At 37.5% G+C, this 72,089-nt stretch overlaps 3 protein-coding genes across 4 annotated transcripts; all 3 read right to left on the reverse strand.

Moving 5' to 3' along the window:
* Window positions 1-6,670: 6,670 nt before the first annotated feature.
* Window positions 6,671-7,701, reverse strand: LOC122004535 (ethylene-responsive transcription factor FZP-like). The gene has a single exon (XM_042559432.1). It carries the CDS (start codon window positions 7,658-7,660, stop codon window positions 6,758-6,760), a length of 903 nt encoding a protein of 300 aa, XP_042415366.1. The 5' UTR covers window positions 7,661-7,701; the 3' UTR covers window positions 6,671-6,757.
* Window positions 7,702-22,248: 14,547 nt separating this feature from the next.
* LOC122042819 (leucine-rich repeat extensin-like protein 7) lies at window positions 22,249-23,694 on the reverse strand. Its single transcript, XM_042603147.1, has one exon. It carries the CDS (start codon window positions 23,692-23,694, stop codon window positions 22,249-22,251), a length of 1,446 nt encoding a protein of 481 aa, XP_042459081.1.
* Window positions 23,695-24,276: 582 nt separating this feature from the next.
* LOC121982397 (chromatin remodeling protein EBS-like) lies at window positions 24,277-38,867 on the reverse strand. 2 transcript variants are annotated; one of them, XM_042535437.1, is made up of 6 exons: window positions 38,595-38,867; window positions 38,166-38,508; window positions 38,005-38,073; window positions 34,465-34,603; window positions 33,321-33,460; window positions 24,277-24,501 (listed from the first exon to the last, which is right to left on the reverse strand). In XM_042535437.1, exons 1-5 carry the CDS (start codon window positions 38,665-38,667, stop codon window positions 33,353-33,355), a joined length of 732 nt encoding a protein of 243 aa, XP_042391371.1. In that variant the 5' UTR covers window positions 38,668-38,867; the 3' UTR covers window positions 24,277-24,501; window positions 33,321-33,352. The 2 variants fall into 2 exon arrangements, with proteins under 2 accessions (XP_042391371.1, XP_042391379.1); XM_042535445.1 differs by lacking the exon at window positions 33,321-33,460.
* Window positions 38,868-72,089: the final 33,222 nt, after the last annotated feature.

Below are 72,089 nucleotides of genomic sequence, written 5' to 3' on the forward strand. Positions count from 1 at the left end.
TTCTCGCTAGCTGCGTCTTTTGCTCGACTTCATTTGCTCCTAAGTTCAGAACCTAATCTAACTTGTTTGATCACATCAAAATTACCTTGTGGTTCCAACAATCTTCCCCTTTTTTATGTGAGCAACCCAAGTTAAGTTAGGATAAATCAACATAAGTAAAAGTAATAAATTTACTAAGCTATTAATTTTAAGCTACCTCCGCTTAGACTTAATTTTTCCTTCTCTCCTTTGATCACATAAAAATGGGGTACCTCAAAAGTTTAAGGGGAAAAAAAATTGAGTTGATAAAGTTTTTAAAAAACTTTGAGATAGATAATTTTTAAAAACTTTAAGTTTTGCAGAAAAAAATTTCTAAGTTAAAAAATGCAAGAAAAAAATGTTTAAGTAATTTTGATAATTATTTAAAGTATTATTAATTACAAGTAAATGCTTTATCAGTTAGTCAATTAAACACTTTATTTCATTAATTGGCTTCCAGGCTATGGTGAGGCACTAGACCTTCTTGGTTATTGGAGCAACAACCACTTTCTAGACAAAGCCTCTTAAGAAAATCAAACATTTAATCTACTCTCTGAAAGCCCTAAATTTAAAGATATAATTCAAATACGATTTTGGAACCCAATATAGGTTCCTTTTAACTGGGTTAATCAAAAAAATTTTATGTACATATTTTCTTGACAGTTTTTTTATTTTACCCCTATGAAATCTACTTTGCCAATTTAAATCATTATATCTTTTAATATGTGTGCATGTACGATTTTTCAGCTCTTCTATTTCTATTTCCAATTTTTATTTTCCAATTTCACTTTTTCAAAATCTTCTAATCGACAAGAAATAGCTAATGTTGATTTTAACTCTTTATTTTCTACTTCTAATTTATGAGATGTTTTAGTCAGAAACTTTATAAATTTAAATAGATTATCAGGCGGTAAGGATCGTACCTGACTTACCTTATCGATTTCATCATCTGAGACTCCCCCTGTAGAGCTACTCTCTTCTGATGTTGCTCCCCCTTTATCGATGCTCATTGCGGAAGTGCTTACTTCGTCCTCTTTGTCTTGATGACTTACCATTAGTGTGATTCCAACATAGGCCTCGATTTATGATTCTAATGAAGTTTCGTCCCACGTTGTTTTTAGGTTATTGTGCCTTTTCTGGGTTGGTCTTCTGTCTGTGCTTGTGTCCTTACGCTTGTCTTTCCTTTTCAGTTTTGGGCAGTTGTCTTTTACGTGTCCATCTTCATTGCAGTGGTAGCATCTTACCTTTCTTTTTTGTCTCTTACCCTACACTTGATTAAACTTATTGGATTTAAATAATTTTTTAAATCTCCTTACCATTAAAATCGTTTTGTCATTGTCAAGTGATCTCTCGGAATCTGGTTCATCCACTTTTACTTTTAAAACAACATTTGCCTCGATTCTTTCTTTAAACCTGCACATCCTAACTCATGAATTTCAAAAGTTGAAAAGCATCCTTCTAAGGTGTTTACCTCTAAATCCTTAGAGATGAAATACCCATCTAGTAAGGTTGACCATTTTGGAGTCCTAGAAAATACGTTAAATTCGTACCTTAGCGAATCTCGGTTGGATACCTTTTCTCCGAGATTCATGAGTCCAGTGATTAGCTCCTTGATTCTTGAGTGGAGGTGTGTGACGGTTTCGTCTTCTTCTAACCGAAGGTTGTTGATCTGATTCTGAAACAGGTTCCATCTTGCTAGTTTTGCCTCTGAGGTTCCTTTGTATAGTTCCAGGAATTTCTCCTAGAGCTCCTTGGCTGACTCGTAGGCTCCGATACGGTTGACTTCTTGAGATGGTAAAACACTAAGCAGATGAAATTTTGCTTTGCCATTTGCCACGAAGTCGGCTTGCTCCTTCTTCGTCCATTGATATTCTTCTTTGTCTTTCGGGGCTACGAAACCATATTTTATAATTATTAATAATTCAAAATCTATTTTAAAAAATACCTCTATCTTCTTTTTCTAGTTCACAAATTTCCCCTCGAACTTCGGTGGATGGATGCTCGATCCGACCATCTCATATGCTTCGTTCGACGGTTAGTTCTCCTGAAGGGAACCCGCTATGATACCACTTGTAAGACTATTGGCGGCCGACTAGAGGGAGGTGAATAGCCCTGACAAATAAAAAGAACCTTTCTTAAATTTACGGCTTAATTAATCTAACACTTGCATAAATAAAATAAATGACTGAAAGAAAAGAGGGACGAAAGGGTTACTTGGTTACAACCGAGGAGGTTGTTAATCCAAGGAAGTTGGAGCTCAGTAAACAATCTCCTTCAGGTGGAGAAGCCTCTTATAGCAGTTGAAGTACTCAATTACAGAATAAAATAAAACTAGAATGAATCGCACATGTTGTTCTAAATCTCTTGGACCAGGGTTGTATTTATAGCTCTGGTCAGAGCGCCTAAAAGGGTTTTAGGTGCCTGGAATGAGATAAAATTCTATCTCCGACACAACAGTTAAATGCCACGTCGATTTGGGTAAAGTTTGGATTTCGGGCACCCAGAAGGGTTCCGGGCGCTCGGATGGTCCGAGCGCCCCAACCAGGTCAAGGCGCCCCAACCTGGTCCGGGCCCCCGGATCATGAAACATAGTTGACTTTTTTCATCCGGGTCTTCCGCTCCAGTTCCCCTCGCCACGGTCCGAGTCTTCCGCTCTGATTCCGCTCGTTTGAGTGATTTCGGTCATCCGAAATAGGGCTCACCCGAACCCAACTTCCAGCCTTCTTGAGCAACCTTCTGCTCCAGCTTCTCGTCCCTCAGAAATGTTGCGCGCCTCCTTCTCGTCCGCCCGTGTACTCTTCCGCAGCACCTCGTCCCTCAGATGCACCGAGCCCGTCGACTCTCTCCCATGTCGTCTTTCTCGCTAGCTGCGTCTTTTGCTCAATTTCCTATGCTCCTAAGTTTCTGCACACTTAGACACAAGGTTAAACCCAACATGACATAACCTAACTTAACTTGTTTGATCACATCAAAACTACCTTGGGGTTCCAATAAGTTGTTCCTGAGTACTCGCCTATTGCAGAGTACGATAATGTTTCGACAGCTTGTCTTCTAGCACCCCTTGGGAGAAAGGTGTGCTGATCCGCTTGGAGACTACAAATTACTAGGGCTTTTCCTTTCCGCCCCTCTCAAACTGGTGCTTCTCCATAATATTCTTGAGGTAGTCCTTCTTGGCCCATGTACTCGGGGTGGCATACGGAATAGCGCCCGCTGGCGTGCGATTGGTGCCCCGAGCTAGTCGCCGGACCTCACTCCCGAACTTCTCTTTCCCTATGATGCGCTATTGTGGATGCGGTGGGATTGGGTGTTAGAGTACCGCCAGTGGCTTCTTGTTGTTACTGTTGCACTAGTTTTTGTGCCCGGGCATTAATCAACATCTCCAACTCCTCTTGAGTCAATATGACAATGGTGAGTCATCTAGTTTCTTCCATCTCTGAGCTTCAGATTTAGGCGAAGATTCCCAAAAATGACACCAAATATGATCCTATCTGAAAGTTGGAGGTGGAGCACTGGGTAAGTGGTTGCGACATTGACTAAGCAAAGACCTTTGGGTTGACTCAATGACTCTTGGTTAGTGCGCTAAGCTCCCTGCACACACTCAAACGAGCCAACAGAGCACCAGCAACCAAAATCAGGGAAGGGGTCTCTAGCGAAAGCCCTCATACGCTCAAAATCAATATATCACCCGAGCAGGAAGTAGAACAATAGGGATGAATAGAAAGATGCGTGTGTAGTACAATGTATGAAGTGTTCATACCTTGCCATCTGAGAGGACCCCTCATTTATATATCACCTCTATAACCTCTGCAATCACGAGATGACAGAGAATGTTGGGTGTCAGAAGTTATTGAGCAACGGAGAATATGTATTCTGGCAGGAGTATAGCCCTAGCCTGAGAAATCTTCCGTTGTATGTGTGCACCCTTTTTGTTATTGACGTTATCAACGAGGCGATTGAAGGAATATGCTGTCATAATTAATCAGCTGAGGGGAAGCATAAAGGAATATTTTCTGACAAACGGCTATTATTCTCTGACAGACTATTAGGATTCTCTGACCATGTTGCTCCCTAGATATATCTCGGCCGTGGGTTGGCCTGACCGAGTACCCATTGTCGCAAAGGATGAATGGAACCTTGATTCTGGTGCTCTGAGTAAAATTCTGCCCTATCTTTAGGATCGCTCGAATATATGTTGTGACTCTGGAGATCTGAGTGAAATTCCGCCCTATCTTTAAGACTGATCGAATATATGTTTTGACTTTGGAGATCTAAGTGAAATTCCGCCCTGGGACTGCTCGAATATATGTTGTGACTCTGGAGATCTAAGTGAAATCGCATCCTGTCTTTAGGACCACTTGAATATATGTTGTGACTCTGGATGAAACCATAATGACGGGTCCCTTGAGCTCGAACGACTTTAGGGTCGTCCTGCCGTATACAAGGCTGCTGGCCTTCTGGAGAAGGGGAAACTAAGTCCCAAGGGACCAAACTAACCTTTTGGTTGGGTGTCTTCTCAACTAGGGGCTGGTCCCTATTCCCTGAAGTAATATCTTGAACTATTCAGATCCAGTTGGATTATTGAGACCTACCCGACTACACTTAGAACTGGGATGCTCGTTCCTCTGGCAAGACCGACCCTTAGGCCAATCGTCCTTGAATTAGAGGCCTCAGTACTAGATGAGAGGCTAAGCCTTGTCCAAGGGTGACCCTTTGACCGCCACCTTTCCTTGACTTGAACCTCCACCTCACCTTAACTTCACCTTCCATGTCGGCCCGAGGTTCTCATTTAACACCCCATATCATATAGTATTTTTATTACCGTAACAATTGATTACTATGTTCGAGCAATAGATTGTTGACATTGTAGTAGCGAACAAAAGATTCAAAAATTAACTGAAAACTCAACTGGTTATCTATGAGTCGATTGATGAGGTTTAGTAGTTGACTGATGACATTATAGTAGTAAACAAAAGGTTCAAAAATCAACTAAAAATTTGATTGGTTGTCTATTAATCAATTGGTGAGATTTAATAATTGATTGGTGGTAGTCAAACTGTGTTGGTAAGAGCCGTTCTGCAGGTGCAACGATCGGATTCAATGGAGCAGTCGATTGATAGGTAAAATCAATCGATTGATAGACGAAAATAAGTCCAACAACAACCCTATAAAAAAGAATTTCAAGGAATTAATATTAAAGATGCTGATTCTTGGGATTTTGAGGATGAAATGTTGTTACATTTTTGGACTAACAAGAGACAATTTAATTTCAAGTAACAAGAAAGTGTTCAAAATGAGATTCGTGTAAGGTTGTTTGTTTTCCTTCGTATTTTTGTTGTATTATTGTAAAAACATATTATAAGAGAATTTTCTATCTCTGGAAGATGTATAAGAAAGAAAATGATCAGTGGTGAGAGTTCGCTTGATTAGGCCTTGGATATAACCGTCTTTAAAGACCGTGAACCAAGTAAAATCAATTGTGTTAACATCGTGCTATGAATTTACTTCAAGTTTTCGTTGCACGACCGCATCAACAAAAGAAGAGTTATTTATGCTCTCTAGCTCGTACAGGTCAAAAACAAATTTAACAATAAATATACAACAATGAATGTGCAATTAAAGTTTAAAAAATTTATGTAATCGGTAAAGCACTCAGAAAAGCTAAGAATACTGAGGTTCGAATTCCAAATGAAATGAATATCTTAATGTCTGAGTGTGAATAAATTATGTTATTTGATTCTCTTTTAGGAGTAGTAAGGGGAAAAAAATGCTTACCTCAGAGATTAAGTGGGTGAAATTTGAACCTGAATTATTATTATTATTATTAATCCAGATGCTATATAGTAAAGATTGAAAGCAAACACCCAACTACTAGGTTTAAAATTCAAGCTTCTTATAATTGTCTTGTTCTCAAATTTTTAACAAGTTTTATGGTTCAATTAGTGGTTCCGTTTTGACTAGTTAAACTAGAGTTTTTTCAAATTTTTGAAAGAACTTCTTGAACAGTAAATCCGGCTGAACGAGAATATTAAGATCCAAAGAAGCCGATTACGATGAGATCTTCATAATTAAACTTAAAAATTGATTTGCAGCTTGAATCATCAAGGCCGCGATGCTTAATGTTCTTTGGAAATGGTGGTAGAAAGTAGTGTTCAGCAGCCCCTGCTTTCGAGATAAGATACAGACAATTCTCAGAAAGTAACAAAAACACTCACCGTTCAGCTTGTATCTGGCATCCAAGCTAAAGTTTTCAGTGGACCTTTTGCAAGTGAGTAAGAGTAATAAAATTAACTCGGACGAACTTTTGATCTGCTTTAATGCATCACCCGGGCTCTCCTTCCAGGGGGAAAAAAAATGGTTTGAACTAATTCTCCCTCTTGCTCCAGCTACATATATATAACTGCAAAACCAGTGAAGTGTCATGCACAGGTTTCAAAATCAAGTCTAGGACTGCGCCTTCATTCATGTGATGCTGCTTCACCTTTTTACCAGGTAAACATAAAAATGCTCTGCTAAAAAAGATCAACACATGCTCTGATAAGCAAGCACTTCGCATACTGTTAGCAAACCTGAAGAATATCACGGACAGAAAAGTTAATGCATATAACTTTCTGAATACAGACCAACAACGTTACAATCTGCGATCTTACTGAAAGCTCAATGACACTCTAGTTTTATATATATATATATATATATATATCCCATGCAGAGGTGGGTACTGAATTAGAAATTAAAGCATCAGTCAATGGAGAAACAGATCATAGGAATCAGAGATCTTTGGTAGCGAGTTGCCAAGGTTATCCAAATTGATGCCATTTGAATCAGGGAAACTGAGTTCCCACACTGGCTCATCCATCCAGAATCCCTTGCTCATATCGGAGATCAACTGATCATCTGCATTAGAGTTGCTGCTGGTCGATGCTTGGCTCTGGAGTTGGGAAGGCACTGGAGGAGCGTTTGACTCAGTTGAGTGCTTGCGGGAGTTCGACGACCGGCGGCAGCTCTCCTGGACTACGCTGCTCAAGTACCCCGACCTAGTGTCATCATAAAACAGGAAGTCATCAGAAATCTCCATGTCGTGGTTCTTATTATCGGCAGCGGCCCGACGACTCGGGGCAGAGATGCTATGGCGATGGCTCTGGATTGAGAAGGCGGCGTGGTCAGCAGGTTGATCAACGGGCAGAATGCCACCGATGAGGTGGCCGTGGCGCGGTGGCTGAGGGATGTTGAAGCTTTGGGCATGGAGAGGAGGGAGGAGGGAGTACTGGAATGTGGTGATGGGAGTGTCGGAGTAAATAAAGTTGGTCCTCGCTTGACTCCCCTTCATGGCGAGGGCTGCCCTGTCGTAGGCTAGAGCAGCCTCTTGCGCCGTGTCGAACGTCCCAAGCCAATGCCTCTCCTTCGTCGTCGGGTCCCTTATTTCGGCAGCGTATCGCCCCCACGGCCGCCTCCTCACGCCGAGGAACCTACCCGGCTCTACCGGCTTCCTCCTCCCTCTCCTCTCTCCTGAAGATGGAGAAGAGGACGACGAGGATGATGAGTGAGAATTCTGAGCTTGGGAGAAGTCCATCATGGAGGTAGTAGTGTCAACATTGCACCCTTGAGCCTTCACTGTTGCATTGTCAGTAGACTTGGAGGAAGACATTGGTGGAAAAAAGGGGAAGCAGGGAATGAGATTTGGTGAGGTTGCAGTGGAATGGGAGGTGAAGAGAGGCGTAGGGGATGGATTTAAAAGAGAGATGTTGGGAGGGAAAAGGTCACTGTAGATGGATAGAAGATACATGCCATGGACATAATGTTCATGTCTCAGCTTCAAAAAAAAAATATTATATATATATGGTAATGGAAACCATGGATTTGGATCTTTGTTGTCTTCAAATTCACTAAGATATTATTAACCAACTAATCCACTTGAAGTTTCCAAGTAATTAATCAGTGGGAACATGGGTGCATATGTGTGTGTGTGGAAATGCTAAAGAGGACAATATATATAGGATCCAACATGCATGGGTCCTCTATTCTACACTCTACTAGCTCCTTTTTTTCCACGGATTAATCGCTCTTGTTTTTAGTGAGAACTAACAGTCGATAATTAATTAGATTTGACATATGCAAGCACAAACTCGTAGCCTCGTGGAGTCTAATCACTTTATGAATCTAAATTATGATGCATGCAAAGGATCTGCCATGTGCTTCCGCATTTTAAGCGAAATATAAATGGATCAAGTTGCTTTGTGGCTTTTTGTCTGCTTCAAGGTTTTCCACTGGAGCAGTTAACTCTGCCCTCCAAAACAAATCAAGGCCTTCCTCCTTTCTATCTCTTTGCGTGTATGAATGAGGCAAGCTCGATCTCGGTAGTGACTGTCACATGAAGGAGAAGCTGCAAGGGCCCCATATATGGTCAACTCTATTTGACTAACTTAAACGTGATATTAGCATTTGGCCATTGGAGCCAACATTCATGCATGTCTCCTAAAAAGTAAAATGGAGTCAAAAAGACAAAGAGCCAATAAATAGAATGCCAAATGCATCAGCACAGATTAAGTATATATGTCATAGATATATACGAACATTGACTTCTCCACTGAGGGATTGAGAACTTTGATGCGTATGATGATGAAGATGACCTCCTTTTCCATCCTGTCCAAAGTTATACATTATTATGCTTTCAAGAGTTTGTATACGCCAGTAGTAGTTCATGTGTTCCTCTTCGACCTTAGTGTTGTCTGCCTACCCCTAATCTACAGACTAACTAAGCCAGGTGGATGAGCAGTAAATCTGCCTCATCTTAAAAGGTGTGAGGATTAGAAAGGGGTGCGTGGGATGGTGAAAATAAAATTGATGTTAGTGAATACAATCACACATAAGTGTATTTTTTAAAATATATATATATATATATATATATATATATATATATATATATAATAAATAATATTGTGGGAAAGAGGGAGATGGAATTGTTGGCACGGGAACCAAAAGAAAGAAAGAGGGCATTACATATGGTTGTGTGGAGATCAGGAGAGTAGGAGTAGGTCGCCCGGGATTTGGGGGATGGCTTTATACTAGTTTGACTTGGGGTTTTGATGGAGGTGGCAGAAGGAACAGTGGGATTTGTCTGGCCGTGGTAGGTCGTACGTGAACGTGAGGCCTGAGGGTGTGGCACTGGCGCCGGTGGGTGGCAGTGCGCACGTACCAAGTGCATGCTCCATCGATCGTGAGTCGTGACGTGCGCGTGGTGTGGAGGGGCGTGAGAACAGCGCGAGCTCGTTGGCGAGTCCGAATCAAACTCGTCGACCACAGTAATCTTGCGGTTTGCTTTGCCCCATCGGGGAAGAAATTTGTCTGTTTTTGCTGCTTGAATCTGCAAAAATCCGGTGAATTCAGGTGAGTTATGTTAAAGTATGATTGTTGAGAATTTGAATGTAACCTCAATCAAACTAGACACAGTGTATATTGCCCAACGTAACATGCAACCCTACACAGAAGCTACTACCGGTCCCAAACCAAACTTTTGGGCAAATATTCATCGTGCGGTCAGCTGCCGAACAACAGTAGACAGTGGACATGCTTGATCCTCCCCCTCTTATCGCTGCGTAGGATATTCCCGACGATCATTCGTATAGCTCCATTATCGCAACGTACGTGTTGAATAATCTTCAACTCTCGAGATTTTATTCAACCGTGTCGATCTCTCCTGTGAACAGTATGGATGGGGCACATCGCTTCGACTCGATCACACACAAGCTGTTCCCTTTCTTTCTTTCTTTCTTTATTTTGTTTTGTTTTTTTCTTTCTTTCGGCGATACACGCCTCGAAGAAATTAAATATACATGTAGTGCGAGAGAACAAGTTACCTAAGTACGAATACACTGTAGCCTGTAGGACGACGCTTCTCGCTACTGTTTATCATGACAAAGATTCATCATGACAAAATCGTTTTTTGGATGTCTATTAATACTTTTCATATATACAATATATAGGATCCTATCATATCCAAAAAAAAAAATTTGATTTTATTTTTAATTATATGGTTGAAGACACATAAATACGCAATTAATATTTTAATTTTTCAATAATGACACTGAATGATATGTCAACAATAATATAATGATCTAATATAACATATAATATAATTTCACGGTTTGGATTTTGATATGCTACCTGACTCTAACTACCATGCATGATTGACTAAGTCGGAGCTCCCGAAATTAATCCAAATTCCGGAATTGATCCAAACATCTCGACTTCTTAATGAATCACGACTGTGATCGCGCATATATTATGGCGGCGTCCGTAACACAAATTTTTCTATATATCCTTCAGAAAATGCATGCCTCCACCGTTGAGGGACTATTGGATTTGTACCTGAATAGGTTATCACAAAAAATCAAGCAGTTAAAAGGAACAGCGTAGTGTTTTATACACGCACTTGATAAAAATAAATTATAAAATTTATTAACCCACCTACTCATTAAAAAAATATATTTTAACTTCATAGCAATGGTAGAGCGGAACAAAATATTTTTAGGTGACGTTTAATTTATAAATTTGAGAATGAGGGAATGGATTCATTCTCAAACCTTGTGTTTGGTTGATGGGAATGGAATCAAGGTTTTGGAATGAAACCCAAAAACTTGAGTATGGATAACACCTACTCCCTTGGATTTTGATGGAATAGAAATATGAATTAAGTTTTAGACAAAAATACCCTTAATATATTTATTCAATTTTTTTTAATTTCACACTCTATCTCCTTGTTCTCTCTCATAATATTTTCTCTCCTTATTTTATCATCACACTTTCTCTCTCAACACAATTTCTCTCTCCTCATTCTCTTTCATCACATATTCTTTACCATTTTCTCTCTATATTCTCTCACATCATACACTCTCTCTCCTTATTTTCTCTCTCTTCATTCTCTTCCATCACACTTTCTCTCTCATTACACACTTTCTCCTTATTTTTTCATCATACTTTTATCTCTCCTCAATCTCTCTTAGCATACTCTCTCTCTTCATTTTCTCTTATCATAGTTTCTCTCTCTTCATTCTCTCGCATCACACACTCTCTCGTTATTTTCTCTAATCACACTTTCTCTCATCATACTTTCTCTCTCCTTAGTCTCTCATTTTCTCTCATCACACTCTCTCTCTCATCATACTTTCTCTCTCCTCACTTTTTAATTTTCTCTCATAATACTTTTTCTCTCTTCATTTTTTCCATCACTCTTTCTCTCTCCTCAGGCTCTCATTTTCTCTCATCATACTTTCTCTCTCTTCATTTTTTCCATCACTCTTTCTCTCTCAACATACTTTCTCTCTCCTCAGTCTCGTATTTTCTCTCATCATACTTTCTCTCTCTTCATTTTTTTTCTCATAGCTCTTTCTCTCTCAACTCACTTTCTCTCTCATCATACTTTCTCTCTCCTCATTCTTTAATTTTCTATCATAATACTTTCTCTTTCTTCATTCTTTCCCATCACTCTTTCTCTCTCAGCACACTTTCTCTCTTATCATACTTTTTCTTTTCTCAATCTCTCCTATCATACACTCCCTCCTCATTTTCTCTCATCATACTTTCTCTCTCTTTATTTTTTTCCAACATGCTTTCTCTCCCATCACACTTTCTCTCTCATCATTTTCTCTCATCATATGTTTCTCTCACATTCAACTTTCTCTCCTATCTAATTTTTTCTCTTATTTTCCTGTAAGGGTAAAAAAAGGAAATTTAGGTTCATTCCGATTGAAAATATTTAACTAACCAAACATCATTTTTAAGAATGATACCTAAGCTCATACACATTTCCATTCCATAATACTATGATACTCATTCTCATTCCGATTCCTAGGAGAGAACTAAACGTCCCCTTAGTTTTTTCAGACATCTAACCATCGAGTTTCAATTTAAATAAATTAATAAATAATTTTTTTTAATAGATGGTTGATCTAAAAATATTAAGCTGATGGATCATTTATTACGAGTACTTTCCGATTTATTCCGATGGTCGATAGAAAATTTTTATAAGACTAAATTGATAACCTTCTGAATTAATCGATTAATTGACGTAAATTGAATATATACTTAATGTTATGTTAGACAATCTGTTGAAGATTTTGGGGGTATTAGATAAATTTAAATTACATTAAATTAAATTCACTTATTTGTCGAGATGACTTGAGCAGATCATCTCAGGCTGTCAGTAGGGATTGGTTACTACTCAGTGCCGAACACATACTAAATAATAGCCGAGCAGCAAAGCAGGTTGAGAGGCCGAGCCAGCAAGTGGTTGGACGAGCAAGTGTACGACTGAGCGAACCAAGTGAGCGGTCGGACGACTAAGCGTACGACCAAGCAGACCGAGCACGTGGCAGGATGAGTGAGTGTACACCCATGCAAACGAAGTGGTCGAGCGAGTGAGCGGCTAGATGGGCGTGCAGCCGTGCGAATGAAGAGGCCAAGCGAATGAGCGACCGAGTGAATGAGCGGCCGAGCGAATGAAGAGTCCAAGCGGGTGAGCGACCAGACAGGCATGCAGCCGAACGAGCGAACGAAGAGGCCGAGCAGACGAAGAAGGCAGGTGGCCTGTCAGCTAGAGCAATAAAGCGACCGAATGACCGAGGACTGCGATGGTCGCAGTTTCCTTAAAGCATATTCGCCTCACCTCGAGCTGTGCTTCTAGGTTTACTCGAGCCATCTATTTCCCAGGATACAACAGTTAATTATGATTCCCACCAAGCACTAATGGTCACGGCGAATTAAGCGATACTCGACTACTATCACGGACACTCTGTCAAGCAAGAGCTGCACGACAAAGAAACGTAGGTGGAGAGCTTTTGCTTTTTATGTGCGTAACATTTTGCCTATAGTCGCAGTCTCCTGATATAAGAGCTTAGACCAATAAGTAACTTTAATGATCATTATTCACCGAGCTGTGAAACGCCAATATTTCGCTCAGCTGCATTAATCTCTAATTAATGCATCTGTTACACCCTAAATAAGCAGCAAAAAAGGTTTATGTGGTAAAATGTTGGTTGTTCTACTTGGGTAAATTTTGGCTCAACTAGTCCGACATTCAGACCGTATAGGTCGTGTTCACACACGAGTCAACTTGATTTAGCGTAAAACAAGTCTTAGATTTGCACCTCCTGCGCACTCACGCGTGAGAGAGAGCTTCTCCCCCATACGTTTGTTTATATCATCAATATATGTGAATCAATATAAACCAACTAAAATACCTTCAAACTTTCAACGTAAGACTAAAGTCACATTCACAATAGAATCTCTTTCTTATTCCACCTCTTCTCTATTCATATCACATATATCCAACATGTTAACTAAAAAAACCTATAGCATGGCTTCCATGAGATTTAAGCTGAAGTATTTGTGTAGAGTGTGATGCATTCCCTGCGGATCGATTTGGCTAGCCCAAGTCACTTTTTTTCCCATGAAGAATCTTTGCAGGAAACAATTGAAGATTCTATAATTAAGTTTTAGATACTCATTTCATATAAAAGAGTTTAAAATTTTAGACATGCATCTTTCGTAATAAAATAATAGAAAGGAAAAAAAAACTCCAAGATAGATCTACCAATGAACCAATAGATCTTTCCTTCCTCAAGTTTAGAAAGACAAATGATGCGATGATAAAAAAGGCTCACTAAATATGGGTTAAATAATAGAGATAACTGTAATTTAGAAAGACAAATGATGCGATAATAAAAAAGGCCCGCTAAATATGGGTTAAATAATAGAGATAACTGTTAGTGCAGTGGGACCGGCAAGAGGGAGGTGAATTACCTGTAAAATAAAATATACCCTCTTCAAGACTTTTAACTCAAAAATGCAACACTAATAAAATAAAAAGCAGAAATAAAAGAGGAGACAGAATTTTGACTTGGTTACAACCAAGACGGTTGTTAATCCAAGGCGGTCGAACAACTCTACTAGAATATCTCCTTTACTGTAGGCGGAGAAGCCTTCTTTACACACTTAGAATGCTCAGAGGTTGCTAGGAACTTAATACAGAGTTGAATTATTATTTCTTAGCTCCAGGGGCCTTTATATAGCTCCTGGAAAGTCTATCTCGAGTGTTGAAGGTGCCTCCAAAAGGGTTCAAGGCGCCTCCAATGGTTTGACCGGATAAAACTCTATCCGATTGCAAATGACCACTTTGGCTGGGTCCGAGGCGCCTCAAACAACCTTGGAGGTGCCTCGGACTGTCTGAGGCGCCTTTAAGGTGATAGAGGCACCTCAGACTGGCAGGCAGCACATGCGCCTTCAGCACTTCGTTGAAGGCGCCTCAAGCTAGCTTTCCAGCTCCTTTTGACTTCATTTTGGCTTCCGATGCTCCAATAGCTTGGGTGATTGTGGCCAACCGGAATAGGGCTCACCTGAACCTAATTCCCAGCCTTTTCCTCGAGCAGGCTTCCGTCCCGGCTTCTCGTCCCTCGAACGTCGCGCACGTTCTTCTTGTTGGATCGTGAAAGTTCGCTAAAGGGGGGTGAATAGCGATTAAAAACAAATCGTAGCGAGTACGCAGCGGAAATAGAAAGCAATGCTAACACAGACCAATTTTACTTGGTTCGGAGCCTTTGTCGACTCCTACTCCAAGGCCCGCACTCGTTGAGTGCTTTCATTGGGCAATTACTAATTGTTCGTAAATAGAATTACAATATCAAGTACAAGAACTATTAAAAGATAATACCGACAACAATAAGAAAGATGAATCACAGGTCGTCAGAAGAGCTTTGCAACGTCGCAGGAGCACCAAAGATTGAATTTAGAGTTGTTGTTGGAGCTCCGCCTTTGACCCTCCTTATATAGGAGGCTCAGGGCGCCTGGAACCTTCAGGGCGCCTCGACCTTGACGTAGTCGACCCAACCAGGAGGCTCCACGTGGCGACAACGCGAGGAGGATAAACTTTGCCTCCGGGCGCCTGGATCCCCTCCGAGCGCCCGGACCACCTTTCTCCAGAGAACATCTTCTCCTGCAAGACAAGGTTAGTCCGAGGCAAATATATAATGTATATCCTGCAAAACAAAGTATTAGCACAGTTTATAGTTTTTGCAGAAAAGAATGTGACTTAGATTCCGTCTCTCCGAGACCGGAATCTAGTCAAGATCTCGATTTAGAGTTCCGAAATGGTTCTAAGTCGGATTGGCGCCTAAGTTCCCTTCCCGGGAATGCGTCCTCACAATCACTCCCTTCCAGTGACTTACCTTTACTCACTTGTCAGACGTCCGGTCAGCCCTTCGACCCGTCTGGACTTCTCGCTAGATATCCAGTTAGCCCATCGACCTAGCTGGACTTCGTGCCAAGCGTCCGGTCAGCCCGTCGACCCGCTTGGACTTCTCGCCAGCTATCCGGTCGGCCCGTTGACCTAGCTGGGCTTCATGCCAGACATCCGGTCAGCCCGTCGACCTGTCTGGACTTCGCCTGCACACTTGATCAGAGTGTTAGATAACGACAACCCTAACTTAACCTAATTTGTCATTCATCAAAACCTGAGTTAGACCGTTAGTGCTAACCGCACCAACACTTCTCGCCCACCGGAGTACTCTTCCGTAGCTCTCTCGTCCTTCGGACATACCGAGCCCATCGGCTCCCTTCTCGTGTCGTCATTCTCGCTAGCTGCGTCTTTCGCTCGACTTCCTGCGCTCCTAAGTTCCTGCCCACTTAGACACAGGGATCAGATAACAAAGCAGGAACTAACTAACTTGGTTGATCACATCAAAATATCCACAGGGTCCAACAATCTCCCCCTTTTTGATGTGCATCAACCCAAGTTCAAGTTAGGGCTAACCAAACAAGTAGTAATTTTGAAGAAATTACTAAACTAACTTTTTAAGCATAAATTTGCAATTAAAATAAATTGCAACATAAGATTTAGCTCAAATCTAATACCAATTTTTGAACAGAATATCATTTTACAAAAAATTCAAAACAGAATTTTAAAATATTTCTAACTCCCCCTTAACTTGTGTCAATCTCTCCCCCTTTGAACACAACAAAAACGGGGTTTAAAACATGTTCAAAATTCTAAGTCTTTTGAACCAGTTTCTAAGTCTTTTGAAAACAGTTTCTAACTTAGGCACTTTTAAAAAAAAGTTTAAAAAGTTTTCGAAGTAAAAAAATGTTAAAACAAAATTTTAACTAGGCCAATCTCTCCCCCTTTGAAACCAGATTTTAAAAAAAATATTTTTAAAAGAAACTTTCTAAAGCATTATTTAATCTTAATTTTAATGCTTTATCAGAAAGTTAATTAAATATTTTTATTTCAATATTTTGACTTTCAGGTCGTGGCGAGGCACTAGGCCTTCTTGGTTATTGGAGCAACAACCACTTCCTTAGACAAAGCCTCATAAAGAAATTTTAATGTTTAATTTTTTCGCTGAAAGCTTTTATTTTTTTTTTTTGAAAAAATTTAGTATAGGAAAGATTTTGGAACCCAGTAAAGGTTCATTCCTACTGGATTAATTAAGAACTTAGGGGGTACATAATTTCTAGGAACTTTTCTAAGTTGTCCCTGATGCTTTCTGATATACCAATTTAATTTTTCATAAACTCTAAGTTTTGATTTTAGAAATTTAATTAAGCATGCATGATTATTTTTTCATTTTTCAATCTCAATTTTCAGTTTCTCATTTTCTAAATTTAAAATATCATACATTTCTAGTGGACATGCTTTTACTAATTGTAATTTCAATTCAACATTTTCTTTTTCTAATTTCGTTAGATCTTGTGTAAGCACTTTGATAAATTGAAAAGACTGAGTAGGTGTTAGAGCACGTACCTTACTTACCTCACTTGGTGATGCTCCCCCTTTGTCACAACTTTCTTCTTCTGATGATCCTCCCCCTTCATCTATGCTCATCTCCTAGCTGGTTTCTTCAAAAAGGTGGTTGGCAATCAGTGCTACTCCCGAGAAGGCTTCGACTTCAGATTCCTAAGATAAAGATTCATCTCATGTAGCCTTCAAACTCTTGCATTTAGAGGGCATTGGTCTTCGAGACTTTTCCTTGCCCTTTTTCTTTAATTTGGGGCAGTCATCCTTGATGTGCCCTTCCTCGTTGTAGTTGTATAGCATCGGACCGTCTTTTTGTTGCATTGATTCTTTCTTGACTGCGATCGAAATTTATTAATTTTAAGAAATTTATTCAAACGTCTTACCAGTAGCGCCGCTTCGGTTTCATCGATCGATGCTTTGGAGTCGAGATCGTCCTTTTCGGCTTGTAGGGCAATGTTGAGGTTCAACTTCTCTACTTGTTTAGGCCCTGCAAGTCGATACTCGTGAAGTTCGAAAGTAGAAAATAAACTTTTCTAAACTACTTACCTCAAATTCCTTAGAGATGTAGTAAGCATCTACTAAGGACACCCACTCTGGAGTTCTAGGGAAGACGTTAAGCGCATATCGGATAGAGTCTCGGTTCATTACCGATTCGCCGAGATTTGTCAGTTGCGTTATCAGCTCCTTGATTCTCGCTTGGAGTTGTGCTACCTTCTCGTCGGTGTTCATCTGAAGATTCGTCAGCTGAGTCCGGAGGATATCCCGCCTTGCTAACTTCGCTTCTGAGGTGCCTTCGTGGAGCTCCAGGAATTTATCCCAGAGGTCATTAGCGGAGTCGTAGCTTCCGATCCGACTTACCTCCTCGAGCGGCAGAACGCTTAGCAAGTGAAATTCCGCCTTTCCGTTGGCCACGAAATTGGCTTGCTCCTTCTTCGTCCAGTTGTATTCTTCTTTGTCTTTTGGCGCTGCATATCCATATTCCATTATTAAAAGTATATCAAATTCAATCTTAAAGAATACCTCCATTCGGCGTTTCCACGTAGCGAAGTCTCCGTCGAACTTCGGGGGATGAATGCTCGCACCGGCCATCGTCTTGATCTATGTGCTTCAGTCGACGGTTAGTCCTTCTTAGGCTGTCGGGCTCTGATACCACTTGTTGGTGCAGTGGGGCCGGTAAGAGGGGGGTGAATTGCCTGTAAAATAAAGTATATCCTCCTCAAGACTTTCAACTCAAAAATGCAACACTAATAAAATAAAAAGCAGAAATAAAAGAGGAAACAGAATTTTGACTTGGTTACAACCAAGACAGTTGTTAATCCAAGACAGTCGAACAACTCTACTAGAATATCTCCTTTACTGTAGGCGGAGAAGCCTTCTTTAGACACTTAGAATGCTCAGAGGTTGCTAGGAACTTAATACGGAGTTGAATTATTATTTCCTAGCTCCAGAGGCCTTTATATAGCTCCTGGAAATTATCTCGAGTGTTGAAGGCGTCTCCAAAAGAGTTCAAGGCGCCTCCAATGGTTTGACTGGATAAAACTCTATCCGATTGCAAACGACCACTTTGGCTGGGTCCGAGGCGCCTCAAACAGCCTTGGAGGCGCCTTAGACTGTCTGAGGCACTTTCAAGGTGATGGAGGCACCTCAGACTGGGCAGGCAGCACAGGCGCCTTCAGCACTTCGTTGAAGGCGCCTCAAGCTAGCTTTCCAGCTCCTTTTGACTTCATTTTGGCTTCCGATGTTCCGATAGCTTGGGTGATTACGGCCAACCAGAATAGGTCTCACCCGAACCCAATTCTCGACCTTTTCCTTGAGCAGGCTTCCGTCCTGCCTTCTCGTCCCTCGAACGTTGTGCACGTTCTTCTCGTCCACCAGAGTACTCTTCCGCAGCTCTCTCGTCCTTCGGATGCACCGAGCCCGTCGACTCCCTTCCTGTGCCGTCCTTCTCGCTAGCTGTGTCTTCCGCTCGATTTCCTGCACTCCTAAGTTCCCGCCCACTTATACACAGAGATCAGATAACAAAGCAGGACCTAACTAACTTGGTTGATCACATCAAAAAACTCACGGGGTCCAACAATAACAGTTAATGTGGAGGTCAAAGTCAAGAAGGTCAATACCAGAGGACCAATAGGCTCACCAAAAGGTGGCCGAGCGGAACTCTACGACAGTGGCTGATCCAACGTAAAGTTTCCAACCGGCAAAAGCTAGTCCAAGCAAAACGTCAGTACATCCAAGATCATGAGGTGCTCACCATGGAGCAGAGGACCGTTGGGACGACCGGAGCGTTAATCCAGTTGGGCGATAACAAGGTGCTATACCTAGCCACCATAAGAAAAAACAGTAGAGGCCGACCGATCGGAGGAGTCCTAGTCGTATGATCACTCCGCTTGGCCGAACAGCGGGATCATTATCGTATCTCTCAATATTCTTTTGGGAGATAATGCCGCTGGCATGTGACATGTGGCATGGTCAACAAGCGGATCGTATGACGGAGACTTCTATTGTCTAGTTAGGGATAGGCATGCCCTGTTAAGATATGATATTAGATGTACTTTCCTGGCAGGTCCTTTCATAAGATAAATTGGAGAACGTGCCCACAACTAATTGGAGAACGTGTCCATGCCTCGAGGAGCGTGCATATTGCTCACCAGGACATTATATAAAGGGGGTCCATACACCGGCGGAGGTACGCATTATATACTATTTACACCTGTGTCTACTATTGCTCCATCTTTTTCCTCTTTCTAGTGACTGACTTGAGCGTCAGAGGACCAATACCGGGGACCCCTTCCCTGGCTCGGTATTGACGTTTCTTGTGTTGTAGAGCGGAGTGGAGTCTACATCCGGTCAACGCAGCAATCACATCCCGAGCTTGTCATCCCCATGATTTTCGAACAGGATCATATTGGCGTTGTTTGTGGGAAGATAGTCTGCATCCGAAACGCGAAGATGGAGGATGCTGGACGACTCACCATAGTGACTTTGACAAAAGAAGAGCTAGATATGTTGATACAAGTCCGAGCGATAAAAATGGTAGAGCAACAACAACAGACACTGACTGAGCGCCAAGTACAGGAGCCCACACCCTCATCAGTGGGTCATAAAACTGGATATGAAGAACGAGCAGAGCATGTACCCGTTCGGGGATAGAGTAAGAAGCCAACCGACACATACGGAGACGCGCCCAATGCACAGATCCTCTTCCATCGAGCATTGTTCTGCACTCCATTAGAGGAGCTAGGCTGGGCAGATGAGGAACGAGGATCCTCCTCGGACGACGCACCCGTTCGGGACATGAGTAATGGGAAAGCACCAAGGAATGATGATTCACCCAAGCGTAACAATCAACAGTTCTCTCAGGGGATCTTGGACGACCCTCTGCCAAAACACTACATCCCACTAACGATCGAGGAGTACAACAGAACAACCAATCCGGACGACCACTTGGCCAAGTTTGATAACACGGCCACACTTCATCAGTACACCGACGGGGTGAAGTGTCGGATCTCCCTCACGACCCTCTCTGAATTAGCGCAATGCTAGTTCAGGAGATTGCCGAACGGATCAATCCATAGCTCCAAAGACTTCCAAGCGGCGACTATAAACCCTAGTCTTCGTCAACAATCGAGCGGTGACTATAAACTCTAGTCTTTGTCAACAGTCGAGCGATGACTATAAATCTTGTATTCGTCAACAGTCGAGCGACAACTATAAATCATAGTCTTCGTCAACAGTCGAGCAATGACTATAAACCCTAGTCTACGTCAATAGTCAAGCGGCGACTATAAACTCTTGTTTTCGTCAATAGTCGAGCGACGACTATAAATCCTTGTCTTCGTCAATAGCCAAGTGACAACTTTAAACCCGAGTCTGCACCAACAACAGTTGAACGACGACTATAAACCTATGCCTATGCATCAACAGTGGAGCGGCGACTATAAACCCAAGTCTACGCATCAACAGTTGAACGACGACTATAAACTAGAATCTACGATGAATAACAGCCGAGCGACGACTCTAAAACCAAGTCGGCTATGGAAAAAGCCGAGCGGCTTCCATGAAATCCAAAAGTAAAAGTAACAGGTCGAGTAGTAACTAAAGCAAAGACACCTGCTATAATATAGTCATCTGACTTATGTTGGAATGAGCATTCGGACGTCTCAGAGACTAGTTAAATTGACGATTGGGAAAACAGTAAATTATACTTAGAGAAATTTCACAAAACAACCTTGATCGGCATAGATATCTTACTATGATATAGACGAGAGGTCGATCCACCACTAGGCTTATGAGGAGCTCGGGATAGAAAGAGGAATGATCGGTTGACAAATTAGATCTCTAGGTCGGCGATAGAACTTCGATGCTCAGTATATCCGAACTACGCTTGGGCTCAAGTTAATAAACTAAAGTCGAACAACGATTAGAAGATATGAGTCGGCCGACATCCAAAACACAGAGAACGTCCAATTGGAGGAGGTCGCTCGATGCAGTACTCGTCCAGTCAGTCGGACTTGCAACCTCCTTCGACTAGACTTGAGGGAAAGACTTGTGATGCAGTGATAAAAAGGGACCCACTAAGTGTGGGCCAAAGGATGGAGATAGCAGCTTACGTGGAGGTCAAAGTCAAGGAGGTCAACGTTAGAGGACCAACAAGCTCACCAAAAGGGGGGCGAGCGGAACTCTACGGTAGTGGTCGATCAGGCATAAAGCTTCCGACCGGTAAAAACTGGTCCAAGGAGAACACCCGTACATCGAAGACCATAAGGCACTCGTCACGGAGCAAAGGACCGTTGGGACGACCAGAGCGTTAGTTCAGTCGGGCGATAGCAAGCTGCTATACCCAATCACCACAAAGAAGAACAGCAAGGCCGACCGATCGGAGGAGTCCGAGCCAATCGGTCACCCCACTTGGCTGAACAACAGGATCATTGTCGTATCTCTCAATATTCTTTTAGAAGATAGTGCTACTAACACGCGGCATGGTCAAGAGGCGGATCGTATGACGGAAGCTTCTACTGTCTTATCAAGGATAAACATGCCCTGTTAAGGTATAGACATTTTCCTGACAGGTCCTTTTATAGGACAATTTGGAGAACGTGCCTAAGACTAATTGGAGAACGTGTCCACACCTCGAGGAGTGTGCATGCCACCCACTAGGGTACTATATAAAGAAGGGTCCATACATCGACGGAGGTACGCATTTTCACTATTTGTGCCTGTATTTATTGTTGCTCCATCTTTTTTCTCTTTCCGACGACTGACTTGAATGTCGGAGAGTCAACGCCAGGAACTCCTTCTCTAACTTGCAGACTTTTTTTTGTTACAAAATGGAGTGGAGTGTACACCCGATCAACACAAGAGTTACATTTTCAACTTATCTATCTCTATGATTTTCGACAGGATCAACAAACAAATTAAATCCTTCCCAATTCTTTTCTTCTCTCAAGTCAATTATCTTTCATCATGGGAGGTGGTGGCGATGCATAACCGAACCCGCCAACTGGCGGAAGGGATGCAGCAGGTTGCTGTTCCAATACAATCCGATGCGACGACGGTGACAAGGATGAAGGCGCTGGAGAATAACTCGAACGCCCTGAAGGTATCTCATTCTTCTGCTCGCTGCAACTCGCTGAATGTTCAAACGCCGCGAAAGCGAATTCCTCCTTTGTCCTCTCTTCTTCTTCTTCTCCTTCTTCTTCTCCATCAATATAATTCAACCCGGGGTCAAATTCGACCTTCCCCGGCCGCTGACATTCCAGTCTGTTGCCGTTGAAGTAATTGGAAGAGTATGTGAAGTTATCGAGTTTCTTCAACTGGCATATGCCATGCGGCAGAGTCCCTGTCAATTTATTGTTTGCGACATTGAGTTGCTCCACGTTTTGCAACCCCTCGATCATCTTCTCTGGCAACACTCCGGTGAACGAGTTCAAACTTATGTCCAGCACCGCAACGTTGATGAGTGACCCGAGCTCCAGCGGCAAGCATCCACTGAAGCTGTTGTTGCCGATGACGATCTCATTCAAAGTTTGGTTCATATTTCCTATGCTTTTCGGAATGCCGCCTTCGAAGTTGTTGTTGGCTAGCACCATCGCAGAGAGCTTCGAGTTACCTATGTTTATCGGCAACGTGCCGTTGAATCGGTTGTTGTTGATGAACAGAGCATCAAGATCCTTGTCGAAGAGCTCTGGCGGCAGCACCCCTTCGAAGTTATTGTACCGGAGGTCGAGGTACTTGAGATTCGGCAGCCGGAGCACCTCCTCCGGGAACGGCCCGTGGAAGCCGTTGTTGCTGAGGTCGAGCTCTTGGAGGTGCACCAACTTGGATAGCTTCTGGGGGATTTGGCCGCGGAACTTATTGGAGTTGAGGTGGATGAGAGAGACCTCGTGGAAGAGGCTGAGCTCCATGGGGAGGTGGCCTTCGAGGTCCGCTTTATTGAGGTCGATGCCAGCGACGGCGTGTCGGGTGGGGTCGTCGAGCGAGGGGGTGCAGACGATGCCGTTGTAGGTGCACACATCGTCGCCGACCCAATTGCCAGTGAAGTTGTGAGGGTCGGAGACGATGGCGCTCTTCCACGCGCGGAGCGCGGTGTGAGCGCGCTGAAGCAGGGGATTGGCGATATGGCTCACGGCGGAGGGATCGGAGAGTTGGCCAACGTTGGAATCGGATGGGATGCGGGTGATAGTGGGATCATCGGCTTCAGGGAAGAATTCATTCAGCTCGGAGGCATCATCATGTCTTTGGTTGGTGCCACATATCTTTGGAGTGTGAGAGGGGGTTTTGGCGTGGTCTTCTGCGACGCCATGCGAGGTGGTGGTGAAAGGAAGCAAGAAGATGAAAAGGGAGGAGAGGAAGAGGAAAAGGATGAAGGAATTCGGACGAAAGGAAGGAAACATCTTGTGGGATGGAAGGTGGAGGAGAAATGGAAGGAGAAGAAGGTGGATGAAGGAGAAGCTGGTTTCTAAATGTAGGAAAGAATGTATGGATGTTCTAACACTCAGGGCAGTTAAGTTGGTTGGTTTCATTTTAGCAAGTTACCCGGTGCAAGGCTAATTAGTCACGCGGTCTGATCAAGCAAGGTGCCCGATTGCATAATTCTTCACTAAAAGAAAAGATTAATCGAACGAATTTCATGCACTATAAGGAATCAAAGTATACAACCAATAAATGACTAAGAAACTGATACCAAATTCTCAGCGGCTTTATTATGCAATGACTTCAGTGTCCTTGGATATGATTGAATTGATTACTCGTTAATGAAAAAAAAACATATAGCATTTTGATAACTATATATGTTTATGTAATAATAATAATAAAAATAATTTGATGCCATACGTGAGACAATATTTATGCTTTGACATCAAAACCCATGATAACACATTCATCGTCAATGAAGATTCTGAGGTATAACATGCCTTTTGCAAGCATTATAAGCTCATTCTCTTTTCTTACCAGATAGATATATTTGCAGTATTAGATAGAGGAAAAATCAAAGGTGATTTGGGTACAAAGATCACCACCTTAGTGATTCATAATAGTTTCTCGAGTTCAAAAACATGACACTGGTTGTTTAGCAGTCTATATGCACTGCACTGTACATTCCCAGACCCAGAAAGATGACAACCTTTTCATAAAATGAACAAATCCTAAAGGAGCCAAATCTACAGCATTTGCAGTTACCTCTTTCGCCTCTTCGATTCAGCCTACATAAATAGGAACGGAAATGGATCATGTTTACTTAAACATTGTCTAAAACTACACATAATTTCACGTGGATGAAGTTTCAGTTTCTTGGCCATGTTATATAAAAGGGAAAATGGATGACCATCTTCAACTTCATTACCATATCAAAGACGAAAGAAACTCATATTTCCTAATCTGTTAACACCGAAAAGTGCAGAAATGGAGCGAAACGGAAACATAGAATATGGTATTGAAATTTGCACTAAAGGAAATTTCCTAGGGCAGAATCAAACATAGATGGAGCCTAGTACTACTCAACAAGTATTGAAGTTTGTATAGACCTTCAACCTACATAGATTATCAACAAAATCCTGTATATATAAATATATAATCAGAGAGCATGTACTAATACCAACAGTTGTTTAGTCTATGGTAAGCAAACTAGACCCAGAGAACTTTCGACCAAAAGCATAGGGTTTGAATCCATATATCAGTATTATTGGGAGGGCTCTATCCTTGCCGCTCCCGCCTCAAACAGCGATTACCTCTCATCCAATGTCTATCTAATTGACTATTAAGCAAAGGTTAGTGAGAGGAAATGACTCAAGAGATAACAACCTACAGACGGATGCTCAAGGTCTTCAGACAACAATTCAAAGGTTGCTGCGCTATGACCAGAGCGAGGCACTTGACAATGTCATGCATGGTACATCTTATATGGTTGGCCTGCAATGGGGCCGTTTTTTAGGGTTTGTCTTTTGATATGGAGGGTTGTTTTAGGAAAATGCAAACACATGTATATAGAGCATTGAACATCTAATCAGATCTAGCAATTCGCTAGAGTTGATAAATGTTCAAGGCTCCAGTCAATTACTGTATACAGCTTTTGTTGAGTAATACACCTGTTAGAATAAGTAAAAGGGTATTTGTGTCTTTTGGTGTTTATCTTCTTTTCTATATAAAGGTCTAACTCGTGGGGTTCCTATGACACGAGATTTTAGGTTTTACTTTAAACATGGTATCAGAGCCAAGTTAAAACCCTAATTTCTTTCCTCTACCCGCGCCGTCTCTTTCTGCCGAGCCGTCTCTTTCTGCCGCAAATTCTCCAGCGGCGACAGCCCTCCAGCGACGGGCCTTTCTCTTCCGCAAGCTCTCCAACATCGAGCGACGGGCCTTTCTCTTCCGCAAGCGCCTTTCTTCCGCAAGCGACTTTCTTCCGCAAGTTCTCCAACGACGCGCCTTTCTCTGCCTCCTCCTTCGGCCGTTTCGGAGAAGGGGGAGTCGCAGGGGGAGAGGGTCGGAGAAGAGGGCTGTTTCGTGGACGCCGAGCTCCGCCTGCTGTTTCGTGGACACCGAGCTTCGCCTGCTGTTTCGTGGACGCCAAGCTCCGCTTCGTCTCCACCATATCTTCGTTGCTTCTTCGAAGATTCTGTCGTTTTCTGTTGCACAGAACCTTCTGCTCTGTCTCTACTCCGTCATCATCAGCCAAGAATCTTCGCCTCTGCTTCTGCTCTGTCATCAGCAGCCAACAAGCCTGACGCCAGAAGAAGCACTTCCGCGATTTCTCCAGCGGCGACGGACGGCGACGAGTGCTGCGGGCTAAAAGTGCCAGCGGCGACGTTCCCTATTCAAGCTCAACTCTTCGGCGGCAGGGGAAGAATCGGTGGCGACAGTGAGGTTCCGTACATCCTCTACTCCGGCAGTGGCGTTCCAGTTCCTTCCCATCCATCAGCAAGCTTCGAAGAGTTCTTGCTGGAGTAGGGCATCTCCGAAGAAGCTTTTGCATCTCATCCGACCCTGCTGCGAGTTTTCCAGCGGCTGTTCTCATTCCCGGATTCATCCGATTGGGGCAGAAGAAGCAAGCGCAGTCCGGTTCACAGTTCTATTCATGGCTACATCTGGCGCCCCAAAGCCAGATACCTCAATCTTTACCAACCATATTACTGCACCCCTTTCTTCCGAGCAGTTGGATGGTAAAAATTATATCTCCTGGGCATCTCACATTGAACTTTGGCTTGTTGGACAGGGATATGAGACACATCTCACTCAAACTGAAGAAGATGTTCAAGACGTCGATCGTCCTCTGTGGAAGAAGGTTGACGCTCAGTTGTGTTGTATTATCCGAGCCACCATCCATTCATCTCTTAGGAATGTCTTCCGTACTCACAAAACCTGCAAAGCTGTTTGGACACAAGCTCAACAACTCTTTACAAACACCTCTCGGCGACTCTATCAAGTTTGTGAAGATCTCATGACTATTCTCAGCGCCAATCAGATTAAGGATTCAATGTCAAATTATCTGGGTTCAGTTTCTAGCCTTCTTTATGACTTCAATGAACTGCTCCCACCTGCGGCCGATCCTGTTGAAGAGCTTGAAAATCGGAAGAAATTTTTTATGTATTTGGCTTTATATAGTCTACCCACATATTATTCTCATGTCCGTGACCAGATCCTGGGCAGTCCCACAGAAGCTACCATGGAAAATACCTGGGCGACTCTTCTCTGTGTCCCGGCCAAAGTCTTGACGATGCCTTCTTCTGTTCCTGTCGACTCGTCAGCTTTGGTCTCTCGACACAAAGGACCTCCACCTCGCAAGGGTGGCAAAGGACGCCCTTGGTGTGATCATTGCCACCGACCGGGACACACGATTGATAAATGCTGGAGTCTACATGGTCGTCCTCCTCGTGCTGCTCAGATTGTTCAGAGTTCTGTTGCTCCTTCAGCTTCCACTTCACAGTTAACACCTGATTCGACTTCAACACCTTCCTATACTGATTTTCTGAAATGGTTTGAGGATCGACAGGCTTCGGGCTCCACTGCTACCATTGCAGACGCTGGTACTTCCTTTGCTGGCATATCTCGTTCTTCGAGTCCTTGGGTTCTTGATTCTGGGGTCACCGATCATATCACTGGTAATAAATCCCTTTTTTCCTCTCTCACTACTTCTGGTAATTTACCAATGGTCACCATGGCCAATGGTTCCCAAACTCAATCCCAGGATATTGGTATTGTTCATCCTTCTTCATCTCTTTCAGTTCATAATGTTCTTTATGTTCCCGGCGCTCCTTTTAATTTATTGTCGATAAGTCAACTTACTCGATCTCTTGATTGTGTCATTTCTTTTACTAACACGTCTGTTTCCTTACAGGACCGGAGTACGGGGAGGATGATTGGCTCCGGATGTGAATCTCATGGCCTATATCGACTTCACCAACCCTCTTTTGTTGGTTCGGCGGCGGCATCTCCACTTCTTATTCATGCTCAGTTGGGACATCCAGGTCTTAATAAGTTGAAACAGTTACATCCTAGTCTTTCTCACTTGAGTCTTTATCTTGTGCGTCGTGTCAATTAGGTAAGCATGTTCGTAGTTCTTTTTCTCCTCGTATTGAGAGTCGGGCTATGTTTCCTTTTTCTTTGGTTCATTCTGATGTTTGGGGTCCGAGTCGTGTTTCTTCTACAATGGGGTCAAGGTATTTTGTTACTTTTATAGACGATTTTTCCCGTTGTACATGGATATATCTAATGAAGGATCGTTCAGAATTGTTTTCTATTTTTGAATCCTTTTTCCTTGAAATAAAAACTCAATTTGGTACTTTCCTTCGAACTTTGCAAAGTGATAATGCACGCGAGTATTTGTCTACTCAATTTCGTACCTTCTTGACATCTCATGGTGTGCTGCATCGCACGTCTTGCCCTCATACCCCTCAACAGAATGGGGTTGCAGAACGCAAGAATCGTCATCTCCTTGAAACCACTCGGACTCTTCTTCTCCATTCTCATGTCCCTCATCAGTTTTGGGGTGATGCGGTACTTACTGCGTGTTATCTCATCAATCGCATGCCTTCATCCACTCTCCAGGGTAAAATACCTCATCAGGTGCTTTATCCACATCAGTCCCTTCATCCTCTACCACCTTGGTCTTTGGTTCTATTTGTTTTGCTCATGCTCTTGATCACGGCATTGACAAACTCTCTCCTCGGTCTCATAAGTGTCTTTCTTGGGTACCCACGGTCTCAGAAAGGGTACAAGTGTTATTCCCCTACTCTTCGTCGGTACTTCATCTCTGCTGACGTCACATTCTTTGAGTCAGTTTCTTTTTTTGGTCCTTCCGCTTCACAGGCCGAGGTTTCTCCCTCTCCACCTGCACCAATGACTATCTTTTATCCTCCGGAGGCGCCTCTATCACCTCCTGCCTCGTCTCCTCCTTTGCAGGTTTATCAGCGTCGTCCTCATTCTGCTTTGCCGCCGACCAACACTGACACTGCTGTGGGCACATCTGTAGAGCCAAGTCCTTCGTCGTTTCCTCCGGTCCCATCTCCTGACTCAGATGTTCCTATTGCACTTCGAAAGGGTATGCGTTCCACTCGTAATCCTTCTCCTCACTATGTTTCTTTAAGCTATCATCGTCTTTCCCCATCCTATTATTATTGTCTGTCTTCCCACTGCAGGTGATGCCTTTGCCCATCCAGGATGAAAACAGGCTATGCTTGATGAAATAAGTGCCCTACAGAGCAGTGGGACTTGGGACCTCGTTCCTCTACCTCCTGGGAAGTCAGTGGTTGGTTGTCGATGGGTGTTTACGGTGAAAGTTGGTGTAGACGGCACGGTTGATCGGCTTAAGGCTCATCTTGTCGCTAAAGGCTATACTCAGGTGTTTGGATTGGATTATGGCAACATCTTTTCTCCTGTTGCCAAGATGTCTTCTGTGCGTCTTTTTCTATCTATTGCTACAATTCGCCATTGGCCCCTTCATCAGTTGGACATCAAAAATGCATTCTTACATGGTGACCTGCTCGAGGAAGTCTACATGGAGCAACCTCCGTGTTTTGTTGCTCAGGGGGAGTCTTCTGGTCTTGTATGTCGCTTGCGGAAATCTTTATATGGTCTCAAGCAGTCACCCATCACCCAGAGCATGGTTCAGTAGATTTAGTACCATAATTCAACAGTTTGGCATGACTCGAAGCGAGGCTGATCATTCTGTTTTTTATCGCCACTCATCTACTGGTTGCATCTATGTAGTGATTTATGTTGATGATATTGTCATCACATGTAATGATCATCTTGGAATTTCACAAGTAAAACAACATCTTTTCAAACATTTCCAGACAAAAGATCTCGGCAAACTCAAATATTTTCTAGGGATAGAAGTGGCACAGTCTAAAGATGGGATCATTATATCCCAAAGGAAGTATGCAATGAATATTCTGGAAGCTGTGTTGTTAGAGGCGCAAGGCGCACCGAGGCGCAAAAAGCTCCTAGAGCCCGAGGCGCGAGGCGCGCCCGAGGCACGCGCCTCTTGAACATGAGGTTGATGATTACCAGACTATTGCCACACTCATAAACTATGTCAAATATGATAACTATTAATATTCCACACACATCAATATCAAATATAACAAGCAAAACAACACCATGATAAAATTAATAAAAGTTTCAAACTTTCAAGTTTCAAGTTTCTAATTTAAACTAACAAAGTCCATCAAAACAAGTGTAATAAGTAAAATTAATCATCAAGCTCAAGATCATCCTCATTGTATTCTTCTTCTTCGTTATCTTCATCTTCTTCAAATTCAATTTCTTCTTCTTCTTCTTCATCTCTAAATCTTAGAGATGAGTGTCTCATAGAGGAAGATGCATTTCCCTTCTCGACTTGTTTAGGCCTAGCATTTGAACTAGAGGTCATGGTTGCAATATTTTTTCCTCTAGTACAATATTCAGGCTCTTCAGCTCCACTAGCCCTAGCAACGACATCCCATGTCAAGTCATCACCTTCAAAAACCAACTCATCTTCTTCATTATCACTTTCTCCATCCATTCTACCCATCAACCATTCATTACTATCATCAATATCTGTCAAAGAGATGGGGTCAATCTTATCCCGTGCATCATACCGAAGCTTTAAGGCACGATTGTATTTCACAAATACCAAATCATTTAAGCGTTGCTGAGCTAGCCTATTTCTTTTTTTGCTGTGAATCTACAAAATGTCAAAAATCACAATAAGTATAATAAAATATCAAAGAATATTTTCTACTTATAAAAGTAGCATACTAATAGTATCAAACATTTATATTTATTACATACCTGCTCAAATACACTCCAATTGCGCTCACAACCAGAAGCACTGCAAGTGAGGCTAAGTACTTTAATAGCAAACTTTTGCAATTCTGGGGTATTTGCTCCATAGCATTCCCACCATTCTGCTGGAGATAATGCTCTTCTATGTCTAATTGCTACATTCCTCCCAAATAGCCCTTCTGCCTTTCGATATATAGAGAGTTCGGCAACGCTTAAAACCAATCTCTCCATAGTTTCAAATAAACCATTCACCACTGCTCCACATATATTTGAATCTGTGTATGAATAAAAATATTCTGGATTCAAATAATGTCCTGCAGCATGCAGAGGCCGATGAAGTTGGCATCCCCATCTCGTATCAATGATCTCCAACACTTCTTTGTATTTCTCTTCTTTCTCCTTAAAGGCCTTCATAATTATTTCTTTTGCTCTATCCATGACCTCATAAATATAGCCATTGCAGGTTTTCTTTTCCCATCAACCAGTCTCAGAACACGGATTTAAGGGTCATATATCTTTAAAATATGCACAACATTGCTCCAGACTCTAAGTGTGATGATGATTTTAGCTACCTTCTTCCCCGTCGCTTCTTTTGCCCATTTACTTTCTATCCAATCCTTTTAAATGAACATTTTTCTTTAATTTTGCTTCTATAGGTGCATTCTTTCAAGAGTGAGAAATGCAGTAGCAAATCTTGTGACACCCGCCTGATAAAGCTCTTTTTGTCTTGTGAATTGCCTCAATATATTTACCATGCCTGGGCGAACATAAATGCAAGCATTCACACTTATTGTCTTCTTCAATGTTGTTTTAAAATCAGGCAATTTCTCAATATCTTCTAAGATCAAGTCGACGCAGTGAGCAGCACAAGGAGTCCAATATAAGTATGGTCTTTTTGCTTTTAATAATTTTCCTACAAAAGAAGTTAGAAAACTAGATAAGTTTTAACATATATAAGAAAAAGCATATTGATAAGAAAGAATTAAATAGATTCTTACCAGCAAGCATATTGTTACTTGCATTATCCTTAATAACTTGAACAACATTTGCTTCTTCTACACGCTCCACAAATTGATTAAACAACTGAAATATTTTTTCTTCAGTCTTTGCATAATCAAAAGCATCAACCGATTCGATGAAAATTGAACCTTTAAGAGAATTCACTAAAAAATTAATCAATGTCTTCTGCCTTTTGTCTGTCCACCCATCTGCCATCAAACTACAACCATACTTGGCTCATTCTATTTCACACGACTTAATGTAATCATTTGTCACACTATCAACAGCCTTTTTGTAGAAAAGGAACCCGCACCTCATGATAACTAGGTCCTTTTAGACTTATATCATATTGGTCAACCAAGCCCAACATCTTTTTGAAGATTGAATAGTTAATGACATTAAAAGGAATTGTCGCATCATACATCCACTCAGTTATGGTCATACAAGCTATTTCCCTCGATTCTTTCTTGTATGCCTCATTTATCGTAGATTATCTTTCTTTACCCTTTCTACTTTCAACAATTTTTTGTACATTAGGAGCAAAATACGTATCCATTGGACCTATTTGTCTGGGCCTTTTTTGCATATTCACTGATCTAGAACTTGTACTTGTACTTATAGGCGGCACACCTTTAGCTCCAATATTATCCATATCAATATCATCACCAAGAGGGTCTACATCCTCAAAGTCCAATGTCGCAAGTTGAGAAAGATTACTTTTCTCTGCCTTTTTCTCCATGAAAATTTTAATTTCTTCACGTACATGAGGTGGACATTTTTTGCAAGTCGTAGTATTTCGAAACCCCCCAACAAGATGCTGTTTTGCACGATAAATATCCCCTTTTGTAACTTTTTGACAAAAGTTACAAATTAAATCATTTATATTATCCGGATTAATTCTTTGAAAATAATTCCATCCCGGATCTTTTGATATATATGTTGGAGTATCACTACTACCTTCCATGATAATTGAACAAGAAAATAGTCTGAAAAATTAAAAATAAAAATAGAATCAATAAGGTACCAACAATAAAAAAGCATTGTACAATCTGTACCAGTAATTTAAAAGTAAAACTTAGACCAATTCAGGCACTGTACCTACCGCCTGAAAAAATAAAAACCAGTAAAAAAACAGAAATGTTCATTTCAAAGCAAAACAAAAAGCAGTAAAGAAAAAAAAATAAAAAAATAGTAAAAAGTCTGAAATACTGGACAGTGGAAAGCACGGCAGTCGCCAACACCAATACAACAAAACCAAAAGCAGTAAAGACAGAAAAAAATGAAAAAATATTAAAAAAATTGAAATACTGGACAGTGGACAGCAGCACGCCAGCAGCGGTAGGAAGTCAAAAGCTGAAATACTGGACAGTGGACTGAAATACTGGACAATGGACGCGTAGCACTAATACAGCACCAAATACGAAACAAAAAAACAGTATCAAAAATCCAAAACCAAACGGCAAAAGAGAAGAAGATGATTAAAAAACAACCGGCAAAAATTTAAAAACAGAAACCAAAACAAAACAAAACCTGACAGCAGCACAGTAAGTACACGAACCGGACAGCAGCGAAAAGAATACTCGGCGGCGAAACGAATACAGAACTGCAGCAGGTAAAAAATACAGAAAAGAAGAAGAAAAAGAAACGAAGAGAAAGCAGCGAAGAGAAGAAGAGAAGAAGAAGATGTTAACAGACGAATAAGAAGAAGAGAAGAAGAAGAAGTGAAGAACAGAAAAAAATAGAAAAAAGAAGGAAAACATACTTGGCGACGATGCAACTCAGCGATGGCCCGACTCAGCGATGGCGGCGGCGGACGGAAATGGGTTCAGGTTTCTTCCTCCCTTGCTGCGTTTTCTTCCTTCCTGCGTTTTCTGCTGCGTTTTTGCTCCTCTTTCCCGTGCCCTAATTCCAAACAATGCTGATTTGGAATTTTTTTTTTTGTTTAAAATCCAGACTTGGTCAAGATCTATTGCGGCGCCTCGATCGCGCTTCGTTGAGGTGCAAAGGCGCACGAGGCGCGCCTAGGCGCGCGCCTGGCGAACAGCGCCCGCCTCGCGCGGGGAGAAGCGTTTTCCCTCGCGCCTTGCGCCTGGGGCACGCCTCAGGTGCGCCTTTAACAACACAGTCTGGAAGAAACAGGAATGTTAAACTCAAAGACAGTCGACAATCTCATGAATCCTAATGTTAAGCTCCTACCAAATCAGGAAGAGCCTCTTTCAGATCCTGAACGGTACAGACGATTGGTAGGGAAACTAAGCTACCTTACTGTCACTCGTCCGGATATCTCATTTGCAGTGAGTGTAGTAAGTCAGTTTCTTAGCTCTCCATGCAAAAAACATTGGGATGCAGTGACTCGCATTGTTCGATATATCAGGGGTGCACAAGGAAAGGGTCTTTTATATGAAGACAAAGGACATACAAAAGTCGTAGGATATTCTGATGCAGATTGGGCAAGATCTCCCTCTGATAGAAGAACTAAGGTTTGGAGAGGTTACACAAATGTCACTCATATGTGACAACCAAGCCGCTATGCATATTGCCTCAAATCCAATCTTCCATGAGAGAACAAAGCATATTGAAGTTGACTGTCACTTTGTCAGAGAGAAAGTCATATCTGGAGAAATATCTACTAGTTTTGTCAACTCAAATGATCAGCTAACAGATATATTAACTAAATCACTTAGAGGTCCCCGGATTGACTACATATGTAACAAGCTTGGTATATATGATCTATATTCTCAAGCTTGAGGGGGAGTGTTAGAATAAGTAAAAGGGTATTTGTGTCTTTTGATGTATATCTTCTTTTCTATATAAAGGCCTAACTCGTGGGGTTCCTATGACACGAGATTTTAGGTTTTACTTTAAACAACACCATTTACTTATCAAAAAAAAGTTAGTGAGCTCACCTTTGTCTCAGAATCCGGTGAAGCTGCAAACCCATTCATAGATCTTTTAACATCATTTTGAGAGCCACAGCCCGAGCACAGAAAATAATCCAACTTTTTCGCCTGCTCAATTGTCATGCCCATACAAGATGGGTGGAACCTGTCCATAAAATCAGTTTTTAACATGTCAGCCACACAAATAAACCAATTTTGCTTAAAGGCGCAAGGTGATACTAAGAGTAAATGAATACAATTGAGAACAGTAAAGAAGCAAACAAAGATACACTATGCAAAAGTTGGAAAGTATTGTGATGTTTTGATTGGTCTCTTGATTATACAGAAATAGTGCTATCAATGCCAACTAAGATAACGAAGCCTATGGTTAGTAGTAAAAAGCATCAGTTGTGGAGATTGCGCACTATAGGAGATCACTGTATCGGTGCTAGTACCATGAAGCATCCATGCATATACTCTTGACCAAAGGTAACAAACAGTAAGAGAATTCCACTTGAGGGAAGATGGAATCAGATGGTCTAAATAGAATTTTTCTAAAACTTATCCCTATTATATGAAATCACAGAGAATGCAAGAGCATTTTTGTCACAATACAAAAACGTAAAACTTGTCAAACATACAAGGATAAAGTAATAGTTGAACTAATAATGGACAGAATTGACTAGGGAGATATCTGATAAACCACGATCCAAGCCAAATCATAAACAAGAATCTATTTTGAAGTTTACATCTCCAGGATGACATATTGCCTAGACAGATACGTGGAGCACCTGTAACTGTAAGTAAATATAACTGACAAATAAAGTAATTTCAAAGCTAATTTAAACAGAAAAAAAATGAAAACAACATTTAAACATTGGTTTCATCATTAGCAACTAAATGAAAATCCTTGATATAATTTGCATAAGTGATACATAGCTTCAGATGTGAATCTAAAAATGGATAGGTAAAAACTGTAAAATGAGACCAATATATGTTAAAAACTTAATTTGGACCACCTTTATATCCTAGAATAAGCAATCCATACATAAAAAGAGAAAGCATAAAACAATATATATTAATCAACCTAAGATGGATTAGAGTTTTCAAGTGATACAGGCTGAAGATTGTTTGATGAAACTAGTCAATAATTACACCATATGGTGGCCAGCATGTTAGTTGATCATTATACTCTATGAAACCACATCAAATATGCAAATATCATCTCTATGTAATTGGAGTGCATATTGAACTGATCCCCTCACCATATATTATTGCCAGTATGCAATATGCAATGTAGGGCCTCACTACAAGGGCATAGATGATACATCTACACAGCCACATAGTAAAACAGTGAACAAAATACACTGAACTTTTCCACAAAAATATAAACAAAAGGAAAAGGAAAGAAGTCTAAGATCAGGTAAAAGGATATGATGTAACATAATATTACGGAATTTTTTAGATTGTGTTGCATATAAGAGGAACCACAGCAGTTAAATATTCAAAAAAGTAACTATATGTTGACACAATAAATGCAACTTAGAGACAAAACTGAAGTAGCACCAATGCTTCTTAGATCATCTCTTTTATGTGAAATGTTAAATCGAGAAACAGGAAATATTGAGGAGACACATTTGTAGGAATTCAACATGATAAAGAAACCTTGACTCTTTTAACATCGTAATGGCTATTAAAACTGGGCTAGGTAGATACCAATCTGATTTGATCACACACCAGTTCTATACCATCACAAAGACTCGTCAGTCAATCTCATTAAACTTCCACAAAGCTACCATGATCATCTTAAATGATGACCATCGAATTGAACTACAACCAGTTTCATGGGTTGTGGAGTGAAGTTAATGTTTGTAACAGGAAAAAAAAATTCTAATCACATTCTCAGCAGATAAATAACCTCTAGCATCAAGTCTGATCCAAAATACTAAAAATATGGCTGGTAACCCATGCTACTTCACATTATCAAAAATGGTCAAATGAACGACCTCGTCCTCAGAACTGTTATACGTGGACCAATTGAAATAATAGATTATTCGTCTCCGGTGAAAGTGTACTGCACTATTTCAGTAACAAAATATAAAGCATCTCCTTTGTCAATTTGTTTCTTTTCTGTTTCAATAAAACGAATCTTCACTGCTTTGAAAAATAAGATTAATAAACAGCTGCTAAAGATGAAGAACTGAGAACATGTTGTTGCTGCTACTGTTATTGTTTTTTGAGCTAAGTACATGCCTATTGTAGAAGGGGCTTAGCTTGACCAAATAAATTTCAAAGGTTAACCCTCCTTTTTCCATAAAAGTATGACATACAAATTGCCCAGCCTAACGAAGCAGAGACAACAAGACAAGTTGTAACCAAAATTCAAAGAATTGTATGACATCAGCAAGCAGATGAGTCATTGCATTGTGCCCACCAAGTCCTGGCCTAGTGCATTCGAGGTATATTGGACCATTTACCCTTTTATATTAATATTTTGAACTAAAATCGACGTATATTATAACTTTTATAGTCAATGAGAAATTCATCATCATAAAAATTCATAATAAGATATATATAGTACTGGAGTTATCACTGAGACAATGAATTTTAAAGATTGTGATGAATATTGTGTTGCCTTGTACGTGACTTCAAAATACCAAGACCACCATGAGGCTCGTTAGAAATACTAACTAGGCCACTAAAGGAAGCAAATATGCTGATGTTGTACTGTTAAACATACTATGATCCTTTTAAACATTACTAAAATATTCAAATTGGAACTTGTCAACCGAAAGACTCTACTCCACTAAGGAAGGCAACAATTAAATGGAATTTCCTGGATATCCCTCCCAATATTAAAAAATTATTCATATAGCATGCTCATTTTATGTAGTATGCAATTGTAAAATATAGTAGGGTGACATTTTTGGTGTGGTTCCATTGACAAAAGAAAGGATAATGCAAATTTTAATGTATGTCGTCATAGGAGACGTGTGCAATTTACATATCCGTCGCATTTTCAGTTACTTGGTAAGTGGCAATTTTCTACCTAAACACAATTACGTCATACATAGCATCCATGCTGCAAATTAAAAGCTAGAGTAGAATAAAACAATATATTGAATGAAACATCAGTCATCCACCAAAAAGAAAAAGAAGGAAACATTTGTAATTTACACAATGCTATTTAGTTGTGTAATTGACTGAAGAGCACAATGGATAGTTTGGATAAGGAAAACTTCAGTTCAAAAAAAGAGAATGGTGTAAAAATATAAAAAACAAAATATTAACCACAACACTTTCCTAAAAGCCTAAACTTCTAGAATCAATTTGTCTAAAAGTTTAAGTAAAATAGTTATATTGAAATGAATTCATCACTTGGCTTAACAAGAGAAAAATGATACGCAGAACTACATCGCTGGAAACACAGACTAAGAAAATAGACATCTAAGATATTCAGCTGAAGTTGCATGAGGACTTCCATAACCAGACAATGAGATCAAGTAAGCTGGGTGCAGTAGAGGAAAAACAATAACGAATCTGAAAGAAGATGTAAAAGTTTCTTACCAGTCCTTGCACCCCTCACACTGAACCATAAGATCGTCAGGGTTGTAAGGCATCTCACACTTGCAATACCTAAAACGCAAGAAAACACTCGACCCATGGGCATACAATCCAATGATAATAATAGTAATAATAATAATGTAGTCAATTAATCAATGCCCTACACAGCGACTCGGTCAGGGGTGAAGGCACCGGTGGCAGCTTTGTACTCGAAGCGGCAGAAGTAGTCCTCTGTGCCAACATTCTCGAGCTTGGTGTAGTTCTTGAAGGTGTGGACTACGCACCTTCCCTCAATCGTGTGCGCACTCTGCACATCGTAATGGTCGGAGAGGAACAACTCCTTGGCGCCGTGGAACTGCCGGCGACCGCCAATGGACTCCTCAGGGCGGTAGTACCACCGCACATGCACCTGCACGTTGTTGCGGTGGTCCGCCTCGATCTTCTCCACCCGCGCAACGTAGGGAGGCTTCTCCGACTCCGCCGGCCGCATCAGCACGCAATCCCCAACTGGTACACAAACAGAAACAACAACAGAGGAAACAGTGAGAAGCCAAAAATCAAACGGAGAACAAGGCACGAATATGAAGAAATACCTTTGACAATCTTGTTGGATCCTTTAATGGTGTAAGAATCGAGGTCTTTCTTGCCAGGCTTCGTCTTGGCCATCAGCTGAAACTTGTGGAACGCGCGATACAGAAATCTAACGATCAAAGAACCTCTTTTGTTGGCCTCGACGGTATGAAGCTCCGAGAGGGGGCAGAGGGATTCGAACCCTAGAGAAGTGGAGAGAGAGAGAAGGGTAGGTAGAGAGAGAAAACAAAGGGAGGAGAAGAGCGAAGAGAGCGCGTGTCGACTCAGGTTCCGACAGGAAGTAGCGGAAGTGACCGAGAAATAGTAAATAGGCTGAGGCCTAAGGCCGCCAGGTAATGGATTGCGGGTCGGATCTTGTCGGACTCGCGGCCGATCCAGCCCAGTACAACATAATAATTGTGGCTCGTACGGCCGCCGGGTGACTATTTACCCAAAAACACCTCTAGTAATTTAACTTTAACCAAAAAAAACTCCCTTTTCGGGTTTTTTCCACTGAAATAGTGGAATGCATTCAAACAGATTGTTTTTTAATTTAAAAATTCACTTGTAAATATTTAGGGTGGTAATATTGCAATGTTTCTCATATTATAAGGAAATAATGTGAGATGAAAAAAAGACAAAATAAGCATGGGTTCGGTAGAAACAAATACCAAAAATTATTATTATTATTATTATTATTTTATAAATTCTCCATTTGACAGATGACCCGCCCTTCAAATTTTGATAAAAGTGTTTACGAAGTCGCGATCGAATAAAAATAATAATTGGGAGATTTCTGTAAATGAGAATGATTTTTCTTTTCCCGTAATATTATTTGATTTAAAAGAGTCGGAAGATGAACGGATCCAAATTGTTGGTTTAAGCCAAATTCAAAAATCAGATGACAAATTAACTTCAAATGTCTTTTCTACTTTTACAAAATGTACAGTTCAATTTCATCTCAAGTACGATTCATTGTACCATTTTATGGAGTCACAAATCTTATGTAATGTTGTTAATGTTTTGTTGATTTTCATATCACCCAAAAATATATAAATATGGACGAAGTATTAAGTTTGTAACTATGTGTTGTAACAACAAGAAGTCTAATACAAAGAAATCTTCATAATCTTCTATTTTCCATAAATTCCTTGCTTTAGTTACTTGTCCTTATTCTTCTTCCATCAAATTGATATCACAGCTATAACCAACAATCTCATTTCTCTTGTATCTTGATTCAATGATAAAAAATTTGTTTATTGGAGTACTCTCATAAGATTATGTCTTGAATCACAAGACTTATGGAGTATTATTGAAGGAGTACCAGAGGAAGGAGATTAATTAACCGAACCATAGAAATATTTTGAAGAGCAAGAAGCAAAAGGGTACAAAAGCTCTTTTTCAAATTTATCAAGCCCTTAAAATTTGAGTATAGGAAAGGATTTCAAAAGCATCAAGTGCTCAAAGAGCATGGTAGATTATACAAACAACTTATTCTGACCCAGACCAAGTGAAAAAGGTACAGTTACAGTCTCTACAATCATATTTTGAAAAATTAGAGATGAAAGACAATGAAAAATTTTCAAAGTACTTCACACGAACTAGTTCTATTGTGAATCAAATGACATTAAATGAAGAAATCATGGAGATCCAAAGAGTGGTGGAGAAAATCTTGCGAAGCCTGTCAAGCAAATTTGATCATGTGGTAGTCACTATTGAAGCATCATAGGATCATTCACTAATGTCCTTGGAAAGTTTGCAAGGAATATTGGAAGCTCAGGAGGTTAGAATTCTTTAACGAAGTCCTCTTATTTCTTCTTCAAATCAAGCTTTGAAATCCCAGTTCACATCCATGGGAGGTCGTGACTCTTATCGTGGACATGGAGGAGGTCAAAATTAAAGAAGAGGTGAAATATTTTCTTACCAACAATCACGAGAAAAAAAAGGAACAAAGAGTTTCAAAAAAAGGAGAAACATTTTTCTTACAATTTCCAAAGAGAAGAGGGCATGGGAATTACAAATGTACAAAACCTTATATTGAATGTCATTATTGTCATAAGCCAAGACATAAAACAAATGATTGTTGGAAAAAATATCTGGAGAAAAAATGTGAAGCTGGCTTAGTACATGAAAATGAACCTTAAAATTCTGAAACTTTACTAATTGCTAGTGATGGAAATATTGAAAATATTTGGTACTTGGATAGCAGTGCAAGTCGGCATATGACTGACAATAAACGCTTATTTTCAACGCTAGTAGAAGATAACTATGGCCAAGTAACTATTGGAGACGCTAAGTTCTAGAAAATTGAAGAAGTAGGAGAAATCTCTTTCAAAACAAAGTTTGGAAATATTGACAAAATATCCAAAGTTTTTTATGTTTCTAGTTTCCAGAGTAATCTACTTAGTGTTGGTCATTTATTGAGAAAAGATTTTGATATTCATTTTGCGAATAAGTATTGCACCATAAAAAAAAAAGGAAAATCAATATGTGGAAAAGATCAGTTTGGACTCAAATAATTTATTTCCTCTCAAAATCGATATTATAAATGTTACTTATTATCTTACTGCTAATGAAGAAATTTCTAAGTTGTGGCATGACAGATTTAGGCACCTGAATTTTCAAAGCTTGAAGGAGTTATCAAGCAAAAATATTGTTCAAGGACTTCCTATAATTTATGGGATAAGTGAAGTCAGTGAAAAATGTCAGCTTGGAAAGTAACATCGAGAGACATTCCCATCTAAATCTAAGTGTAATCACATTCATCATTGGAACTTGTCCACACAGATCTTTATGGACCCATGGGTGTACCATCTCTTGGAGGTAACTTAAACATCTTATTATTTGTTAATGATTACATCATAAAAACTTGGATATATTTTGTTAAAGAAAAATCAGAAGGTCTCTCTTTCTTTGGAGTCTTAAAATGTTAAGTGGAAAAATTTTCTAACTATCAAATAAAAAATCTAAGAAGTGACTAAGGAGGTGAATTCTTATCTTCTTTAAGAACTAAACTTGATGACAAGTCTGAAGCATTTTTATTAGATATATCGAAAGAAGCAAAGCTTATAAGTTTTACAATCCAAAAATTTTTAAAAAAAATTGTGATGAGCAGGGACGCCCACTTTAATGAAAAAGCTTCTTATGTTTTCTCATATTTGGCAGGTTTATCAAGTTGGGAAATTATTGAATTTGAAGATGATTCTGTAGGACCGTTGGACCGGCTAGAAGGGGGGGTTGAATAGAACTGAAAAAATAAAATCGACCATTCTCGACTTTTCAAACCAACACTTGAAGAATAATAAAATAAACAGAAAATAAAAAACAAGGCACCGGATTTGACTTGGTTACAACCGGGGAGGTTGTTAATCCAAAGAAGATTATCGCACTACTATCTCCTTCAGGCGGAGAAGCCTCTTTTACAGCAGTGTAGGCACAGAAAGAGAGAAGCTAATCTAAACAGTAGAAGCGCACAAGTGTTGTTATAATTTCTGAATTCATTGAAAAGCTTATGGACTAAGGCTATATTTATAGCCTTGGTCGGGGCGCCTGGAAGGGTTCCGGACGCCCTAGGGGGAATAAAACTTTATCCCCCAACGTTCAGATCGAGATTGACTCGATCTGGTCAAACTTCACGGTCCGGGCACCCCGGACCCCCAAGTCAACAGATGTTGACTTTTCTCAGTCGGGACCTTTGCTCCGGTTCGGTCCGCCTCGGTACGGGTCTTCTACTCCGGATCCGCTCACTTGAGTGATTTCTGCCATCCGAAAAAGGGCTCACCCGAACCCAACTTTCGATCTTGTCGAGCAGGCTTCCCTCCGGCTTCTCGTCCCTCGGAATCGCCGCGTGTTTCCTTCTCGTCCACTAGCGTATTCATCCGCAGTCTTCGTCCCTTGGTCGCACCCCGTGCCGACCTTCTCGCTAGCTACGTCTCTTGCTCCCCGAGCAATCTTTCGCTCCGGCTTTCGTCCCTTGGAACCACCGCATGCTTCCTTCACGTCCGCCGGTGTACTCTTCCGCAGCACCTCGTCCCTCGGACGCACCGCGTGCCGTCCTTCTCGCTAGCTGTGTCTTCCGCTCGAGTACATGTGCTCCTAAGATCTTGTACACTTGGACACAAGGTTAGAAGCACACAGGACCTAACTTAACTTGTTGATCACACCAAAATAACCTTGGGGTTCCAACAGATTCTTCATCAATGCAACCTGATATTCCTGAAAGAAACATGTTTCCATCACCATCGCAAAGAAGAACAAGAAGTTTGAGAGATATTTATAATGAGACTGAAGAGGTAAATGTGACAGATCAAGTCTTTTTTGCATTCTTTGCAGGAGAAAATCAAATCACATATGAATAAGCATCAAAAGAAAAGAAATGGGTTCATGCTATGAATGAAGAAATAAGCTCCATCGAGAAAAATGTTATATGGGAGCTCACTATTTTACCGCCATACAAATCTCCGATTGGTGTGAAATGGATCTTTAAGACTAAAACCAATCTAGATAGCTCCATCAATAAATACAAAGCAAGATTGGTTGCAAAGGGATACAAACAAAAAAAAAGGTAAAGATTTCAATGAGGTATTTGCTCCTGTTTCTAGACTTGATACAGTTCAATTAATTATTGCTCTTGCTGCTCAAAATGGTTGACAATTATTTCAAATGGATGTCAAATCGGCTTTCTTAAATGATTTTCTTTAAGAAAAAGTTTATCTTGAACAACCACAAGATTTTGTGAAAATGGGTGAAGAAGATATAAGCTTGGAAATGCATTACATGGGTTGAAGCAATCGGCTTGTGCATGGTATAGCCGAATTAATGATTATTTTATCAAATATGGTTTTGATGTCCTTTTGAGCATACTCTTTATATCAAGAAAAATTTTGAAGGTGATATTATGCTTGTGAGTCTCTGTGTGGATAACCTTATCTTCACTAGAAATAATCTAAAGATATTGACAGATTTTAAGAATTTCTATGATGAATGAGTTTGAAATGATAAATTTGGGCGAGCTGCATCATTTTCAAGGCATTAATGTCCAACAATCAGGAGAAGAAATTTTTATCTTACATGGACACAATGCAACTCAAATTCTTATGAGATTCAAGACTGAAAATGCAAATCCAATGTCAACCCCGTGCATCATGGGTTTGACGCTAAGTAAGAATGGTGAAGGAAAGATGGTGAATCCAACCATATTTCGAAGCCTAGTTGGGAACTTGATGTATCTCACTACCACTAGACACGACATTATGTACACAATAAGTTTGATTAGCAAGTTTATGGAAAAACCTTATTCAAATCATTGGGAAGCGACAAAAAGAGTTCTTCGATATGTTAAAATAACTATTAATTATGGCATCTTCTATAAGTCACGTGTGTCTATCAAACTTATTGGCTATACAGATAGTGATATCGAAGGAAGTATTGATGATTCTCGAAGTACTTTCAGTTATATTTTCAATCTTGGTAGTAGAGCAATCTCTTGGTGTTCAAAGAAGCAACAAATTGTAGCACTTTCAACTATCGATATGGAAAAACCTTATTCAAATCATTGGGAAGCGGCAAAAAGGGTTCTTCGATATGTTAAAGGAACTATTAATTATGGCATCTTCTATAAGTCACATGTGTCTATCAAACTTGTTGGCTATACAGATAGTAATATTGGAGGAAGTATTGATGATTCTCGAAGTACTTCTAGTTATATTTTCAATCTTGGTAGTGGAGCAATCTCTTGGTGTTCAAAGAAGCAACAAATTGTAGCACTCTCAACTATCGATATGGAAAAACCTTATTCAAATCATTGGGAAGCAGCAAAAAGGGTTCTTCGATATATTAAAGGAACTATTAATTATGGCATCTTCGTTCCATTGTCTTGATGCTTTCTTTAGCCCATATCTAAACTTCTTAAGTCTACATGCGCTATTTTCTTTGCCTTCAGCAATGTAACCTTTTGGCTGTACCATATAGATTTTTTCATCAAAATTACCATTAAGTAAAGTTGTTTTTACATCTATTTGATGTAATTCTATGTCAAATTGTGTTACTATAGCTAGGATGACACGTATTGACACAAATTTCACAACTGGGGAGAATATTTCTTTAAAATCAATACCCTTCAGTTTGGTATATCCTTTTGCAACTAAATGAGCATTGTATCGATTAATCGAATCATCTGCTTTCCTCTTTATCTTGAGAATCTACTTATTCTCAATCGTCCTTCAGCCCGGAGGAAGATCAACTAAATCCCAAACTTGATTCTTTCTCATTAACTTCATCTCCTCGTCCATTATAATTTTCTATTTTTCTCTTACTGAGCTTCTCAAAGCTTCCTCAACTGTCCAAGGTTCCTCATCGTCAACTCAGAGAATCATCAATGCCTCATTCTCAATGTCAAACCTTCTTTGAGGAATAATCTAATGACTATTTCTTTGTAGGTTAGACTGTTGAGAAACTGACTCATTCAGTGGAAAATTACTCCCATTAGGTTGACTAGATTCAAGCATCTCCTGATTTATTGATAAAGGAACATTATCCTCCTCTATCTCATATAGAGGAATAGTCTTATCAACTCCACTTCGTGTTGGGAATTCAGTTTCCAGAAAAGAAGCATCTCTTAACTCTATTTTAGAGATGATTCCATCTTGTCGCTTACCAATGAAGACATAACCCTTAGAAGTCTCAGAATATCTTATAAATATACACTTTTTTACTTCTGGGTCCTAATTTTCCATATTCGTGAGTCTTATCATGAATGTAGACAGCCGACCTCCAAGGTCTCAGATTACTCAAATCCGACTTTCTGCCTATTTAACGTTCATGTGGGGTAGATAAAACTGACTTTGGAGATACTTTGTTAAGTATATAGGTCGTAGCTAATGATGCATCTCCCCAATAGGAGATTGGAAAATTAGCCTACGCCATCATAGACCTAACCATTTCAAGAAGAGTCCTATTTCTTCTTTTAGCAACCCCATTTTACTGTGGAGTTCTAGGGATATTTAGCTGTCTAATAATCCCTTTCTCATTACATATTGCCTTGAATTGATCAGAAAAATATTCACCTCCACGGTTAGTGCGCAAGGTTTTAACCTTGCGTTTCAATTGATTTTCAACTTCGTTCAAGTAACAAATGAAGCAATCTAATGCTTCAGATTTGTGAGAAATCAAATACACATGACCAAAACGTGTGAAGTCATCAATAAATATAATGAAATAAGAACTCTCATTTCTAGCCTTCAGATTCATTGGATCACAAATATCCTAATAAATTAATTACAATGGTGATTTAACCCTTATAGTCTTACCAAATGGTTTCCTAGTTACCTTTCTAGCAAGACAATGCTCACATATAAACTAGTTAATCTTAGCATGAGTGCCTAAAAGGCTCTCCTTAGCTAATATATTCATTCATTCTTGTCCTATATATCCTAGTCTAGCATGTCAAATTTCATCATTAACATCAACATTATTAGTAAGAACAATATTTGAAAAACAACCATCATTATTATTTTGTTCTACATCAAAAATCATAAAACTATTTATTACATAACCACGCCCAATTAACACTGAGTTAATCCGAAGTTCTACACAATGATTATAAAAATTTATACAATAATCTAAATTAAGAAGACAAGCGATGGAAACCAGATTTCATCGAATCTCAAGAGTATACAAGACATCATGTAGAAACGAGGTTCATCGACCACGTAGGTTGAACTTGCAAGTGTCAATTTCTTTGAATTCAATTCTTGCATTGTTTCCCACATATATCCATTTGTTGTCAGCTGGTACCCGATGGTACTCCATATATATAGCTCGATCATAAGCTCTATGGTTCATTGCTCCTGAATCTACAATCCACAAAGGATAAGAATCAGTTAACAATACTGTACTTGCAACATGATGCTTATGGAAAGAAGATAGAGATAGATATACCTTTTTAAGCTCAATACAATCTTGAGCAAAATGACCCTTTTTGCCACAGTTGTAGCAAGTCAACATACTCTTAGGCCTTTGTCCATATTTCTTTCCTTTCTTCTTGATTTAATTTTTTACATCAACAGCACTAGCCTCCTTTCCTTTTCCCTTTCCTTTCTTAAATCATTTTTTCTTATTCTTGAAACCAAAACCTCCAGTTACAAAATCTTGACCAAAAATCTTTGCAGATTCAATCCTCTCTGCCTCAAGTTTAACATGGTGTGAGACATTAGTGAAAGTCTTGATACTTTCACTATGAGTCACATTCTGTTTCATTGTTTCCCAAGAAGCACGAAGGAAACGGATAACTGTCTGAACCTATTGTTCATTAGTCAACTCATGATCGATAACTTTTAAGTCTCGAATCATGTTACCCATTTCCCTGAGATGTTGGGTCATGGTAACATTCGAGTATTTTTTTATAGCTATCAAACTTGATTGTTAGCTGATGGAGCTTACTTAGACTTACTCCATTATACTTCTCTCTAAGGGATGCCCACACAACATAAGCCGATGGTAATGACTCATACTAAAATACTAGGTCATCCATCATTAAACTAATCAATATTCCCTTAGTAGTGGAATCCTTCCTTTTCCATACCTTATAAGAATCAAGGTCACATCTGTGCTGTGCTATAGAACCATCAATCGATTCATCCATGAATTGATTTACAACCTCTAGAACTTCTTGTCCCTCAAGAATTGATTGTATCTTGAGGTGTCATATTTTGTAGTTATCCCCATATAATTTTTCTCCTTTATTGAGTTTAACTATGATATTTTTAGTTGTCATAATCTACATAAATAAACACATTATTTATTACTTCAGTGTATTTCATATGCATATAATTAATTATTAACTCAGTGTAAATTAAAATTGGTTTACAAAGTTAAGTGATAATTGTTGATTGTAAGGTTGCAAACATAGTCCCACATTGAAAACACATGGGAAAGATCATGAGTTTATAAGAGAAAGATATCTCAATTGACATGAGGTCTTTTGGGTAGAGCCCAAGAGCAAAACCATGAGGGCTTAGGCCCAAAGTGGACAATATCATGTCATTGTGAAGATATCAAAAAAAATTTCGATCCTACAATTGATTGAGCCATGTGGGTATAATATTGACCTCGAACAAAGAAAGTGGGGGCTCCTATGTTCGGATCAAGAGGACCAGACATTAGGCAGGAACTCCTAGTAGGTCGGGTGGACCGAGGGGCAGGAAGACCTGGTGGGTCGAGGATCGGACGTGGGAAGCTTGTGGTCCTTTGTTTGAGGGGGGAATTGTTGGGGTTGCAAGGTTACAAACATAGTCCCACATTGAAAACACATGGGAAAGATCATGAGTTTATAAGAGAAAGATATCTCCATTGACATGAGGCCGTTTGGATAGAGCCCAAGAGCAAAACCATGAGGGCTTAGGGCCAAAGTGGACAATATCATGCTATTGTGGAAATATCAAAATTCTTTTCGAGCCTACAATAACTATGTTTTCTCTCATCATTTATATGTATCAATCTAATTAATATTGATTAATTATATCACACACATTCCATCTAATGAACTAATCATTTTCATAAGAACTAATCAAATATTAAAATGAATTAATTATTTTCAAATGAACTAATCATTGAATATGAACGAATCATATATTAAAATTAACTAATCATTTTCACATAAACTAATCTTTGAATATGAATAAATCATAAAATAAATATGAACTAATTATGAAATGAACTAATCATTTTCAAGTTTGTTAACACATAACATAATTTTTCATAACATAACTCTGTTTGTACATAATGACAGAAATTATTACATGACTCAAAAACTAAATGGGCTAATACTGTTCGTGCATAATGATAGTAAACAGAATACTAGTAACATAAATAAACTAGCACTACTCCCACTAGGAAAAATACTAGTGCAATGGGTAATTCTATCTCGTTCATCCCAGACTCAATGATGGCATGATCAACCTCAGAATCATCCTCTAGATCCATGTTTAGATCTATTTCTCGATATATTACACACTCTTCCGGATCCTTCTCTGATTCTTCAGGATCCATCTCTAAATCCTCTTTAAATTCTTCGATGTCCATTTCTATAGGATCTAGATCTTCCTCAGACTCTGTAGCATCCATTTCTTTGGGGTCTGGATCCTCTTTAGATTCTTCAGGATTCTATTCCAATTGAAGTAACTGTCAGTACATATCTAAATATGAGATGCACCCTTCAGAATAATTCCATAGTTGGTGTGATATATCACTGAGATGTTCTGGCAGTGACTAAACAAGAGTCCATCTTCTGTCTTTGTCTTGGACTGGATACCCTTCTCGCTCAAGTTTCTAGAATATTCGATCGAGCCGACCAATAAGCCAACCGACTCCGTAATCTGGGTCATATTCTAGCTCATTGGTCTCCTCCCAAAGCTCATGTTATCGTTCATAGCGACTTGTCATCGTGTATATTGTTCGTGGTATCTGGAATTGAAAATAATGATATCAGTACAAAACCGATAAACATGTAACAAAATCGGTTAAATTCAACTCCCACATACACATAGAACAAGTATATACAGAATACATAAGCAAATAAGAAAAAATAATTTTTTTTTATTTGGAGAATCTCAGTTGATTGATACATTGAACCAGTCGATCAGGAATCCAAATCCTAAGCTTAGTCTATTGTCCTTGTTAGAACTAATCTAATTGGAAAGGGATTTTTGACCTATGTTCTGTTATTATTTTAATTTAAGCTCATTTAAGTCAATCTCATACTTATTGATCAAACTCAGGTTCGTTTGATTAATCCAATATCCATTGGATTAAGTCTAACCTATTAGAACAAATCTAATCTTTTTGATCAAATCTGACACAATAGAACTAATCTTGTCATATTTGATCAACCTAACTTATGTAATCAAAACCACCCTAATTAATCCAATAATAAACTGATCTGGTTAAACCAATAAATGATTTGAACTAGATCTAGATGTTATTGAATCAAATTGATCTGTTTAAATTAACTAATGATTTAAATCAGATCTAAATTTGATTGGATAAATTGATGTAGTTCAATTTTCAATTAATTAAATTATAAATTAAATAAATATGTATTTATTAATTAATAATATATTTTTATATACATATAATTAATTAATAAATATATTTAATTAAATTTAATCAAACATGTAAAACACTGTTTGTTTTTTTCTTTGCACGTGTTTTGAAAGAGGAATTTCTTTTCCTTTTTATTTAATAAAATAAAAAAATTTCTCAAAACAAGCTTCATCATTTTAATTCATTAAACTATTATTTGAATCTATTTAAACTATTTTAATTGATTAGTTTAATTGATTTTCTTCTCTGTCACGATCGTGACACTCTCTTCTTCTACCACGATGAATACGATTGCCGCGACTATCTATCATCGACCTCTCGACATGATCGCCGACACTCTCCATCCATGGAAGCCGATAGCTAGCAATCTCTCGAGGCTCGACAACTGGGTAGATCGCGACCGATCTCGCTTGGCGACGACGGAAGAGACATTTCTTTTCGACGAATAGATATGTTTCATACTTAGATATCACTCTGATACTATTGTTGCCTCTAATATACATGAAACACAAGATAAAACTGTAAACCACTCACAGTGATCTCCCGAGAAGAAATCGAAGAAGAAGTCAGCGAAGATGCTGCTGTTGTTGCAGAGAAGATCACCGTTTGGAACCTCCTCAGATTTTCCACAAACCAAATCCCAACAGTATATTCTCTTTGCCCATCGTCGCCTCCACTGTGCACGCATCAATATATAAGCTGAGTGAGGAAGATGAAGGGGAAGGGAGGCCCCTTCGTCTCCTTGACATTTGCAGCAATGAGGGAGACGAAGGGGAGCGATGCCCCTTCGTCTCCTCAACGTCCAACAATTTAATCAACAAGTATACAAGTCATCCATGGTAATATCAATATGTATATCAATGGTCTAAATATGATAAATCAACTAAAAAGTGAATCATTGTAGCCAATATCATCAGAATGTAATGTCATATGTATAGACTAAAAACCTCCTTAGAGTATAATATTGTTGTATGCATTATTTGACATATGGGATATCAACCCTCAAAGGTGGAAGATATAATAAACACTGACCGAAGGCTACATTACGTCACTACGCCTCGGGTGTACCACTACAAAAAAAATATCCGTATAGGAGCGGTTGATTAGGAGCGATTTTAACACTGCTCTTGAAAATCAAACAATAGAAACAGTTTGAACTAAATCGTTTCTAATGCCTTACCTTTTTAGAACAGTTTTGCAACCGCTCTTGTTGAATAGTTCTAACACCGATTTGAATAAACCGCTGCTGAAACCACTGCTAATGATTCAACTATTAAAAGCAATCTTGAAACTACTAATATTGGGTACATTTAGCAGTGGTTCTATGTTAAACGCTGCTACTAACTGTTTCTATTGCTCTAATTTCTAATAACAGTTATCAAACAGTACACTTTTAGCAGCTATTCTGCAAACCACTCTTATCGAAGTTCAAATTGATGATTTTTTTTTAAAAAAATAACAATTAAAGTGTACAATTTACTTAATGTAATTTTATTTTGTACCTCTCAAATTTAAATTTATTTATTTAATATAAATATTTATTAGTCAAACAAATTATTCTTTAAATAACTTATAAAATCTTAATTCTATTTATATCAGTTTTCATTCTTTTCTTATTTTTAATTTTTTTAAAAGAAAATTCTTAATTTTATATATACTAATTTTCTTTCTTTTCTTATATATATTTTCCTTAATATTTTTTCCCTAAACACATAACTTTCATTCTCGGCATCGTACGTAACCTCCACACCTTCATCTCCCTTTATCTATCTCTGAAATTCTAAATCTCATATAAAAAATCTTTCCTCTTTTTCTATTCAACTCTGAACCTAGATTTCACGCCAAAAACTTTTCTTCTTCCTCTATTCAACTCCAAAATCCTAAATCTCACTATAAAAAACCTTTCTCTTTCTTGATTCGATTTTATCCATCCTCCAATTCGCACTACTAGAATAAATATTTTTTATCTAAAATCCTAACTTTGATACTTTTTATAAATATTTTATAATGACATTTATTAAAAACTATTTATTTAAAAATTTAAAAAATAATATTAGATTATTTATGATTAGAATATTATTAAATATTATTATTATTTATATAGAACCATTATTTTTAAAACATATTAACCTTATTATCTTTTCTCTTAAATTTTTGCTTTTATTAGCCTCTACTAGCAAGTAAAGCTGACCTAAATTTTTTCCTTTCCACTTTTCAGCATCAACTAAAACCAAAGTCCTTTCCATAGATCATCTTAGTCTCATATTCCCATAGGTAATCAAAATCATTTACTAAACCTGACATTGTTGGACTTATTAAGAATAAACATATAGTAAAAGAAAATTATTAATTAATTATTTAATAATTAACTAGTATATAAAATTATCTATCAGTAAGCGATTATAAATTAATAAATAAATGAATAAATATGTCTCTTAATCTTCTCCTAATTACTAAGAATAACAATATAACAAAAGAAATTATTGACTAGTTATTAAATAATTAACTAACACATAAAACATTAATAGTTGTAGTCTAGTTGGTTAGGATATTAGGTTATAATTTAGGAGACCTAGGTTCGAATCCCAGTAACAATTAATTTCTTTTCCAACTTTAAAAGAAAATAAAAATAAAAATAGGGTCAACGGGCACTTGACCCATTGACCCGGTTAAGAGCCCGAGGTCGGCGAGTCTACCTGTAGGATTAGTGCTCCTATAATCATGACATTTAGGCATTTTAAAATAGCTCCTATATCTATAGAAGTGTTTGAAATTGTTGTTATATGTATAACGTGTAAGATCGGTTTCAAACCATACCTATAAAGTATAATAGGAGCGGTTTTTTAATTTTTACCAACGGTTACGAAAACCACTTCGATAGGATATAGGGACGGCGACAAGAGGTGCGGTTTTCAAACCGTTGGTAGAAGTGTAGGAGTGGTTGAAAGCCGCTCTTAAAAGTAAAAAAAACCGTCCCTATATGGGTGTTTTTTTTGTAGTGTACGGTCAAGTACTCTGGACCGCGAGCGCGCTACCACAATAACATATGAGCGGTTCAGTACTCTAATATAAAGCTCTGGTATACAGCTAGGCTCATAATATTCACTTTTTAATATAGTCAATTGATTTCACTTCTTCGTAATATTTCTCATTTCTAAACCAGACCTTCATTATGATCTGATTATCTATCCATCCTAATTATAAATCGATTAACACAAGGTATACCTTCTAGGGTTGTTATGATTGCTGGAAAAGAGGGCAGCAATGTGCCTCTCTTGTTGTTAGGAGAGGGCAGCAAACTAGGGTTATTTTCCCTTCGTCGCTAGCCATCTCAGCTAGCTCCAACGAGCTTCGGTGGTGCTTCCACAAAAAGGATAATAGTTAGGACTGCTGTTGGAGAAAACACAAGGTAACAATGCCAGTTAGGGAAGGCTGAAAACAAAGAAGACTGCTGGGATAGTGAAGGGGAAAGGAAAACCTTTTCCCCTTTTTGCTGGTTGTCTCGACGAGCTCCGACAAACACCACGGTTATCTCTGGTGGCTGATGTTCTTGGCTAGAAAAGAGGGCAACAACTAGGGTTTTATTTTCCCCCCTTTTCTGGTGGTCTAGCAAGCTTTGGTGAGTTCCGATACACTCCAAGGAGCTCTGATAGTGCTGCCAAGAGCAAGGGCCGGTGGCTAGAGAAAAAATAGTGATATGCTCTTTGCTAGAGGAGGAGAAGAGGTGTAGAAGGAGGAAAAGAGGACGAAATGGGGAGAAGGGCAATCTATCGTGGGGAAGAGAAGAAAAAAGAGGGAGAAAAAGAGAAGGTATGGTGCACATGGATGGGTATGGTGGTGGCAGTGGGGCTATTACGTGTTTTTTATTCAATACTTAATAGACTCAATGATGATAATAAGTTTCTATAAATAATAGTCTTTAGGCTCCCTAAACATACACACCTTTCAAGAATAACAATATTCTCTATAGAAGAGGTTTGGAGTGTTTAGAAGACTCTATAACATTATCAAAAAGGGTGTTTCAAATATCAATGATTAAAGATAACAATTAATTTATTTTTTCACATTTAGTATCATGTTTATTTAGAAATAAGCATGATCTATTATTTCTAATCTTCTTCTTCCTTCACAAATGGCAACAGTTAGACATTGAATCCACTAATCAGTTTCGGTTTCTATGTGACGAGCATTTCAGTTTGAACTACACTCGAGCTCAAACTTGAGCCAACTGATCATAAGTCTGTTCATTTACAAATTAACTATTATGAGTTATATAGATTGACTTTTCTTTACACACTGATCTATCCACACGTTAATCAAATTTAACCTCCAATGCAGTTGTGATGGAGCTTTGGATGAGCTCAAGGACTTTAGGGTGTAAGCTTGAATTATAAAGATAACATTTTATATAAAATTAATACTCCATGTCTTTTCAGATTGAGGTGGTGACTTTCAAAATTACGAACAAGAAAAAGAGTTATTGAAAAAACAGTTTTGTATGTATAATTCCTATATGTATATAATTGGACAAGAATAAAGAATATAGAATGATTTCATTCTTTTGGTTCCTTTCAATTTTAAGATTATACAAAAAATTTAAGAGTGAAAATAGTGACATATAATCTCTATTCATCCTTAGCCATTGATTGACAAAATTCTAGTGCTTCCCTATGTGAGACAATAATGTTACATTATTTCATTAGCATTTATATACATATCTTATTCTTTAAGTGGTGTGTTATTATAATAGTTGATGTTTTGATTGACATAGTAGATTTAAGATTTTTAAGGATACTTTTCCTTTTAATGTTAAGTTTTATTGTAATGGATGATATAGGTTGCAACATTAAGAACATTATGTTTTTCTATCGTCTTTGGTCAACTTGTTGGGGGATCCTCAAGATGTTGATCCAGCTTCAGCATTTTCAAATAGTACGCAAGAAATTTGGAGGGTTATAAAGGATGATAAGGCCTTTGAATTTGGTGATTTTAAGGTAATAATCAATATGCTTTAATAATTACTTGATAAAACATATAAAAATTCATATCTTTGGTGGTTTGTAGTCAATGATTTTTGCTTAATGTTACAAAAGAATTGGTGATCAAAAATACTCTTCCTTTTGCAATGATGAGGTGAACTTTGAACCTTGAAAATTTTTTATTTAGTTTTTTTTAATATCAGTAAACTCTAATCAATTCAATTGCATTAAAAAATCAATACTAAATATTTATCACGTCAATTTTTTTTAGGAATGACTCAATATTAAATGGTTAGTTCCAAGTGAGATGGTGCAAAAATTTGAAAAAGAAGTCTTTAGGATCCTTAAGAAGCACTTCACTGAGTAATTGTTTTTTTCTAAAATATATCGTCCCAGCATTGAAATGCAAAACTAAAAAGTGTGATTCCTATAAAAAAACATAATTGTTATATTTAATTATTATTTTTCATATAGTTATGACACACAAGTTTGTTTCTTTGACAATTCTATTAGGGCTAATGAGAGGAAGATTTTGAAAAGCAAATTTACAACAATATTATTTTTCCTATTTTGATACATATTAAATATTTGATGGTTGATAATAAATACTGAATGTTTTTCAACTTAGCTTATGTAAGTTATAAAATCGAATATCTACCTTAACTTCATCTAACAACACAATATTTTTAAATTGAAAGAATTTGGATGTGGTAGAATTTATATGTTAATATTTCTTTTTTGTTGTTAATTGATATATCTTAATCTTTGCAAGAGATACATGATACTTATACAAGTATGTTGCACTATATATATGTGACAAAATTGTTAGTGAGTTTAAAAATAATTTTACTAAGAATATTGAGAAAAGAAGAAGAAGAATATCTTAATCCTGCAATAACTTCTCCTCACTATTCACAAAAAAAAGTTTGACAAAAAATGTGAGGTATACTTCAAGTTTAAATTTTTTTACTATTTAAAAGTTAAAAAGAATCATTTTGTAATTATACTTCAAAAAGTATCTTTTGATATAACTTATAATTTATTATCTTGTTTGGATTGTAGATGTTGTCATTGAAGAAGCAAAGTTCAAATCTTTAATAGTCGGTGATATGCTACTTATGATCATGGTGCTTTAGTTTGTAAGTAAAAGGAGGTATGTAAATTTGAAAGTTATAATCTTTTTATTATTTCATAGTTTATGTAGTTTAATTTTCTTTTATGTTAAGAGTTGTATAATAATTTTTTTAATTAATAATTTTAGTAAATCATTGAATATTTTAGGTTAAAAATCATCCTAACATCTTACAATGTAGAATAACCTCCACCACAAGATTATGTGGTGGAATTTGATAGAATAACACAAACATAAGTCTGTAACCATGAGAGAATCATATATTTTATTTGTTTAACAATAAATTTATTGTGAAAATAATTAAATATAACATCTAGTCATCCTTAGTAATCAATGGATAAAATTTATTACTTTGGTGAGTGAGACAATAATGTTACACTATTGCATTAGTATTTACATCTATATCTACTCTTTAATCAGTATGTTATTATGATAGATGATGTTTTGATTGACATAATGAATTTTAAGATTTCTAAGTTATTTTCTTTTTAATGTTAAGTTTTATTTTAATGTTTGTTAAACTAACATAGTAAACACAATTAATATTTGCTTATTTTAACAAAATCAACTATTTTCCATGAAAAAATATCACATTTAATTTCATTAAGATCATATCGAATAAATTTAATTAAACATCTCAAAGTTTACACTCTTTTTTCAAAATGTCACTTAGAATTTTTAGATAGTTAAAAAGTCTTTAATGTTTTAAACTCTTATAATCTTTTCTCTATAATCATCAACCCAAGTAATATAACACAGGACTACCTACCATGTGACTTTTTCATTAATGGTCTAAATGATTAGGGAGTAAACCTGCAAGAGTTTAAAAATATTAGAGAGTATTTTGATAAATTTTGAAACTCTAGATGTTATTTTGAAAAAGAAGGTAAATTTTAAAAATGAAAATTTTATCAAATTTATTAAATTGCTCTTTTTTTTACTGGTGTTGCCTTATTGTTTGTATTACTTTATTTACATCCAATTTCATGTTCAAAGAATCATATAAGTAGGCATTAAAAATAACAACCAACTTAAATTCAAAAGCAAATCCAAGTCAATTATAGATGAGGTGATAGCCACTATTTTGGATGAAAAATTAATGAATTTGTTTTTATATTAGAATTAGTAATTTATATAGAATTTTTGAAAGTTAATTTAGTTAATTTAATTAATTTAATTAATTTTGTTATTTTTGTCTCTGTTTTTTTTTTAATCTTTTTATTTGCTTGAGTTAGTTTTTTTTAATCAGAAATTAAAAAACACACTCTCAAAAAATTTATTTGATATCGATTTTATGACATTTAAGCAAAAGGTAATTTCTTAAAATTTATATTTTAATCATTCCATGGATATTTTTTCTTTATGTCACCGATTATTAAAAGTATTTAGTTGTTTACTTGACTTGGTTTTTCTATTGAAAAGTGAAAATACTTTTTTATATCATTTGGTTGAGATCGATTTTGTAGACCAAAATAATTTAAGCGACGATAATTCTTTGAAATTTATATTCCAATCCTTTTATATTAAGTGGATGCTCTTTTCTTTAGGTCACCAACTACTAACAGTATTTGAATATTTACTTAACTCAATTTTTGCTACACTATTTCATTAGCATTTGGTTCATATCTCACTCTTTAAGGTCATAACCACGGTTTTAGATGAAAAATTAATGAATTTGTTTTTATATTAAGTTAACAAATTAATTTTTTAAATAGATTTTTTGAAAGTTAATTTAGTTAAAAAATAATTTAGTTGACATCTATTTTATAACATGAATGATTTAAGCTTAAGGTAACTTCATTTTATATTAAATGAATATTTTTTTCTCCATGTATGTCACCGACTACTAAAAATATTTTGTTGTTTACTTACTTGTTTTTCTATTGAAAAGTGAAAAATATTCTTTATTTACATCATTTGTTTGACACTAATTTTGTAAACTTGAATGATTTAAGCGAAGGTAACTTTTTGAAATTTATATTCTAATCCTTAATTAAGTGAATGCTCTTTTCTTTAGGTCACCGACTACTAAAAGTATTTGATTGTTTACTTAACTCATTTTTTCTTAAATTGAAAAGGGGAAAACACACTCTTTTACATCATTTGTTTCATTTGAACGACAATGAATTTATGGTGAAAATAGTGACATATTACCCTCTAGTCATCCTTAGCCATTGGTGAATACAATTTTATTATATTCATGAGTGGGACAATAAACTATACTATTTCATTAGTATTTATGTACATATCCCACTCTTTAAGTAGTGTGTTATTATGATACATAATATTTTGATTAACATAGTGAGTTTTTTTTTTCAAATTGTTGATGGAGATGGTAAGTTTAATCGTTCTAGATTCAAACACTTTATGAATGTAACATACATAGATCAATGTGAGCTTAACTATTCAATTATCTTATATCGGGTTCAAAAATTGGTGGTAAGTATAAAATTTTCACAAATTTAATTTGTTCCTTTATAATTTTTTTGTCTTATTATTCTATCTTTTCTTTTCTTTCCTTGCATTTTTATTTTCTTTTTCTTGATTTGTTCTTTCTTAACTTGGATAGGGAAGAGTACACTTTTAAACCATTTATTTGACGTCAATTTTATGAATGATTTAAGAGGAAGGTAACTTTTTGAATATTGTTTTTTAAAATTTTATTTATCTATGTTTTAACTTCTCTATACTAAGTGTATCTCTTTTATTTAGCTAGCTCGCTGGCCAACAAAGGTATTTGGTTGGCAAAGTTCATGTCCATGACAACTTTTACTGTTCATGTATTTCCAAGGTATTATTGGAAATGTAAGTGCAATGATTTCTATCTAGTACATTCGTTTATGCATAATAAACTTATTTAGAGTTTTAAATAAGCCAAGATAATTCAAGATATTGAGTGTTCAAGTTTGTTTGATAAAGTAATCGAGTTAAGTCAAGTCGAGCCTACAATGAACTAAGTCATTGAAATGATTATTTAAATTTGGCTTGATTTTTTTTATGAGCTTAATCTTGGTTCGTTAAGATATTATTGAACTTCAATTCAAACTTGTTTAATTGTTTGATTGATTATTGAATTTGATAATTTAAACTTGTTTGCTTATTTTAAAATATTCTTTGTTTATTTAGTATATTGATAAGAGTTTTATTAATGAACGTATATAGTTCATGTTATTCACGAATATTGTTTACAAATATTATTTATGAACATTGTTCATAAACATTTTACATGTACGTTGTTCACGAACATTAAAAAGTTGAACACATATACATTCAATCTTATTTATTTAGTTTAACGAGTTGTTTAAGCATGTTTATTTAATTGATATATATATATAGAGAGAGGCCGCTAAGAAAAAAAAGATTGATGTTGACTATACTTTTAGTTATCTCAAATTTTAAATATTTATTTTCATTTGTTTATTTATCTATTCAAAATTTTTCAAAAAGCAAGGATTTTTTTGTGTTTTAGATGAATGAATGTCTTTCTACACCCTTCTGTGTTTACATTAAGAACCTAAATCCATTATGATCCTAAATCTTTTAAATTATAATTCATTGCTTTTTTTGTTGGGCAGTTTAATCTTTACATTATTGACCGTTTAATCATCTATTTTTAATTTTGGATTCAATTTTCTAATTTTTTTTAGTGTCTTTGTTTTTTTAAGATATTTTAACTTTGTTTAAATGATTTCTAGTCTCATGAAGATACTCTATTTTAAAAGCAATGTATCATTTTGTTGCTTTAATTTAGTTGTTTCAAATATTATGTTGATAAATATATGAGTCTATACGTGCACGTAGTAGATCTAATATTCCTCTTTAAAATCCTTGAGTTCAAAATGAAGATATAACTAACTTTTTGATTGAAATCTAGCTATAACATAGGTGGTCCCATGCTATTGAAACAAAAAATGCTAGAAATATGATCCTCAGTACAATATATTCTTTATTGATTTATCTTAATATAATTATGTAGCATGTACAGGTGAGCAATTGATTTAAAATCGAACCAATCGAATAGAACAAATCAAAATTAATTAAATCAATCTTTTTTTAGAATAAATCAAACCAATTAAATTTTACTTGTCAAAATTAACAAATCAAACTGGTATAAAATCAATTAATTCAATTAGTTATCAAATTAACCAATCAATCGATTCATTCATATATCATCAGTCACATCATCGATAGACTGATAATGACTAGTATATATTGTTGTCCAATTTAAATATATTAGTTGATTGATAAACTTTCGATTTAATTGGTTTAAATAATTTGTAGATTTTAAAATTGAAATCTAACTGAATAAATTGAAAATTAATATTTTATTTAAAAACTTAAAATTTTGAATTAACCAAACTCCCAAATTCGATGGGTTCACCAATTATTTCAGTTTAACCCATCTTTTACCCACTTTTAAAGTTAATGTTAAGTGTCATTTTTCATTATTTTTTTCAATAGTAAGCCATTTTACATTTGTCTAACTAACGCAAAACAAAAATGATATTTCTTTTCATGCACAAGATGCATCAAATATAATTAGTTACTTCAATTATAATTTTTTTTATTACTTTCACTGGGTTTAAATTTTTATTGAATCAAATTTAATTTATGTTTAGATTCCCTGAATTTTTTTTTTGAAAATTTGTTAGAAGAATATATTCAAAAGGTCCATGCTCTTTTCAATATTATAATATTATATACTTATTTAATTAATATGTTCTTTGAAGATTTAAGATAGTATAGTCAAACCAACTAAAAAAACAAGTCCAACAATTGAATTTTTCAATATAAGTCAAAATCAATATTTTCTTACTCAAATAACATTTTACATAAAATTAATATACTTCATATCTTTTCACATTGAGATGCTGACTATTCAAAATTTTGAACATGAAAAAGAGTTATTTGAAAGATAGGGTTGTAAAATTAGCATAAATTTATTGAAGTTACGATCCAATTATATATAATTCCTATATGTATACAGTTGGACAAGAATAAAAAATCTAAAATGAGTTCATTTTTCTGTTTGCTTTGATCAGTGTTAAGATTATAAAAAAAAATTAAGAGTGTAAATAGTGACATATAGTTACATATGGACAAAAAATTTTATTATTTCCCCAACTGAGTGAGACAATAATGTTGCACTATTCCATTAGCATTTACATACATAATTAACATAGTAATTTAAGATTTCTAGGATATTTTCCTTTTAATATATTAAATTTTATTGTAATGTATTAAGAAGATTTTGTTATTCTATCTTCTTTGTTCAACTTGTTGGGATCACCAACTTGTTGATCCAACTTCAATGTTTTCAAGTAGTATGCAAGAGATTTTCAAGGATGATAATAAGACTTTGAATTTGATGATTTTAAGGTAATAATCAATATACTTTAATAGTTACTTGATAAAAGATCTTTGTTGATCTTGAAACATTCATATAAACATTCATATCTTGATGTTTTGTAGTCAATGATCTTTGCTGAATGTTGAAAGAAGAACTAGACAGTAGCATGAGTGTATAAATCATGGTTCTTAAGAAATACATGGAACTCAGTATGTAATAGGGCTCCTACAAGTTGTTTTCTTATTACAAGGGTAAATTAATTGCTATTAGCTTATCCCATTACTGCTAGAAATATCAAGAATCTACGGGGACATCTAGTTAATAAATTGCTACTATTTATTTTTTGCCATTTAGATTTTGCATATGAAATCTTTGTCGACCATTTTTTTTTAGCCACAAAAGTTTCAAAATCATACAAGTGAAACTCACCATATTGCATGTCATTCAATTGATATCCACCTTGGTTAGGGAGGTTAAATATTAGAAAGGATGAGAAAAGAATTGGGGAGATGAACATGAGCACCAGCAAGGGGATTCAATGGGCTACGTTGAGATATAAATCAACAACCACAATCCAACCGACATCAAAGCTAATGCATCTTGCCACAGAGTCACTATAGGTGCAGTGTATAATATAAAATAGAATGAATACGATTCATTACTCTCAAATGAAGCATATACTTAGGCATTTATATGCAGGAGTTTAAGAAATACCTTAGAAGATCATCCCCGTGATCTCCTAAAAATCAAGCACTATTTTATCATTGTAGTCATTAATGCCGACTTAACGGCCATTTAATTATGGTGACAAAAAATGAAGATGGTAAAGGAACCTATAATTGCAAGGGTGATAATAACTCTGTCAAGGAAAGACCTGGACATGAATAGAGAATGTGGCTTGTTGTGATTGGAATAAGGAGGTAAAGATTGTTTGAGAGAAAGCTCTTCTAAGAGATGCAATGTGATGTTTAATTATACTTTTTTTAGTGTTTTTGCAATATAGATTATATATATGTTTCATTGCTTGATGTTTTTTTTTTTTTGCATTCTAGATTATGTCTCTGCAAAACTTTAAGTCTTAACTCTGCCCATTTCTCATCCCACATCACTTCAACTTAGCAGTTATGCTCTTGACTCTAACCATGCGAGTCAAGTATGAAGTACAAAAACAGAGTAAATTACAAACTTCCATTAATTCGTTCACACAATCCCATTGGCGCATTAATCTGGGTTTTCAATCCCAACAATGGAGTTTTCATTTGCTGAAAACGAAGTCGCCGACGTAGTGGCTTCAACACGCATATTAAGAATGATCATTATTAAAGACTTGGATTTTCGCCATTAGTAAAGGTAGATCCGTTACCTTAGCGGTCCTCCTAGTATCGGCCTCACGGATATGGAGGGAGGTTCATGTAGATACACAGGTCATACGCGCATGGCGGGGTAAACTCCAGGTCGTAGGATTTTCGCCATTAGTAGATTCTTACTATTATAGATTTTTTTATCAAATGTTTTTTTATCCCGAGGTCATAATGTCACGGTAGGACATTTAAGTTGTCACTTAAGTACTCACGATTCGAACTTCAGTTACGATGTATTTGTAAGAATTTTTTCTTCAAATGAGAGGTGTAATTAAGGGATGCTTGACTTCTGGATTGACCGTCGTATGTACTTTTCGATTTATCCTGATGACTGATGAAAAATTTTGATAAAATTGAGCCCGTCATTCTAGAAATAATTAATGAGGTTATTTTTTTTCACTATTATAGACTTTTGATATCCAACGAAATAATAACTAGATAATATGTTTGAAATAACTAATGGATCATATAATTAAGAATCAGTCAATGAGATAGCACATGAAGTCTCCCTTCTCTCACTCCCAAATCAAATATCAACCAATCAGAATTAAGAACACAAGCAAGCTTAGTGAGAGAATGAGAGGCAGAAGAAGCTACCTCAAGATTAAGTTATCATCTTTATATTGAAAATAGCAATTGCCGCAATCCGCATACAAGATCAAATATCTCTTATTTGCATTAGTCCTGTATCTAAAACCTAACTAGACTATTGAAACTGAGTGGTTAGAGATCTAAAAAAAAAAAGATTAGAGATTCAAAACATTGTAAAATATTGGCTTGGGGAAAGTGAGCATAAATTCAGGGAATAAGAAGCCACTTTGCCTACTAGACGGCGCCTGTGGATCGTGATGGCCAATCAATTTCTTACTCATGAAGCCCATTCGTATAGAACTCATAAGATAAAAATATACACAGAAAATAATATTATCCTTAAACATTAACTCAGATTTTGAATTGTACCACAAAAAAACAGCAATCATTAATGGTGACCTTTTATTTTTGCCACCATATTTTAAAAATATTATATTTTAGTTGCATGACAAAATTAAAAAAAAAATACTTCTAAACTTAGTGTGGTCTTTTATACTATACAAATTATTTACTGCATTTATATGAATGTCGTTTTTTTTTTAAAATTATCACGAACTACTGTCAAAACTGACATGACATTCCATTGAGAACAGATAAATAAACAAATCTGATCAACACACCATTTCTTTGCAAAAAAAAAAAAACCCATTGATTTGCTTATAGATCACTTGACTTCAACCAATGTATTTGAGTATTGGCTTGACCTGACTCATTCCCTCCCCTAATACTACTTGATTACTAAATCTGAATCATTGTTAATCATTTCCAGCAGATTTCTTTAGTTGCTTAATATTTATCATATGACTAAAAATTTGATTCTTTTAGCGAAATGCAGAAGGGATCTTACTCTCCAGCCATGCTGAAGATAGCCATCCTGAAGTACAAAGTGGAAGCGACGTATAATAAAATACTTCTAAACTTATCGTGGTCTTTTATAATTTATTCAATCGTAAATCTCATGTTTGGTACATGACGAAAGGAAAAAAAAAAACAAAGCAATTAAAAACTAGCTCATGAACCTACAAGAACTGAGTTTTGCCTGGGGCATAAAAGCTCAGCATTCTGTTCGTGTGGTACCTAATCAATAACAACAAAATTAACGCAGAATCACATATCCAGATTCTACAATAGTTGATTAAGAAAAATACAAATTGTTAAAAGATAAATAGCAGAACGTTTCTCATGAATTTAAGTTCCTCTTGAAAGACATGCATGCATGGTTTCAGCTGTGCAAATCGATAAACTTTTAGTTAGATATTAAAATTGAGGCGATCGAAACGCCTTATCAAATGAAGCTACTAGAGAAGTCGGGACAGAATTCCCTTTCTTGAGTAGTAGATTGCTATCGAACAGCAGATCCTTAGCTGTTGGGATGTAAAAAAAATAGCCTCATTTTAAATGGTAATTCTTTTGGGTAGGAGCCGTCTGCAATTCACATTGCCATCAAGTGGGCCAACATACAAGACTCGGCGGTCTCATAAACAAAAAGTGGAGTTTCCACTCTCTTTGAGAAGAGGAGAATTTTTTCAAAAAATTGAATTCCACTTGGAGGAAAAGAAGAAAACACCATTTTTTATTTCCGCCCGGTAGAAAAAATAATGAAAGACTCAAGTAGTTAGAAGGATTCAATATAGTCAAAAGAGAAAAACTATTCCGATGAGGATTTGAAAAGATTAGAACCAAATTGAGATAGGGGGATACAACTCAGACATTTCAAAAAAGCACAGTGGAATGAGATAACGAAGCCCGTTCAATAAATGACTCAAGAAAAAGGTCACACATCCAAACGGAGGACGGTTTGGATGATCATTACCGTTTGGGACCATGATGTGGTGCTTGTCTGGAATCCTATAGGTCCTCCTTATTTGATCTAATTCCTCGTTGGTAAAGTTAGACTCAATGGACCTATACCAGGGAGTAGAAGACGATGTCATATCCATCGAAAGGGAAGATGCAGGGAATGAAGACTGAAACTTGAGCGAGAATAACAACTATGGACAAAAGAAGAAGATGTAAACAAGAAACAATCACTTACAGAGAGGAAATGCAAAGCACTTGGAGAAAAAGAAGATGAAAGCGACAGTCTCCATAACAAAGATTGCAAGATACAAGCAACGACAACCATCTTCAATCTAATATACTCTCGTTTGCCTAACTTTGATCATTGGATCTCTACAATTATAAGGGTAGGATGCTTTCTAGATTGTTTGATGAAGCACATGGATCAAACCATATCTCAATCACATCTCCATAATCAATGTGATACAAAGGACGCTTTTTTTTTTTTTCACAAATGGTCACATCACCTTAATGAGACATAACTTCGGAGACATACTGGTGCTCTCTAGACTCACGAATCGTGACAGATTGCACATGGCACGCATTTAATAAGGCATGACTACATTTAAGGCGTAATATTGACTGAATCACGTTTGGGATTTGCCACGTAGCTACTGTAGATGAAACAACCGAAGCCATCTTGTCTAGCCACACAACAGTCCAATCAATCGGATTTCTATCTCCTTCTACTAGACTTAAAGGGGAGATTGATGATATGGAAAGTAATCACTAGGTGCCACATGGTTAGGGAAAGGTCAATAGTCTCGCGGAGGTGGTGGTCAAAGTCAATAGGAGGTCAGCTCGACTCCATGCAACCACAACTCTGTGCAACCCTAACTCCACGCTGAGTCCAACTGCATGCCGATCTCGATTCTGGATTACCTCGACTAACTAGAGTGACGCCTCCGATGGTTGGCAACCAAGGAGATAAGTTATTGCTCGCTAAAGATACGAGCAACATAACTGTTATTCCCCGAAGAACATGAAAAATGCCGCCATTTAGTCTGAAAGAATGGGCAACATAATCATTTATTTCAAGAAATGTGGATAATGTCAGCATGGATCTCGGAGCACATGGAGCATAGCCGCACTCTATAAAAGGTAGCTTGATCCTACTGGCGCAAGTATGCACACATGTTGGAAAATTGGTTTTGATGATCAATAGGGATAAGACGGTTATTTCGTGAGTAGACCGTCGTAAACCAATTTCTCAAGTGAATGAGAAATTAATGTCAATGAAGGGTTGGTCTGATATGATCGAACAAAAGTTTGACTCACATATGAGTTAGATTCATGGATGAACGCTAACTTGAGTATGTAGAACCATTGAGGGGTATGCAATTATAATTAATTTTATTAATTAATTTATTGATTGATTAAAAGATTAATCATTATGATATTAATTAATTGATTAATTAATATTTACAATAGATTAAGTGAATAGTTAATCAAATTAATCAATTAAATTAATTAATCATAATAAAAAAAGTTTAAGTGAAAAAGTTTAAGTGAAAAAGTTTAAGAGAAAAGACATATCTCATATCCTTTCACCTCTTGGAAAAAACCTTTTACCTCTTAAGAGTAATCTTTTATCCCTATAAAATAAATCTCATTCCTTTCACTCAACTCACTTTATTTTTAAGTTATGAATTCTTCTCTTGGGTTCTCTTCTCTCTCTCCTCTCTTAAGAGTTTCAAGGCTTTGAAAGTTCGATAGGGCTCAAAATTTGCAGTGCTCCTATTTTGAGAGGTAAGTTGTTGTATCTTGGGAGATGATTGCCAACAAACCGTAAGCACTTGGGCAGGTCTTAAGGAAAGAAGGTCTAGCCTTTACCTCGACTTTAATACTCTTATCCTTAGGGATAAGTTTATCCAAAGGGGTTGTGTCGATATCCGAAGGGATAACTTAACAACCGATGAGATTAGGTCGGTAATGATGGTACCAAGAAGGGTATGTCTCTTACTCGAAGTGGTACTTCGATAATCGAAAGGGGATGTCGAGATTATAAATGGGGCAATTCCCACATCATCATACCAAGCTCCACCAGTTAAAGTCATTGACTACTTATCGTCGAGATGACTAACCAGACTCAACTGTTGGATCTCAACACCGAAGATCCATATATTCATATATTTAAAAATATCTAACAATCTTAAGACAATATTGTCCATTATGGCGATCATGGATCCCACTCCTACTGGAGAGAAATTGGAGAAATTCTCCTTAATCGTCTTCAAGTGATGACGGTAAAAGACACTGTATTACTTGAAGAAAATATATCTTTTAAGAAAAGGTAGATCCGCTACCTTAGCGGCCCCCCTAGTGCCGGCCCCACGGATATGGAGGGAGGTTCATACAGGTACACAGGCCATAGGCGCATGGCGGGGTAAACCCCAGGTCGTTAGTTCCTGAGAATCGACCTCTGGCCATTACGCCAGAGATACCATGCGCCCACCGTCTGCGCTACGCCCTGGGGGCGAAAATATATATCTTTTAAGGTTACTATCAAAAGATGTCCTAGCTCATCTAAAAGTAAACCTTAAGGAATGTGAGAGTTACTCGCAAGAAAGAATATAATTTTCTTATGTGAGAACCATATCTTAAAAGGATGGACAACAAAATTATACCATGAGTATAATGTAACAATAATGGTCAAGGCATTGTGGGTGTCATTTGACTAAAGTCATAAAGTTGAGGATAGTGAGTTTAAACTATCAAAAAAAAAATGGCTAATGAAAGTATTCAGATAGAAGATCAAGCTCACTTAGTAAAAAGCTAGACTTGAGTCTAACTCAATAAGATCTGTGTAAAATACTGAAAAAGGGCGAATAACCATAAGAAAATTTTTCAAAATTTTTAAAAATTTTCTGAGAATTTTTCGGAGACCATATAGTATAGGTTACGAGGATAAAGATTGGGTCACGGAAAGCCTGTTTAGGCTACCCTGTTTTAACGAGGAAAAGTTGGATTTTTCCTTTTTCTTTTCATTTTCTTTTATTCTTTTCCTTCGTTTCTTCTCCCGCGTGCCCAAGCCATCCCGATGCCGTTTCCTTTTCCTTCGTTTCTTCTCCCGCGTGCCCAAGCCATCCCGATGCCGTTTCCTTTTCCTTCTTCTCCTCTCATGCCGATCTACCCTAACCGCTCCGCGTCGGTTCCCTTCTCCCTCGCGATTTAAGCCGTGGCCGAGGGATTTTTTTTTGCATCTCCTTCTTCCTCTTCTCCCACCCGATCTCTGCCCTAACCTCTCCATCGCCGCACACCACCGCCCTTCTCCCTACTCGAGTTGTGATTGCGGCGATGAGACGAGGCCTAGCACCGACGCCGATCGATCACCTACTTGTCGCAGAGATCTTAGCCACTGTCGGTCCGTGCACTAACCTCCACCTTGGACATCTCTGCCGATCTCACACTTCAGCGCTGCCTTCTCTTTGCCCTAGCGCCGAACGCTTGGCACCATCCGAGGCGGAGCTGTCGGTCTCCAAACTCTCGGTCATAAGGAAGTAAGGTACACTTGCCCCTTGTTTTCTCTTTCTGTCTGAAGGTCACTGGATCAGTGATGTCTGGATTGTAGGTTCCTACACGCGGTGACCACATCCTGTACCTGATTGTCGACCACCAGATCTCTTCATTTGAAGTCGTGCAATTGTCCCAGCGTGCCCCGCTTGTGCCCTAGATCGAATCTGCTCGTCTCCGACTACTTCGATTGTTGAGGCGCAGATCTACTGCCATAGAAGCTATAGGTTTCAGCAGGACCTTGCCTGATTCTTGGTCATCATAAGCAGTTAGAGGAAGAGGTAAGGTGCACAGATTGTTCTAGAATTAGGTTATCGTTGGTGTGATGATTTCTTGAGCTCCATTTTAATATGGACAGTGAACCACAAGTTATTTCTTGGGTTCCAGCAGCTACCCCTGTTCGGACAACAACATCCCTGGCTGTGGATCAGTATTAGGGGCTACGATTTGAGGTAAAGTGTAGGATCGTGATACATATTGTGAGATGAATTGAGGTAAGGAGTAGGGTAATGAAATGAATATTGTTTATGTGTTTGAATTATGTATGAGGCATATTTCATGATTAGTATAATTGATTTTGTAACACCCACGAAACAATAAGCTATACCTATGGGTATTTTTCTTTTAGAATAAAAGGGAAATGGAAATAGAACTAAAAAGAAATAAAAAGAAAGAGAGGTTAAAGTTTGAACCTTGAACTTCCCACAAATGATAAAGTTAAATTACTGTATAATAACCACTAGAATCATGAATGACACATGAATAGCAAGGAATATAAATTATAGATAAAGATAAAGAATATGATTAAATAAGGGAACAAGAGAAAAACAAGTGACTTTCCTCCTCTTTCTCTTGGTTAAGAAAAGAAGCAAAAGACAAGTTGTCTTTCTTCCTTCTTTTCTCTATTTTCGTGGGAATTAAGAGGGTGAGAGAGTAGAGGAGTGAAGGGATGAATTGGGACATGTTTCATCCTCATTAAGAATAAATAAGAATGAGAAGAGAAAGGGGAGAAAGTTTGGCTACTTCTTCCTCCTTCTACTTCCTCCTCCTTCTTTTTCTTTCTTCCTCCTCCACCGAGACCTAAACCTCTCCCTCTCTCATTTCCGAAAATCCAAGCTAAGGTTGTTCTTGTTAAGAAAATTAATTCACAAGATGGAGTTCCTCAAGATCTACTCCTTACAAGCAAGAGAAGAAAAGAGAGAACTAGGAGGAGAAGTTTCTTCTTCCTCTTCACAAGGGTACCATCTTCCTTAGGAAAAACAAGCAAGAGGATGTAAGTATCCCCTCACCTGTGGTACAAGTTGTTTATGTGTTTTCCATGAGGTTAGAATGCTTAAAAACTTAAGGTCACTTCTTGAAACTTTCGGCCAATACTTGAATAAAAGATTTAGAGAAGTTTAAGACCTAACTAAGCATGCTCACTATGTTCTTATGATATGTACCCTAGTATAGGAGTTAGTTAATGTTTTTTTTATGCTTGTATGCTTACCTAAAACTTAGATTCATGCTCTTGAACTTTCGGCCAAAGTGTGAATAAAAGATTAGGAAGGCTTAAGACCTAAACTCAACATGTTTACTAAGTCCTTATGATATGTACCCTATGATAAGAGATTTGTTTGGTATTCTTATGCTTGTATGTAGCTTAAAACCAAAATTCATGCTCATGAAGTGTTCGGCCATGATAGAAGTAATTGACTAGGAGAGGTTAAAAATTTAGTTTACCATGATCATGACTTGCTTATTAATATGTTATGAAGAGTACTTAGTGTTTTCACACTTGTATGTTGATTGGAACCTAAATGCATACCACCTTAGGGAATTAGGGTTTCGACCATGATAGAAATGAAGACCTAGGAGTGTTTAAAAATTTAAGCTATCATGCTCATGACCTTCCTTATGAAAAGGTAGGAAGATTTCTTAGGGTTTCATGCTTGTATGTTGTTTGGAACCTTGATGTATTACACCTTAGGGCTTCGGCCATGATGAGAATTAAGACCTAGGAGAGCTTAAAATTTACTCTAACATGCTCATGACTCTTCTTATGATATAATATAAGGCTAACCTAGGGTTATCATGTTTGAATGTTGCTTGAAATCTAGATACATGTCTCCTTATGTTTTAGCCATGATGAATTTTAGGGTCCAAAGAAGCTCAAAATTTAATCTAGCATACTCATGAATTCCCTTATGATATGATATGAAGTTAGCTTGATATTCTTATGCTGGTATGTTGTTTAGAACTTAGTTTTCATGCCCCTAAGTTTCGGCCATAACCAAGTTAAAAGACCTACGGAGCTTAGAACCTAAACCAAACATGCTTATTATGTTCTTAATGATTTATGATGTGAAATTGGTTTAGGGTTCACATGCTTTTATGTTCTGTATAATCTAGAACTAGGCATGGTAACTTTCGGCCATAACAAGACCAAGGACCTAGGAAGCTTAGAACCTAAACTAAATATGCTCATTATGTTCTTAATGATTTATGATATGAAATTGGTTTAGGGTTCACATGATTTTATGTTGTTTAAAACCTAGGGCTAGGCTTGGAACTTTCGGCCACTTCATGGAATTAGGGTTAGAGACCCAATTATGATTTTACTAGGTGTTTCACATGCTACGATATGAATGAAGAGATGCTAGTTAAGGTTTTCCATGCATGATTATGTTTCCTATGATGCACTATATGCTCACTTATGTATGCTTATGAACCATGCATGATAATGACTTTTATGATGTGATTTATGCTCAAGTATGTATGCTGATGATATGACAAGTAATGTGCTCATTGTATGTTTATGAATCATGCATTATGATGAATCTTATGATGTGATTTATGCTCAAGTATGCATGCTTTATGATATGACAAGTAATATGCTCATTTATGTATGTTTATGAATCATGCATTATGATGAATCTTATGATGTGATTTATGCTCAAGTATGCGTGCTTTATGATATGATAAGTAAAGGCCTAAGAGTTGCTTCCCTATTAAGCGGGACTAAGAGCACTCTTTATGACATGACAAGTAAAGACCTAAGAGTTGCTTCCCTATTAGTTGGGACTAAGAGCACTCTTCATGATATGATAAGTAACTATGACATGTTATTTTACTTTGTATAGCTTGTACCAAGGGTGGGCTCCATAAGCGCCCCTAGACCGACGGACTATGAACGGGTCTAGTAAAAGGGATGGGCTCCTTAGTACGCCCCTGGGTCGACGGTCGTAGTACGGACCTAGTTCCCTAGTAGGTTCGGGGCTAGCTACCCTGTCCTAGGGATTGCGCACATTTATGTATGTATGTGGTACAAGCCGGGCCCTCATGATGATATTATGTTCAAGTATTATATGATATGTTTTAAGACATCTTGCACATGACATGACACATGTTTTAAAAGACATCTTGCATGATATAATAAGTTATGATATGATATGCCCTTATGATTTGTATGACATGATGCTCTTTTATTTAGGATATGATATATCATGATATTTCTTTATGATCTGATATGCTCTTATGATTTATATGACATGACGCTCTTTTATTTATGATATGATATATCATGATGTTTCTTTATGATATGATATGCTCTTATGATTTATATAACATGATGCTCTTTTATTTATGATATGATATATCATGATATTTCTTTA

This window comes from Zingiber officinale, chromosome 1B (assembly GCF_018446385.1).
Source record: "Zingiber officinale cultivar Zhangliang chromosome 1B, Zo_v1.1, whole genome shotgun sequence".
Classification (NCBI taxonomy): Eukaryota; Viridiplantae; Streptophyta; class Magnoliopsida; order Zingiberales; family Zingiberaceae; genus Zingiber; species Zingiber officinale.

Excerpts from the sequence above, each read along its gene's own strand:
- LOC121982397 (XM_042535437.1), bottom strand. The coding sequence starts at position 38,667 with ATGGCCAAGACGAAGCCTGGCAAGAAAGACCTCGATTCTTACACCATT. Across the intron at positions 38,509-38,594 it reads ATCCAACAAGATTGTCAAAG|TTGGGGATTGCGTGCTGATG; the intron begins GTATTTCTTCAT and ends TTTGTGTACCAG. Across the intron at positions 34,604-38,004 it reads TGTGAGGGGTGCAAGGACTG|GTTCCACCCATCTTGTATGG; the intron begins GTAAGAAACTTT and ends TTTTATGGACAG.
- LOC122004535 (XM_042559432.1), bottom strand. The coding sequence starts at position 7,660 with ATGTCTTCCTCCAAGTCTACTGACAATGCAACAGTGAAGGCTCAAGGG.
- LOC122042819 (XM_042603147.1), bottom strand. The coding sequence starts at position 23,694 with ATGTTTCCTTCCTTTCGTCCGAATTCCTTCATCCTTTTCCTCTTCCTC.